At 40.0% G+C, this 72,089-nt stretch overlaps 1 protein-coding gene and 1 long non-coding RNA gene across 4 annotated transcripts; both read right to left on the reverse strand.

The window, feature by feature from the left end:
• Window positions 1–5,485: 5,485 nt before the first annotated feature.
• LOC140516105 (uncharacterized) lies at window positions 5,486–10,859 on the reverse strand. Its single transcript, XR_011971293.1, has 4 exons — window positions 10,777–10,859; window positions 7,174–7,294; window positions 5,957–6,125; window positions 5,486–5,580 (listed from the first exon to the last, which is right to left on the reverse strand). It is a non-coding gene; the product is annotated as an uncharacterized lncRNA (long non-coding RNA).
• A 7,269-nt stretch (window positions 10,860–18,128) lies between these two features.
• Window positions 18,129–52,907, reverse strand: LOC140516104 (U1 small nuclear ribonucleoprotein C). Of its 3 annotated transcripts, XR_011971291.1 has the most exons (5): window positions 52,634–52,907; window positions 50,298–50,366; window positions 40,058–48,558; window positions 22,905–23,383; window positions 18,129–18,634 (listed from the first exon to the last, which is right to left on the reverse strand). XR_011971291.1 is itself a non-coding variant. In XM_072627064.1 (3 exons), the coding sequence occupies exon 3, from the start codon at window positions 48,438–48,440 to the stop codon at window positions 48,024–48,026; it is 417 nt and encodes a 138-aa protein (XP_072483165.1). In that variant the 5' UTR covers window positions 48,441–48,558; window positions 50,298–50,366; window positions 52,634–52,862; the 3' UTR covers window positions 47,803–48,023. The 3 variants fall into 3 exon arrangements, 1 of the variants encoding a protein (XP_072483165.1); XR_011971292.1 differs by lacking the exon at window positions 22,905–23,383; XM_072627064.1 differs by lacking the exons at window positions 18,129–18,634; window positions 22,905–23,383 and having other exon boundaries at window positions 47,803–48,558; window positions 52,634–52,862.
• Between the last annotated feature and the right edge of the window lie 19,182 nt (window positions 52,908–72,089).

Raw genomic sequence — 72,089 nt, forward strand, 5'->3', positions numbered from 1 at the left:
TGGCTAGGTCAGCTTCACACTAGACCTTGAGTCAAAGTGAAAAGGCAGAGGGCCATGGCCTGAACCAATGGGTCCAGCTAGCCCTAGTCCCTCCCTGTGAGTCTAGCCAAACCAAGCCCAGGGAATGTGACCACTCTATGATCAGAGAGGGATCTATCCACCCTGGGCCCAGGAAGGGTTCTACCACTCCTTGGTGTAGGGAGGGTTCTACAAATCTTTGGTCCAGGGAGGGTACTGCTAATCCTTGGCCTAGGGGGAGGTCTGTCCACAAAGGGATCAGAGAGGGGTCTGGCCATGCCAAACCTGGGACACTGGGACAACTTAGCCAGGTTGGATCTCTGGGGCAGTCTGTCCAAGCTAGGTTTGGTAAGGAGTCTAGGCAGACCTGTTGTGGTAGACATTCTATCCAGGCTGCGCCCTGGGGGTAATTTAACCATGCTGGAGTTGGTAGATAGCCTGACTGGACTGAACTCAGTGTATCACCTGCCCGTGCTGAGTCTGGTGGGAAACCCGACCAGGCTTGGCCAGGTGGGCAGGTTGGCCCAGTCTGGTTCAATGAACAGTTTGGTCCAGCCTGATCTGGTAGACCATCTAGGCATGAAAGATATAGTGAAGAGTCTGGCCAACCCTCGTCCTGGATAGGATCTGTTTGAGTTTGTCTCTCAGAGGAAGTTGGCCGGGGCTGGCTCTGACTGGAGTTTGGCCAAACCTGGCTCTGGGTAGAATCTGGTTGAGTTTGGCTCTCAGAGGAGTCTGACCTGGGCTGGATCTGAATGGAGTCTAGCCAGGCTTGGACAGGAGAAGAGTCTGGCCAGGGCTGGCCCTGAATGGAGTCTGGCCAAATCTGACCCTGGCTAGAATCTGGCTGAGTCTGGCTCTCAGAGGAGTCTGGCCAGGGCTCACCCTGAATGGAGTCTGGCCAGGCTCGCTCAGGAGAAGAGACTGGGCTGGGCTGGATCTGAATGGAGTCTGGCCAAACCTGGTCCTGGAGAGAAACTGATTGAGTTTGGCTTTCAGAGGAACTTGGCCAGGGCTCACCCTGAATGGAGTCTGGCCAGGCTTGCTCAGGAGAAGAGTCTGGGCTGGGCTGGATCTGAATGGAGTCTGGCCAAACCTGGCCCTGGAGAGAAACTGATTGAGTTTGGCTTTCAGAGGAACTTGGCCAGGGCTCACCCTGAATGGAGTCTGGCCAGGCTTGCTCAGGAGAAGAGTCTGGGCTGGGCTGGATCTGAATGGAGTCCGGCCAAACCTGGCCCTGGAGAGAAACTGATTGAGTCTGGCTCTCAGAGGAGTCTGGCCTGGGCTGGCCCTGAATGGAGTCTGGCCAAATCTGACCCTGGCTAGAATCTGGTTGAGTCTGGCTCTCAGAGGAGTCTGGCCAGGGCTCACCCTGAATGGAGTCTGGCCAGGCTCGCTCAGGAGAAGAGTCTGGGCTGGGCTGGATCTGAATGGAGTATGGCCAAACCTGGCCCTGGAGAGAAACTGATTGAGTCTGGCTCTCAGAGGAGTCTGGCCTGGGCTGGCCCTGAATGGAGTCTGGCCAAATCTGACCCTGGCTAGAATCTGGTTGAGTCTGGCTCTCAGAGGAGTCTGGCCAGGGCTCACCCTGAATGGAGTCTGGCCAGGCTCGCTCAGGAGAAGAGTCTGGGCTGGGCTGGATCTGAATGGAGTATGGCCAAACCTGGCCCTGGAGAGAAACTGATTGAGTCTGGCTCTCAGAGGAGTCTGGCCTGGGCTGGCCCTGAATGGAGTCTGGCCAAATCTGACCCTGGCTAGAATCTGGTTGAGTCTGGCTCTCAGAGGAGTCTGGCCAGGGCTCACCCTGAATGGAGTCTGGCCAGGCTCGCTCAGGAGAAGAGTCTGGGCTGGGCTGGATCTGAATGGAGTATGGCCAAACCTGGCCCTGGAGAGAAACTGATTGAGTCTGGCTCTCAGAGGAGTCTGGCCTGGGCTGGCCCTGAATGGAGTCTGGCCAAATCTGACCCTGGCTAGAATCTGGTTGAGTCTGGCTCTCAGAGGAGTCTGGCCAGGGCTCACCCTGAATGGAGTCTGGCCAGGCTCGCTCAGGAGAAGAGTCTGGGCTGGGCTGGATCTGAATGGAGTATGGCCAAACCTGGCCCTGGAGAGAAACTGATTGAGTCTGGCTCTCAGAGGAGTCTGGCCTGGGCTGGCCCTGAATGGAGTCTGGCCAAATCTGACCCTGGCTAGAATCTGGTTGAGTCTGGCTCTCAGAGGAGTCTGGCCAGGGCTCACCCTGAATGGAGTCTGGCCAGGCTCGCTCAGGAGAAGAGTCTGGGCTGGGCTGGATCTGAATGGAGTATGGCCAAACCTGGCCCTGGAGAGAAACTGATTGAGTCTGGCTCTCAGAGGAGTCTGGCCTGGGCTGGCCCTGAATGGAGTCTGGCCAAATCTGACCCTGGCTAGAATCTGGTTGAGTCTGGCTCTCAGAGGAGTCTGGCCAGGGCTCACCCTGAATGGAGTCTGGCCAGGCTCGCTCAGGAGAAGAGTCTGGGCTGGGCTGGATCTGAATGGAGTATGGCCAGGCTCGGTTAGAAGAGTCTGACCAGAGTGAGTCTGTAGAAGAGACACGCCCAGCTTGTCTTGAAGAGGAATGGGCTGGGCCTGAAGAGGAATTACGCCAGGCCAGGCACAGAGAAGAGTTATGCCAGGCCTGACCTAGACTGGAGTCTGGCCAGACTGAGCCTGTAGAAGAGTCTGGACATGGTGGACCTGCAGAAGACGCATGCAAGACCTGTCTTGAAGAGGATTTTAACAAGGCTGGGCCCAGAGAGGAGTCATGCCGGGCCTGTCCAGGAGAGAAGTCAGGCCAGATGTGGTCTGATGAGGAATCTGGACAGTTCTGGTCTGATATGAAGTCCGGCCAGGCCTTATCCTTTGATGAATTTTGCCAGAGTTGGTGTGGGGAAAAGTCTGGCCAGGTAGGGTTTGAAGAGAACTGAGACCAGGTCAAACAAAGGGAGGAACTTGGTGATGAGTTTGGTCCAAGGGGACTTTTTAAAGAGTCTGGCCCCTCAGTGTCCTCAGAGATTGGCTTTGCCAGGCTGGAGGAGGAATCTGGGGACACCAGGCCAGAGGAGGAATCTGGGGTCACCAGGCTGGAGGAAAGATCTGGCAACGCCAGGTCGGAGGAGGAATCTGGCAAAGGCAGGCCAGAGGAGGAACCTGGGGGTTCCAGGTCGGAGGAGGAATCTGGCAACTCCAGGCCGGAGGAGGAACCTGGGGACACCAGGTCAGAGGAGGAATCTGGCAACTCCAGGCCTGAGGAGGAATCTGGCAACTCCAAGCCTGAGGAGGAATCTGGCAAAGGCCGGCTGGAGGAAGAATCTGGCAACTCCAGGCCAGAGGAGGAATCTGGCGACGCCATGTCGGAGGAGGAATCTGGCGACTCCAGGCCGGAGGTGGAATCTGGTGATGCTATGACTGAGGGGGAATCTGGGGACGCCAGGCCGGAGGTGGAATCTGGCAACGCCATGTCGGAGGTGGAATCTGGTGACACCATGTCGGAGGAGGAATCTGGCGACTCCAGGTCGGAGGAGGAATCTTGCGACTCCAGGTCGGAGGAGGAATCTGGCAACTCCAGGTCGGAGGAGGAATCTGGCAACTCCAGGTCGGAGGAGGAATCTTGCGACTCCAGGTCGGAGGAGGAATCTGGCGACGCCAGGTCGGAGGAGGAATCTGGCGACGCCAGGTCGGAGGAGGAATCTGGCGACGCCAGGTCGGAGGAGGAATCTGGCGATGCCATGTTGGAGGAGGAATCTGGCGATGCCAGGCTGACTGAGGATGCTAGGTGAGGAGTCTGGCCACACTGGCTCCAGGAGGACTGATGACACAATCCAGTGAATCTAAAATAATTTCTGATGAAAACAAACAAAAAATGATTCAAGGTAGCAATAGCTGAAAAAGGGAATATCTCCATTGCTCCCATCCTGAAGAAAGGGATAAGCCCTAATCAGGCCAGGCTGGAGTGGGAAAATGGGAGGGGGAGGCAGATATCTTTATCACCAGGGCCTGAGTAATAGCCTGTGGAAAGCAGGAGCAGGAGGTAAAAGGCCATTCTCCAAACAAATCTTCTCCCAAAAGGAACACAACCAGGAGAACATTGTACACAGTAACAACCACAGTGCACGAGGAATTTTTCTGAAAGACTTAGTCCTTCACAGAAATGCAAGGACCTAAAATATTCCCAAAGGACTCTTGAGGCAAAATGCAATCCACATTCAGAGAAAGAATTATGGAATTGGATCGCAGAATGAAGCAGACTATTTTCTCTTGTGTTATGTTTTGTTTGGGTTTTTCTCATGGTTTCCCCCATTCATTATAATTCTTCTATGCAACATGACTAATGTGAAAATGTGTTTAATAAGAATGTATGGGTAGAACCTATACAAGATTACATGCTGTCTCAGGGCGGGGGGGAAGGGAGAGGGAGGGGGAGAAAATCTAAGACTCATGGAGGTGATTAAATAAAATAATTTTTTTGTTTAAAAAAAGTATGTGTAGAAGCCATATAAGATGGCATGCTGATTCAGGGAAGGAGAGAGGAGAGAGGGGGGAGGGAGGGGGAGAAAATTTAAGACTTATGGAAGTGAGTGTAGAAAACTGAAAACAAATAAATTAATAAGAATTTTTAAAGATTTAATAATATTTACTGTTTTTGAGAAAAAATCTTCCCCCACAGGATCCACCCCTTGCAATCCTTCCTCAGAAACAGTTCACATTCCCCATCGTTCCAGAAGTGACTGCAGAAAACTGAAAACAAATAAATAAATAAAATAATTTTAAAAAAAATAATTTATGTGTGGAACCTATATATGACTGCACATTGACTCGGGGAGGGAGGCAGGAGGGAAGGGGAGAAAATCTAAGACTTACAGAAGTGATTGTAAAAAACTGAAAACAAGTAAATTAATAAATTAAGCAATTTTTTAAAAAAGAATCTGTGTGTAGAACCCATATAAGATTGCATGACGACCTGGGGAAGGAAGCAGGAGGGAGGTTGGAGGGAGGGGCTGAAAATCTGAGACTTACAGAAGTGATTGTAGAAAACTGAAAACAAATAAATTAATAAGAATTTTTAAAAACTTAATAATATTTACTATTTTTGAGAAAAAAATCTTCCCCACAGGATCCACCACTCGCAAGCCTTCCTCAGAAACGGTTCACATTCACCATCCGTCCAGATGTGATTGTAGAAAACTGAAAACAAATCAATTAATATATATAATAAAATAATTTTTTACAAAAGAATTTATGTGTAGAACCCATGTAAGATTGCACACTGACTCGGGCAGGCAGGTAGGAGGGAGGATGGGAGGGAGGGAGGATGGGAGGGAGGAAGGATGGGGGGGAGGGAGGACGGGGGCGAGGGACGGGGAGAAAATCTAGGAGTTACAGAAGTGATTGTAGAAAACTGAAAACAAATAAATTAATAATTCTTAAAAACTTAATACATATTTACTGTTGTTTAGAGAAAAATCTTCTCCCACAGGATTCACCCCTTGCGAGCCTTCCTCAGAAACGGTTCACATTTACCATCCTTCCAGACGTGACTGTAGAAAACTGAAAACAAATTAATAAATAAAATAAAACAATTTTTAAAAAAAGAATTTATGTGTAGAACCCATATAAGACTGCATGTTGATTCAGGGAGGGAGGCAGGAGGGAAGGTGGAGGGAGGAGGAGAAAATCTAAGACTTGTGGAAGTGATTGGAGAAAACTGAAAACAAATAAATTAATAAATTAAATAATTTTTAAAAAAGAATATGTGTGTAGAACCCATATAAGATTACATGACCACTCGGGGAGGGAGGGGGGAGGGAGAGTCTGTCTGTGCTCATCCTTAGTTTTTGAAGAAGACTATTACATCAGAGAAATGATGACATGATTTGCACTTCATTTTGTTTTGAGTGAGGGAAGGCTGTGCAAGGTCACTAACCTCACTTTCTCCTCCTGAACCATCTGGGTCCAGTGACCAAATACTCATCAGGATGACTGGAGATGGCCCAGGATGCAGTGGGAGACCTGGCCTTTTCAGGTACTCACTTAGAGGGAGGTAATGTCCATTGAGTGAATAGGCCTCTTTAAGAAGTAGTCAGGGAATGGTCCTTTCAGTGAACAAAAGAAAAAACAAATAAATCAACAGAAACTGTTACTAGTGATAATCACCCTAAGCCAGTCATTAAGTGGAGCTTGGACAGGGACCTATTGTTGTCCAGCCCACGGGCTTCAGTTTCACTTACAACACATATGATCAAGGGCAAGTCACTTAAACCTCTCTTGGGCTTCAGTTTCCTCTGCTGTAAAATGAGAGGGAGGCTTGGATTAATTTCTCTGGCTGTCCTCTTGCCTGGAACATTCTCCCTCCTCATCTCTGCCTATGGGTTTATTTTAAATACTGACTAAAACTCCATCTTTTATAGGAAATCTTCCTCTCTTGTTCATGCCTTCCCTCTGTTAATTATTTCCCATCCATTTTATATATAGCTTGTTTGTAAATATTTGTTTGCCTGTCATTTTTCCCATTAGATTGAGAGGTCAGATTCTCATTTGCCTCTTTTTACAAAAAAAGAATGTCACAGTGAATGCACAGAAAATACAGTATCTGCACATAGTAGGTGCTTAAATGTTTATTGACTGAATGACCTCCAAGGTCTGTTTCAGGTCTTAATCTATCACCCTGTGACATGGACCTTTGAAAGGTTTTGTTTTGTTTCTTTTGGTTTTCTATGAGTTTTAACTTTCTAATAGGGTTACATATAGTAGACATTTTATGCAAAGAGAACAGATGCAGAACCTATGATCACATATCCTTTTTTAAATGAATTCCTGTTATACTTGGTGAAGATTTCTTGAAATATGTTTAATCAAGCTGGAAGATGTCAATGGTCCTCATCCTCCTAAGAATAGGGCCTGTCACTGGAGATTATGCTATCTAATCCCAATGTTTAGTTATTGAGGAAGATCAAATATATCCAAGTCATGTGAATATGAAGCAGAGATTGATCCATATTTTGGAATCTTTACATCAAATTAACACATTGTTCCTCTATCACCCCTGGACTTGGTATTTTAAAATGTTCAACCAGGAGTGATCTAGTCATCTGGTCTCCTTTAGGAAATAGCCTGGTCAAAGTGAGTGAATTCAGGACTTACTAGATATGGTTCTTCTCCAGGCTCACACTGGGGACAGTGATGGCATATCCCTGTGGTCTGGTGGTAATACTCATTCTCTCCAGTTTGAATATTCAGCGCTGGCTGGGTACATCAGAGACACCTGTCACCAAGAATAGGAATCCACATTAGCTTTCCTTGACTCTTTTCAAACATTGGACATTTGCCCAATGATAAGTACCTAAAAAGCTGATTTCCTTTTGGAAGGGGAACAGTCTTTAAGTCTTCCATAGCTTCTATTGTGATGGTAGAGGAGGAAGCAAGGGTGGGGTGGCATGTATAAGTATTTTTGTTTTTAGAAGGGACCCATTCAGTGGAGTGTTTGTTCAGTTTATGAGCTCACCTTCATAATTTTTCTTCCAACATGGTTACCAATAAGGGATCTGAGTCACTTTTTGTTGTGGAACAGTTTATTTTCCTAATGACTTTGGACCAGTTCATATAGGTACATCATCATCATAAATAATAACCATGATAATGATAGTAATTATGATGATGATGATGGCTGGTATTCATTTAGGGCATTAAGGTTTACAAAACCATTCATATGTATTATCTCATTTGATTCAATTAATATTTATTGAATTGAATTATCTACAAAATCCACTCGATGGAAAGAACTTTGGATTTTAGTCTAAGGATCTGGATTCAAGTTCTAGCTTTTCTATACATTCCCTGTATGACTTTAGGCAAATCATTTAAGTTCTTGGGGGCCTCAGTTTCCTCATCTGTAAACTGAGTGGATGGAACTAGATTGGGGGAGGAGGGGGAACTAAAGTCCTTTCCAGCTCCAAAGCCACAATTAGATGAAATAACAGGGCTTTTTACAAAGGGAGTTCTCAATAATACACTTAATTGTGATTTTTTTCTCCTTTATCTGAAATTAAGAACATTCTTTCTCTACTACTTTTTTACTTTTCCCTTTCTCTTGCAGAATTGATTTTTGTGGTTGGCCCTTTTTGGTAAGCTTAGGTAATATGTAAGGACAAATTCACATAGATACACAAGATATAATACACAGTTTTAGGCACATATCTGCACGTTAGCTAGTCTAACACTTCTAAACTTTGTAGTTATAAGGATCTTTCTCCCATTTGCGTATAGGAGGATATAAGTGGTAGGGTCCAATGCCTAGCTCTGTAGCCCTACCCAGCCTGTGAGGTACTTTGATAAACATCTATTTGATGGGAAATTTCCACCTTGGCTTCTTTTTGGAAGGAGGGTGGAGAGAGGAGGAGAAAATCTAAGACTTATGGAAGTAACTGTAGAAAACTGAAAACAAATAAATTAATAAAAAATAAAACTAATAAATAAAATAATTTTTTTTAGAAAAAGAATGTATGTGTAGAAAGCAGATAAGATTGCATGCAGTCAAGGGGAAGGAGGAGGGAGGAAAGTGGGAGGGATGAGGGATGGAGGCAGGAGTGGGGGGGATGGGGAGGAAATCTAAGACTTGTGGAAGTGATTGTAGAAAACTGAAAACAAATCAATTAAGAAATAAAATAATTTTTAAAAAGAATGCATGTGTGGAACTCATATGAGATTGTATGCCCTCTAGGGTAGGGACGGGGGAGGGAGGGGGAGAAAATCTAAAACTTATGGAAGCAATTGTAGAAAACTGAAACCAAATAAATTAATAAAAAAAATAAAACTAATAAATAAAATACTTTTTAAAAAAAAAGAATGTATGTGTAAAACCCATATAAGATTGCACTGTAACTCAGGGAGGGAGGGGGGAGGGAGGAGGAAGGGAGAAGAGAGCGGAGGGAGTAGGGGGTAGGTAGGGAGGAGGGAGGGGGAGTGCTGGGGAGAAAATCTAACACTTATGGAAGTGATTGTAGAAACCTGAGAACAAACAGACAAACAAATAAATAAAATGATTTTAAAGAAACAAATGCATGTGTAGAACCCATATAAGACTGCACACCAACACTGGGAGGGAGGAGGGAGGGAAGGAGAAGGGATGAGGAGAATATCTAAGACTTATGAAAGTGATTGTAAAAAAACTGAAAACCAATAAATTAATAAATAAAATAATTTTTTAAATAAGAATTTATGTGTAGAACCCATATAAGATTGCATAGCAACTCAGGGAGGGAGGGCAAGGGAGCGGGAGGGAGGGATAACGAGAAAATCAAAGACTTTTGGAAGTGATTGTAAAAAACTGAAGACAAATAAATTAATAAATAAAATAATTTTTTAAAAAAGAATTTATGTGTAGAACCCATATAACACTGCATTCCCTACAGGGTGGGGTGGGGGAATCTAAGACTTGTGGAAGTGATTGTAGAAAACTGAAAACAACTAAATTGATGAAAATAAATAAAATAGATAAAATAATTTTTAAAAAATCAATGTATGTGTAGAACCCATATAAGACACAGGGAGGGAAGGACCAGGGAGGGGGAGAAAATCTAAGTCTTATGGAAATGACTAGAAAACTGAAAACACACAAATTAATTTAAAAATTTTTTTAAATAATTTAAAAGAAAAAAGAACATATATGTAGAACCCATATACTATTGCATGCCAACTTGGGGAGGGAAGAGGGATGGAGGCAGGAAAGAGAAGGAGAAAATCTAAGACTTATGGAAGTGAGTGTAGAAAACTGAAACAAGATAAATGAACAAAATAAATTTTAAACATATTTTAAAAAAGAATGTATGTGTAGAACCCATATAAGATTGCATGAGGAGGGAGGAGGGAGGGAGGAGGGAGGGAGGGGGGAGAGAGGAGGGAGGGAGGAGAAGGGATGGGGATAAAATGTAAAACATATGGAAGTGATTGTAAAAAACTGAAAACAAATAATAAAAAATAAAATAAATAAATAAAATTATTTGTTTAAAAAACAGAAGAAATATATAGAAGAAACCATATAAGATTGCATGCAGTCAAGGGGAAGGAGAGGGGAGGGAGGTGGGATGAAGGAGGGATGGAGGGGGTTGATGGAGAGAAAATCTAAGACTTATGGAAGTGATTGTAGAAAACTGAAAACAAATCAATTAATAAATAAAATAAGTTTTTAAGAAAGAATGTACATGTAGAACCCATATAAGATTGTACAACCACTAAGGGAATGTGGTGAGAGCTACAGAGGAGGAGGGTAGGCGGAGGGAGGGAGGAGGGAGGGCAGGGCAGAAAATCTAGGACTTACAGAAGTGACTGTAGAAAACTGAAAACAAATTGATAAATAAAATGAATTAAATAACTTTTTTTAAAAAAGAATTTATGTGTAGAACTCATATAAGATTGCATGCTAACTCTGGGAGGGAGGTGGAAGGGAGGGGGGAGAATGCAGAGAAAATCTAAGAATTACAGAAGTGATTGTAGAAAATTGAAAACAAATAAATTAATAAATAAAATAAATTTTTTAAAAAGAATTTTTTGTGTAGAACTAATGTAAGATTACATGACCACTGGGGAGGGAGGTGGGAAGGACCACTCAGGAAGGGAAGTGGGAGGGAAGGAGGGAGAGAGAAGGAAGGGGGGATGGCGAGAAGGAAAATCTAAGAGTTACAAAAGTGATTGTAGAAAACTGAAAACAAATGAATTAATAATAACTCTTAAAAATCTAATAATATTTACTGTTTTTGAGAAAAAAATCTTCCCCCATAGGATCCACCCCTTGCGAGCCTTCCTCAGAAATGGTTCACATTCACCATCCTTCCAGATGTGATTGTAGCAAACTGAAAACAAATAAATTAATAAATAAAATAATTTTTTACAAAAGAATTTATGTGTATAACCCACATAAGATTGCACACTGACTCAGGGATGGAGGTGGGAGGGAAAGTAGAGGGAGGGGGAGAAAATCTGAGACTTATACAAGTGATTGTAGAAAACTGAAAACAAATAAATTAATAAATAAAACAATAAAATATATGTTTTTAAAGAATTTATGTGTAGAACCCATATGAGATTACAGGACCACTCGGGGAGGGAGGTGGGAAAGACCATCAGGACAGGTGGAGGAGGGAGCGGGAAGAGGGGAGAGGGGAGGGTGGGGGAGAAAATCTAAGAGTTACAGAAGTGATTGTAGAAAACTGAAAAGGAACAAATTAATAATGATTCTGAAAAACTTAATATTTACCATTTTCGAGAAAAAATTCTTTCCTCACAGGATCCACCCCTCGCCAGCCTTCCTCAGAAATGGTTCACATTCACCATCCTTCCAGATGTGATTAGAGAAAACTGAAAACAAATAAACTGATAAATAAAATAAATAAAATAATTTTTTTAAAAAAAAGAATTTATGTGTAGAACTCATGTAAGTAAGACTGCATGCAGACTCTGGGACAGAGGCGGGAAGTAGGGGGGAGGGAGGCTGATGGAGGGGGGAGAGGGGAGAAAATCTAAGACTTACAGAAGTAATTGTAGAAAACTGAAAACAAACAAATTAATAAATAAAACAATAAAATATAGTTTTTAAAGAATTTAGGTGTAGAACCCATATGAGATTACACGACCACTCCGGGAGGGAGGTGGGAAAGACTATCAGGGCAGGTGGAGGAGGGAGCGGGAAGAGGGGAGAGGGGAGGGTGGGGGAGAAAATCTAAGAGTTACAGAAGTGATTGTAGAAAACTGAAAAGGAACAAATTAATAATAATCCTTAAAAACTTAACAATATTTACTGTTTTTGAGAAAAAAATCTTTCCCCACAGGATCCACCCCTCACAAGCCTTTCTCAGAAACGGATCACCTTTATCATCCTTCCAGACGTGATTAGAGAAAACTAAAAACAAAGAAATTAATAAATAAAGTAATTTTTTAAAAAAGAATTTATGTGTAGAACTCATATAAGTAAGATTGCACGCAGACTCTGGGACAAAGGCGGGAAGCAGGGGGGAGGGAGGACGAGGGAGGGGAGAAAATCTAAGAGTTACAGAAGTAATTGTAGAAAACTGAAAACAAAAAAAATTAAAAAATAAAATAATTTTTTAAAAAACAATTTATGTGTAGAAGCCATATAAGATTACATGACCACTGGGGGAGGGAGGTGGGAAAGACCACCTGGGCAAGAGGGAGAAGGGAGGGAGAAGGGAAGGAGGGGGGAGGGGGGAAAAAAAATCTAAGACTTACAGAAGCAACTGAAGAAAACTGAAAACAAACACATTAATATAAAACAATAAAATATATTTCTTTAAAGAATTTACATGGAGAAGCTATATAAGATTACACGACCACTGGGGGAGGGAGGGGGGAAAGACCATTGGGGCAGCGGCGGGAGGGAGGGAGAAGGGAGGAGGAATGGCAGGAGAGAAAATCTAAGACTTACAGAAGTAACTATAGAAAAATGAAAACAAACAAATTAATAAATAATCTAATTTTTGTTAAAAGAATTTACGTGGAGAAGCCATATAAGATTACACAACCACTGGGGGAGGGGGTGGAACGACCATGGGGCGGGAGGGAGAAGGGAGGGAGGGGGAGGTCGGGAGAGAAAATCTAAGACTTACAGAAGCAACTGTAGAAAACTGAAAACAAACAAATTAATATAAAACAATAAAATATAATACTTTAAAGAATTTATGTGTAGAAGCCATATGAGATTACACGACCACTGGGGGAGGGAGGCGGGAAAGACCATTGGGGCAGCGGCGCGAGGGAGGGAGAAGGGAGGGAGGGGGGAGGTCGGCAGAGAAAATCTAAGACTTGCAGAAGCAACTGTAGAAAACTGAAAACAAACAGATTAATAAATAAAATAATTATTTTTAAAAGAATTTACGTGGAGAAGCCATATAGGATTACACGACCACTGGGGGAGGGAGGCGGGAAAGACCATTGGGGCAGCGGCGCGAGGGAGGGAGAAGGGAGGGAGGGGGGAGGTCGGCAGAGAAAATCTAAGACTTACAGAAGCAACTGTAGAAAACTGAAAATAAACAGATTAATATAAAACAATAAAATATATTTCTTTAAAGAATTTACGTGGAGAAGCCATATAAGATTACACAACCACTGGGGGAGGGGGTGGAACGACCATGGGGCGGGAGGGAGAAGGGAGGGAGGGGGAGGTCGGCAGAGAAAATCTAAGACTTGCAGAAGCAACTGTAGAAAACTGAAAACAAACAGATTAATATAAAACAATAAAATATAATACTTTAAAGAATTTATGTGTAGAAGCCATATGAGATTACACGACCACTGGGGGAGGGAGGCGGGAAAGACCATTGGGGCAGCGGCGCGAGGGAGGGAGAAGGGAGGGAGGGGGGAGGTCGGCAGAGAAAATCTAAGACTTGCAGAAGCAACTGTAGAAAACTGAAAACAAACAAATTAATAAAATAATTATTTTTAAAAGAATTTACGTGGAGAAGCCATATAGGATTACACGACCACTGGGGGAGGGAGGCGGGAAAGACCATTGGGGCAGCGGCGCGAGGGAGGGAGAAGGGAGGGAGGGGGGAGGTCGGCAGAGAAAATCTAAGACTTACAGAAGCAACTGTAGAAAACTGAAAATAAACAGATTAATATAAAACAATAAAATATATTTCTTTAAAGAATTTACGTGGAGAAGCCATATAAGATTACACGACCACTGGGGGAGGGGGTGGAACGACCATGGGGCAGCGGCGCGAGGGAGGGAGAAGGGAGGGAGGGGGAGGTCGGCAGAGAAAATCTAAGACTTGCAGAAGCAACTGTAGAAAACTGAAAACAAACAGATTAATATAAAACAATAAAATATAATACTTTAAAGAATTTATGTGTAGAAGCCATATGAGATTACACGACCACTGGGGGAGGGGGTGGAACGACCATGGGGCAGCGGCGCGAGGGAGGGAGAAGGGAGGGAGGGGGGAGGTCGGCAGAGAAAATCTAAGACTTACAGAAGCAACTGTAGAAAACTGAAAATAAACAGATTAATATAAAACAATAAAATATATTTCTTTAAAGAATTTACGTGGAGAAGCCATATAAGATTACACGACCACTGGGGGAGGGGGTGGAACGACCATGGGGCAGCGGCGCGAGGGAGGGAGAAGGGAGGGAGGGGGAGGTCGGGAGAGAAAATCTAAGACTTACAGAAGCAACTGTAGAAAATTGAAAACAAATAAATAATAATTTTTAAAAAACTTAATAAATATTTACTGTTTTCAAGAAAAAATTCTTTCCTCACAGGATCAACCCCTCCTGAACCTTTATCGTAAACCCTTCAAACTCACCAGAGACCCCTTCCCGAGGTGCCAAGTTGGGAGCAGTTGAGGAAATCAACCACCACCTCCATCGCCTCTCGGTGCAGGAAGAGAGTGGGGGAAAGCAAGAAGCACTTTTTCCCGCTCTTTTTACTGTCCCGCCCCTTCCTTGCCCCTCTAGGATTTCTGGGAGGAGTCTGATCTTGATGGTCTGTCCTCTAAGACCTAAGGCTTCTTCGTTACACTCTGCTTTCCGTTCTCCTTTTCCCCACTCTCTCCACACACACCCCACCCTCCAACACCCACTTAAACAGACCAAAACAGACCAGTCAAGAAAGAAAAGATGCTGAAGTTAGAGAGGGAAATAGTTCTGAATACCTGGAGGCGAAAAAGAGGGGGAGGAAGATAAACATGGAAGTTATCACCCAACATCCCCCAACCAGTCTCACAGTCTTTTCTTAATCCCACCAACTTCAGACTAAGCTTCTTGTGTGATGCTCCCAGTCAGTACATTCTCCTGCCCAAGCACCTTCCATAGGTCCTTACTGGCCACCAAGTTACTTCACAAGTCATCATCCTGGCTTTCCAGACTCCACAGCAACTTTTACCTTTCTCTTCATATTTATTTACCACTCGTCCCTGACATGCTTCCCCCCACCCCACCTCCACCCCAACTAGATTACTCACTGTTCTGTATGCATTTGCCAGGATCTACCACTATGTTGAATGTTGGATTAGGTTTCCACTGGGAACAATCTTTGATTTTATAGCACTAAAACCTTTCAAAGCTCATTTCCAACAAAATCCTTCAAGGCTCATGTCAAGGAACTTACACTCTATTGGGGGTTAAGGGAAGACACTCCAAAAACGAATAAAATGGTACAGATAACTGTCATACATGTTGAAAGTAGCTTTGATGTAGAGGAATGACCAGAGTGATAGAGGAGAAACTCGCAGAGGGATTTATGGATTCCAGAAATAGGGATTAGGGAAGGCTTCCCAAAGAAGGTAACCCTCAATAGAAGAAAGACATTGAAAGAGGAATTTGATTAATCAGAAATGTAGAAAGGCTTTTCCAACAATGGTGCACACTCTGTGCAAATGCAGGGAAGGAAAAGCAAGAAGTTCAGTTTGAGGAGAATACAGAGTTTGTGAACAATAGTTTCAGACTGGAAAGGATGGAAAAGTAATGGCTTCAAGATGCCAAGTGCAATCAAACTTTTTTTTAACGTTTTGGGAAGGTGATAGTGGACCTGAATAATTGGTCTTTAATTAAATTTTATTTTCAAATGGAGATTTTCATTCTCTCTCCCATCTCTGCCTACCTCCACCCTCAGTTGAGAAAGCAAGAAAAACAAAACCCCTATCACAAACACGTAAGGTCAAGGAAAACAAATTCCTGTATTAGCTATGATTACAAATGATTTTTTGCAATCTATACTCTTAATTCATTGCCTCTCCATCAGGAGGTAAGCAACATATTTCATGAATCCTCTGCACATGCAGTTGGTCACTGTGTTGATCAGAGATCCCAAGTCTTTTCACGTTGTTTGTCTTTTTAATTGCATTGCTCTCATTGCATAATTTTTCTCTTGGATCTATGCCTCCCACACTGCATAAATTAATTCATACAAAGTCCATGTTTCTCCAAAAGTAAGAATTAATCTAATTGTGTTCCTATAACCCACTAAGCTCTGTTAGGCCAAGTAGGCCATGATCATCAACTGGTTTGAGTCCATACTGAATGCCCACAACCTCTTATTCCCAGCTAGTGAGAGACAGTGTGGAGAAGTGGAAAGAACTGCTAGATTTAGAGGTACTGTGTTCACATTAGAATTCTACCATATACCTATTACCTGTGTAACCTTGAGTAAATGACTGAACTTCTCAGGGCTGGTTTCCTCATCTGCAAAATAAAGGGAATGAACTGGATGACCTCTAAGGAGGTTTTTCCAGCTCTCATTTGATGAACCAGACCAAATCTGAAAGGAAGGTATAGATCCACAAAGATAACAGAGAAAAGCCAAGCAATATAAGGGGTAGCTCTTGGACCAACTCACCCCCATTCTGGAGTGGTGACACCTGACCCTCAATCTTGGCCTCTTGGCCCCTCTTTACAAGGCTGTGGGGGTCAATGTGGAGTACTAATTTAAAAGCATCTCTTACTCCTTCAATATTACATGTTGGAAGAGCTGAGTTTTTGCCTACCTTACCCTCATTTGCTTCCAAGCTTCTCCAATGTACTTTTACCTTAATCACTTGAGGCATCCTAGTATTGCCTCAGTCATGGTTGTCATAATTCACCAGTAGGATCAAGGGTTTTCTATCTTTGTCAGTCCAGCCACAGGTATCCCTCTAACCCAGGCACTCAATAGGCCCATAACAGATATATATGACCAGAACTACCACCCTATCTTAACCAAAGCAAACAAAGTATAAAATGGTGCTATCACTTCAAGTTCTTTGGCTGAGTTCCAAAGACTCCAATACTGATTCAGATACCTGTCCCACGAACTCAGTCTCAGAGTATGATAAAGTCTATACTTGCTTTACACTGGGGACTATTGCCAGGAAGGGGTTGCAATGTCTATGCATTATTAGCCCTGGACCCTCTCTCCTTCCCTTTGCTCTTTGGCAGTTCTGCCCTTTGTTGGGGGAAGGATAAAGGTGGAGGTCATTTGGCTTTTACTGGTTAAGTATGATACCCCCACTCTGGGAAGGTGGTAGGAAAGGGTTCAGTGTTTCATCAGTACTCCAGGCCTTATGGTAACACTTTTGTGATTTAGATTAGTTGATTGTTGTGGTGATGGCAGGAGGCAGTAGTGTTTTTACATTCTTTTAACAGTGGAAGCTTTGCCCTTTAAAATTTTCTATTAGGAAAGTTCATTTTAATTGTATTTTATGATCCATAGTGCCTTATTGCATTTTAAGCCTTGCACATGAATTACTGGACTAAAGAGTTTCATTTATTTTACAAGCTGACAAAGAAAAGGGGAAATAGATTGACTGAAGCTTTCTAGGGTTGACTTAGCCCCCTGGAATAGGTCACATGAGACCATCCTCCTCAATCAACAGACCCCCAAACACTGCTGGGCAGCATGAAGTTATTCAGATTTAAGCAGAGATGTGTTGATGTGTTGAGAGCCAGCAAGGTATCAGTCTCACTGGTCCAAAAAGGACTTCAACTCAAAATCTGGATTTGAACCAGTCCACATTCATAACCTAGTTGATCAAGGTTGCTTGTGGCAAAGATCCTCAAAATATTTTGATTTTATATAATCCCAGTACCTAGCATAATACATAGTCATCTGGTCACTAGACCCAGATGACTTAGGAGGAGAAAGTGAGGCTATGACCTTGCACAGCCCTGCCTCACTCAAAACATAGTCAAGTGCAAGTCATGTCATCATTTCTCTGATGTCATGGCCCTCTTCAAAAACGAAGGACAAACACAACCTTATACACAGTAAGTACATAATGAATAGATGTTGATGAAGAGAAAAAAAGTTTGAGATGACAAAATTGAGGTGTTGTTATGGGCTCCAGGAGAACAAATAAAATCTCATCTCCATTGATTCAAAGCTTAAGAGACAGACAAACACAAATATGAGATAGATATGAAGGGGACTAAGGGGAGGAGGAAAAAGAGGAGGAAAGAGAGGGAGAAACAATGAGACAGAGACCATTTGCCCAAACACAAGAATACCTGCCTCACAATGATACATGGAAGCAAGCACCAGACCTAGGAGACTGATGAAGGAGTTAGAGGAAACCCGCAAATGTGGAATAAAAAACTTGTATAACATCTAGTTTGATGAAGTTGTTTTATTGACTTGGCAAGTGTTTATTGTGCCCAACTACCAAGTACCTTTATAACTCAGTTAGAAATAACTCTGAGTACCTTTATAACAGATACCTGCTACCCTGACATTGATCCAAAAGAGCAATAAACAATCCTGGGGGGCAGCAAACAGAACTGACCAAGTAATCTAGTCCTTGATAGCTTGCAAACAGCCCCCAGGGCAAGCTTCCATCCCTTCAGGTTGATCTACCTTAAGGGTACATTTAGCGATTGTAAAAAATTCTGTAAGAGCAATGAAGAGTTTTGTCAAGAAATATGAAGATAGTCCAACCCCAGAGTCCATTTATCTTCCACATTTCAATTCAATAAAATGTGTCCACTGACATGGAGAAGTGACCTTCGAGCCTCTTGAGAAGGACAACTGGAAAACTGAGAAGTGTCCATGCTTGCTATAACTTGGAGGCAAGTTACTCACTGTCTAAAGTTTTCTTATTCAAGGATGGTGCAGGTAAACCTATAAAGAAAGAATTAAAATGTTAAGATACTATACATAGTTTTATTTATTTATATTTTTATATTATATATAATTTATATTTAAATATATATTTATATACATACACATATATATTGTTTTGTTTTCCTTTAATCAGTGGGTCTTATTTTATGCCCCAGTTATCTCAAATTTCACCTTCTCTTTCACCTATAAGGTATGGAAGCAGAAGGTGAGATGATGCCTCCTTCCCTCTAGACCCCAACCCCTTTGGGGGTCTTATGTGACTGCATTCATTTAACGCTTATTTTATTTAGAACGCCTGGGAACTCCTAACTCCACCTGATCCCCAAAACCTGAAAAGAGCTTAACATTCAACAATTTTGCTGTATTCTCTAACTATGGTGCTGTGCTTTGAGACATGAATTGAAGCTTGTAACATCCTTTTTAAACAATGAAACCAAAACACTTAAGAGGGAGTATGTGATGAAGGAAGAGCCCAGCTGTGGTGTAAATCTGACTGATGTTACCACAATGTTAATTAGACAGGCAAACCTAGGTGTCTCGCTCCAGATATACCTGAAGACACCCACGGCACTTCCTAGAAAAGTTAGAGGCTGTCAACACCACAAGGATGTACCTGTGTTTAGAAATCTCCTTAACTAGCCAAGTAAACAGATGGGCCAACAGTACTGTGGCAAGGTTAGAAGCAGCTTTAGCAAAGGGAAACTGAGCAGGATCAGAAATAATCTGTTCTTCATGTTAAAATGCACAGAATCAAATTGCTTGCCTTCTCAGTGAGGGGGGAGGGACAGGAGGAAGGGAGAGAATTTGGAACTCAAAAAATTTTTTTCAATGAATGTTAAGAGGCTGCTAGGTGGTGCAGTGGATAGAGCACCAGCCCTGGAGTCAGAAGAACCTGAGTTCACATCCAGACTCAGACACTAGCTGTGTGACCCTGGGCAACTCACTTCATCCTCAGTTTCCTCCTATTGTTGAGGTAGGGGTGTGCTGGGGAACCCCAAAATACCGACACACTGGGTCTTGCTCGAATGAATTCGACACAAGCCTTCTTAAAGCCAAAGAAAAATAAAGTTTATTAAAGATTCACCACACTGAGTTGACTTTTAAGGAGTCTAACCTTTTGTAACACTTGCTCATATTGACAAGTGGGCCAGAAAGAATCTCAGCTAGACAGAGTCTGAGCTGGACTAAACCTGAGTGTCTTCAAGGAGGCAAGATGGAATTTAAATACATAAAAAAACTGAGGAAAGAATCCAGGTGTCACCAAGAAGTCTGGGATCCCAGAGATGGTCTTGATAGATCAAACCCAGGGAGGATCCCGATAGGAGTGGCCAGTAGTCCAGAAAATCCACAATCCAGGCTGGGCAACTTGGACTTCAAGAGAATGCTAAGTAGTTGGGAATATCAAAAGGATGCTAGGATCAAAGGAAGAGAATGCTAAATGGTGATCAGATAGGGAGCATCTGGGCCGGGAGAAATGGAAGGGGAATCCAAGGGCCCTCCCCCACCCAAGGCCAGACTTTCCAGGGCTCTTCAGACAAATATGACAAAAGCCCTTCCGATCCAAGGGACAAAGGTCTTGGCTTGGGCTTGTACCTCATCATTATGAGCTGAAGAAGGAAATGGCAAACCACTCCTGTATCTTTGCCCAAAAAATCCCAATTGGGATCACAAAGATGGAGATGACAGAACCAAAAAAACTATCCTAAATCTTTACTTTCACCTGGTCAATTTGGGGACTAAGCTATGGGGAAAGATGATTCAAAAAACCTCTGATTTTTCTGCTTAATGTCCCTCCAATTTACATTTTTTCCTTGGACATGGACACATGTAGGAGAGACTGACTTTCTCTGTGCAAAAGAAGGACAGATCCATAAAATTAAAAAGTGTGTGCATTTTTCAGTTTATGATAGACCACATCTCTAGAAAAGAATGTGGTCTGCAACTCTGTTTCTGGAAATACTCATGTTTTCCAAGGGCAGAGAAGAGCATGATTGATATACTTAACTCTTTTCTCTGCTGAAAAGAAGGGGGAGACTTTCCTCTCTCCCTTAGATTTGAAATATGATGCCAAATTCTGTCCTAACAAGCAAACAATGTTGCAAAAACAGTATCTTTCTAATGCAATAGGGATGAAATTTCTTATACTTTGCTATAAACCCATGATTGCAGGGCTAATGGCTGGTAAAAACAAGGGTGCCATATTCCTTTTGGAGTCCTTCATAAAGGCTTTGCAGATATGAAGGGGGATTTCAGCATCAGAAGTCTGAGTAAGAGGTAACATCTTAAGACTAACCACTTTGTCAATGGCAAAGTAAGGGGCCCCTAGGCATCTACCACCTCTGCCCCTTAGGCACAATACCCTCTCTTTCAGGGTACCTTCATCAATCAGGTTCCTCAGGGTCCCCTGCCATTAGTCTGCTCAACAAAAAGCCTTTCTTATATATACATATCTATATCTATAGCTATCTATATAGATATAGATATATATGTATGTACGTATGTATATTTACATTCATACTCAAAAAAGGGAGAATGTCCAGTTGGGCATAGCCCACAATATAATGGTATAAAATGTGAGGGCAAAGAGGAAGATGGCTTCCAAGTCATCAAAAATCACATTTTCTGTACCTCGATTCATAAACCCACAGGGCCCAAGCCCCAAAATCTCCCAAGCTTTCACTTTATACTGATTGGCCGACCCCGGCTACTTATTTGGAACATCCTTTCTTGTTTCCAGGTTGCTGCCTGACTCTCCAAATTTTGCTGGAAGCTCCTGGTCCAAACTACAGGACAAGTGAAATGGGGAGCATGGGAGACCATGACGACTTCAAAGAAGGGATCTGGGGCAGGGGGTCAAGTCAAGGGGATTGGTTTCCTTGTCCCACACATCCAGACCTCACTCCACAGGAATCACAGCCTGGACTTTTACCACTGAAATCTCATGGGCCTAAGAGCCGGCCAATGTGTTAATATCTGTCCCCCTAATGATTAGTCCAAGAGCACTGGATGTGCCCAGTATCTCCTATAGATGCCTGACCTGAATAGTCTTAGGTACATTTCTACTGCTTACCCTGTCAGCATGAAATTCCATCTGCTCCATCTGCTAATTGAGCAGATGCAGTGTTCAACAGAGCTCTGGACTACAGACTGGGAACACCTGAGTTCAAATCTTGCTTGAGTTATTTACCAGCTGTGGGACATTGGGCAAGTCACTTCACCCCTTCTCAGCCTCAATTTCCTCATCTTTAAAGTGGGAGTAACCAACAGCCATAACAGCTAATATACCATAATGGTGGTGTGAGGATCAGATGAGATTATATATGGAAAGCACTTTGTAAACATTAAGACACCACATAAATGTTAGCTATTATTGTTATAATTCATCCCTCTGTCCTCTGCTTCTCAGACTCCGATCCTAGTTGTATCAGTATTCCCTTTTTGGCTTTCCCTATCTGTAAAAAGCACAAATCTTCATCCCCTTGGATGTCCCAGGAGAAGCAGGTCAGCTGCCAACCTATAACATACCAAGGGACTGGGACCTACCAGGCACCAAATGGGGACCAAATTCTCTAATCCTCTACCCCCCAACTTTAGCCTCGCTTCCACATTTCAGGGTCCCACTGGCTGTTCCTCTGCTCAAACCTCACTTTTAGCACCAAACATATAAACCTGAAAGTGCCAGAAAGGTACTGATTATGTCAGCTACACCCAGTAGGTCTTTTGCTTGAAGTTTGGATTTGAACCAAGGAAGGAGTCCAACCTCACCACTTGGTTGATCAGGGCTATTTACTGGCAAGGATGCTCACCAAGATAAAACAAATTTCAGCCGGTAGTAACTTTTGGTCTTCAGAATTCCCAAACATCTGAGGTACAAAGCAGCACCAAATCTGATCCACATGGTAGATAAGGATAACCCACAAAATGGTAAAACACTCAAGGGCTGGCAGATACTGCATGGCCAATCCCTGGTCGGGGATGTAGCAATCCCTGGAGATAATAGTTCACTATTTCTAAAGATGACCAAAGGGTCCTAAAAAGCATATACTATAATATTTCATTAAGAGCATGAAAAGTTACTTTTGAACAGTTCAATAGGTTTCCAATAGGTCCCTTTCACAATCCTCAATTTTTAGTTTTACACTGACTGGTACTTTGGGCATCCAGTCACCAAAATTTCCCTACTCTGGAAAGTATGTGAAAATGTATAAGTGGGGAGGATATGTTCTCTCCAAACAATTACCAAAGCAGGGACTACTGTTAACTGTACCTCAATGTTGTAGAAAGCCCCTTGGAACTTAGGGTTTAACTCCAAGGGATAACTGAGCATGTCCCACAGTCCTCATTCAAGGAAGACAGTGCTGGCTTCATACCAGGATAAAGAAGGAGGTAGGATTACAGTCTCATCCCTGAAAGTAACAGGGCAGAGAAGTAGAGAAGATATTCACATGAATTTTTCTTTGCTGAGACGCAACCAGTGTTCTGTTAGCATCTGCAGTGTGTCTCACAGATGAAGTCACAGGCAGGATTCATATTGCAGAAGTCATAATAAAACAAGCATGGTATTCCATGGTCTGTGGGTTATTGTGATTTCTCTGAACAGAGTCATTCTCCAAGGACTGACTGAGAAACCAGAACCTTATTTCCATCAGCTTGAAGCCTAGATGTATACAGTAACAAAATGGAATGAATGTCTTCTTCACTTGTACCCCTTGACAGAACGATGTTGATCAGGCTTCCATTAAAAATCTGATGAAATATGATGGGAAAAATGAAAATCAAGGACATAAAGAAAGGTCTGATATGTATCAAAATATTAATAGTAAATATTAATAGTAAATATTAAAAAATATTAATTTTTTGTGACAGTGAAGAATCACAAACCACATAAGCACCCATCAATGACTAAACAAATTGTGGTGCATGAATGTATTGGAGTATCACTGTGCTGTAAGAAATATAAAGAATACCAAGTAGCATGGAAAGGCTACCTGAATAGAATCAGGAAAACCAATATACACAATGACTACATGAACCCAAAGAACGTAAAAGAAATAAACTATGGATAATGGTCAAGTATGGCCATGCCGAGGATCTGAATGTGGTATTGCATACACTGTTGGTTGACTAGGAAATGACAGACAGTAGTAAGTGGGACACTGGGTAAGTCACTTAACCTCTGTTTGCCTCAGTTTCTTTGGCTATAAAATGGGAATGATAAAAGTATCTACCTCCCAAACCTATTGTGAATATTAAAAGAGATAATATTTGTAAAGGGCTCAGCACAGTACCTGGCATAGTAAGCATTATACACATTAGCCTTTTTCCCCCCTACTGAGCTGCTTTCATTCCTTGTTCTATTAAAATCTTTATACAACAATAACAAAGAAAAACGAGTTTGAAAGACTCTAGGACTCTAAACAATGCGAAGACAAATCATGATTCCAGAAGATCATTTAGCACTGTGCCTGGCACATAAGAAGCGCTATATAAATAAACACTAGCTCTTAGGATCAAAGATGAAGCATGACATCCAACCTGTTTCTACCAGACCAGTGATTTTTGGACCTAGCCAATGTGGAAAGAATTTGTTTGGCTTGGCAAAGCATATTCTTTACAAGGCTTTTTCAAATTGTGGAATGGGGGCAGTGGAGAGAGTGAGGGAGAAAGAAAAATACTTGCTAAAAATAAATAGAGATAATGCAAAAACTAGAAAAATGAGAAAATGGCATAGAGTATGAATACAAAAGAAGTTCCAAACATTGTGAAGGAACCAAAGAAGCACATCTACAGGTGAAATTACTTAAGTGAAACAAATAGTCACAGAAACATAAGTGACTAAAATTGACGGAAATAGGAAAGAAATAGGAAATTGTTTAAATAAATTGATTTCAGATAAAGAAATATGGCAAATAATTTATGAGCTGTTTAATAAAAAAGTGTCTTGCCTTATGGGGTTAATAGGTGAATCATTCTAAATTTTTTTAAAACTAACAATTCTTCTATTACATAAATTGTTTTAAAATTCAGAAAATAAAATATAGAAGTATGAAAATAATAAATTAATAATAGAATATATTGATATTATATAATGTTACATATTAGTGTAATATATGATAATATATTAATATATAATATAAATAAATAAAATAATAAACGTATATAGAAAGTCAAGTAAATACAGTCCAGATTTTAAAACCAAAGATAACACTGAAAAACCAAATGATAGGCTCAAGCTCACTGATAAATGGCTATAAAAATATTAAATGGAATATTAGCAAATAAAATACAAAAATCCATAAAAAATTATTCACTATAATCAGTAAGATTTATTCCACAAAGAGGGATATGGTTCAGTATTAGGAAAGGGATCAATATATATCGGAGTGTTTCAATAAGAAAACATTTAAATTATGAAACCCTAGCAGGAAATATCTGATAAAATGCAGCATGCATTCAAGATTTCTAAAAAATCTTTCAAAAGAAAAGCAACACAGAACTTTTTTCTTAACATATTAAATAGCATCTACTTGAAATCCCATCAACATCATTAAGCAAAGGAGAGACATTAAAAACATTCTCATTAAAAACGGAAACAAAGAAAGGGTGGAGTGATGAAAATATAAACATGATAAACACACACTGCTGGAAGCACTTCACTCTGGTGCAATATTTTTGAAGAAAACAAGTGCTGTGACCACATACCCTCACAACTATGAAAGTATCCCCAAAGAAGTAATGAAAAAGAAAAAAATTATTTATAAAGAGATGTTTATAGCATCTTTGTAAAAACTGCATACAATAAAAAGAAACACAAACAAATACACTCCTGTAGAGAAGGGTCTAGTTATCTCCATTCAACTCTACCACACAGGGCAGGCAAGTTAGCCTGAAAGAGAGACATGCCAGAAAAGTCAAAGTACTGACTACCATCTCCCTTCAGAGTAAGATGAAGACAGTTCAGGACCCTGAACCCACAAAGTACAACACTCATTCCTATAAAAAAACACTTGAAAGTATAGGTACAAATGGATTTTCCTTTAAATTGATAAGAAACATTTACCTAAAACCATCGTCAAGCATTATTTGTAATGGGGATAAGCTAGAAGCCTTTCCAATGAAATCAAGTGTGTAACAAGGTGCCCACTGTTCACCAATATTATTCTTATTGTACTGGAAATCCTAGCAATAACAATAAGAGAAGAAAAAGAAACAGAAGGAATCAGATTGGGCAATGAGGTAATGAAAAGATCTCTTTTTGCAGACAATATGATGATATACTTGGAAAATACTAAAAATTCAACCAAAGTAAGTTGAAACAATAATTTTAGCAAAGTAGCAGGATATAAAGTAAATACACAAAAATCATCAGCATTTCTGTGTGTTACCACCAAAATGCTGCAAGAAGAGCTAGTAAGAGATACCCTATTTAAAATTCCTCTACAGAGTATAAAATATCTGGAAATACATTTTCCAAAAAAAAACCCAGGAATTATATGAACAAAATTATAAATAACTTTTTATACAAATAAAATCAGATTTAAATAATTAGAGAAATGGTAGCTGTTTCTGGGTAGCCAGGGCCAATATAATCAAAATGAAAATTTTACCTAAATTAATCTATTTATTTGATGCCACCCCGATTAAATTGCCAAAAAATGTTTACTGAGTTAGAAAAGATAATAACAAAATCCATTTGAAAGAACAAAGCAAGATATTTAAGAATATCAAGGGAACTAATGAAAAAAAAGTAAAGGAAAGAGGTTTAGCAAGTACCAAATCCTAAACTGTATTATCAGGCAGTAATGATCCAAACTATCTGGTACCGGCTAAGAAATAGAAAAGTAGAAGAACAGAACAGACATGCAATTTACAACAGTAAATGACTATAGTAACCTTGTGTTTGACAAGTGTAAAGACTAAGGCTTTGGGGATAAGAATTTATTATTGATAAAATTGTTGGGAAAGCTGAAAAGCAGTCTCGAATAAACTGGACATTTTACATCATTTACCAAGGCAAGGTCAAAATGGATACATGATCGAGATATAAAGGGAGATGTTACAAGAAAATTAGAAGAACAAGGAACATATTACCTATCAGACTTATGGATAGGCAAATAATTTAAGAATAAACAAGAGCTAGAGAGTATCATGTGGTATAAAATGGATAATTTCAATGACATTAGATTAAAAAGGTTTTGTACAAATAAAATCAATGTAGCCAAGATCAGAGGGAAAGTAGAAAACTGGAAAAAAAAATTTTACAGACAGTTTCTCAGATGAAGGTTTCATATCTCAGATATATAAAGAACTTGTAAAATCTATAAGAATATGAGTATTTCCCAAAAGACAGTTTTCTAATGTCAAAATCAAAACACTTTATAGTCATATAAAAATAGTCTAAATCATTATTGATTAGAGAAATGCAAATTAGAACAACCTTGAGATATCAACTGTCTAAAATGATAGAAGGGAAAAGCGACACGTGTTGGAGGGGATGTGGAAAAATCGGGACATTAATTCACTTCTGGTGGAAGTATGAACTAATCTAACTCATTTTGGAGAGCAATCTGGAATTATGTTCAAAGAGTTATTAAACTGCCTATACCCTTTGACCCAGCAATACCACTATTAGATTTGTTTTCCAAAATGATCAGGGAAAAAGGAAAGGAATCTATATTTTCTTTTTTTTCTTTTTTTTTTAAGTATTTATTTATTTAACTTTTAACATTCATTTTAACAAAATTTTGGGTTCCAAATTTTCTCCCCTTTTGTCCCCTCCCCCCACCCCAAAACACCGAGCATTCTAATTGCCTCTATCACCAATCTGCTCTCTCTTCTATCATCCTTCTCTGCCCTTGTCTCCATCTTCTCTTTTGTCCTGTAGGGCCAGATAACTTTCTATACTCCTTTACCTGTATTTCTTATTTCCTAGTGGCAAGAACAGTACTCAACAGTTGTTCCTAACACTTTGAGTTCCAACTTCTTTACCTCCCTCCCTCCCCACCCCTTCCCTTTGGAAGGCAAGCAATTCAATATAGGCCAAATCTGTGTAGTTTTGCAAATGACTTCCATAATAGTCGTGTTGTATAAGACTAACTATATTTCCCTCCATCCTATCCTGCCCCCCATTACTTCTATTCTCTCTTTTGATCCTGTCCCTCCCCATGAGTGTCGACCTCAAATTGCTCCCTCCTCCCCATGCCCTCCCTTCCATCATCCCCCCCACCCTGCTTATCCCCTTATCCCCCACTTTCCTGTATTGTAAGATAGGTTTTCATACCAAAATGAGTGTGCATTTTATTCCTTCCTTTAGTGGAATGTGATGAGAGTAAACTTCATGTTTTTCTCTCACCTCCCTTCTTTATCCCTCCACTAATAAGTCTTTTGCTTGCCTCTTTTATGAGAGATAATTTGCCCCATTCCATTTCTCCCTTTCTCCTCCCAATATATTTCTCTCTCACTGCTTGATTTCATTTTTTTTAAGATATGATCCCATCCTCTTCAATTCATTCTGTGCACTCTGTCTCTATGTGTGTGTATGTGTGCGTGTGCATGTGTGTGTGTGTAATCCCATCCAGTACCCAGATACTGAAAAGTTTCAAGAGTTACAAATATTGTCTTTCCATGTAGGAATGTAAACAGTTCAACTTTAGTAAGTCCCTTATGACTTCTCTTTGCTGTTCACCTTTTCATGCTTCTCTTCATTCTTGTGTTTGAAAGTCAAATTTTCTTTTCAGCTCTGGTCTTTTCATCAAGAATGCTTGAAAGTCCTCTATTTCATTGAAAGACCAATTTTTCCCCTGAAGTATTATACTCAGTTTTGCTGGGTAGGTGATTCTTGGTTTTAGACCTAGTTCCTTTGACTTCTGGAATATTTTATTCCATGCCCTTGGATCCCTTAATGTAGAAGCTGCTAGGTCTTGTGTGATCCTGATTGTATTTCCACAGTACTTGAATTGTTTCTTTCTAGCTGCTTGAAATATTTTCTCCTTGACCTGGGAACTCTGGAATTTGGCCACAATGTTCCTAGGAGTTTCTCTTTTTGGATCTCTTTCAGGCGGTGTTCTGTGGATTCCTTGAATATTTATTTTGCCTTCTGGTTCTAGAATCTCAGGGTAGTTTTCCTTGATAATTTCATGAAAGATGATGTCTAGGCTCTTTTTTTGATCATGGCTTTCAGGTAGTCCCATAAATTTTAAATTGTCTCTCCTGGATCTATTTTCCAGGTCAGTTGTTTTTCCAATGAGATATTTCACATTCTTTTCCATTTTTTCATTCTTTTGGTTTTGTTTTGTGATTTCTTGGTTTCTCATAAAGTCATTAGCCTCCATCTGTTCCATTCTAATTTTGAAAGAACTATTTTCTTCAGTGAGCTTTAGAACCTCCTTTTCCATTTGGCTAATTCTGCTTTTGAAAGCATTCTTCTCTTCATTGGCTTTTTGAACCTCTTTTGCCAATCGAGTTAGCCTATTTTTCAAGGTGTTATTTTCTTCAGCATTTTTTTGGGTCTCCTTTAGCAGGGTACTGACCTGCTGTTCATGCTTTGACTGCATGTCTCTCATTTCTCTTCCCAGCTTTTCCTCCACCTCTCTAACTTGATTTTCAAAATCCTTTTTGAGCTCTTCCATGGCCTAAGCCCATTGAGTGGGCTGGGATACAGAAGCCTTGACTTCTGTGTCTTTCCCTGATGGTAAGCATTGTTCTTCTTCATCAGAAAGGAAGGAAGGAAAAACCTGTTCACGAAGAAAGTAACCTTCTATAGTCTTATTTCTTTTCCCTTTTCTGGGCATTTTCCCAGCCAGTGACTTGACCTCTGAATATTCTCCTCACACCCACCTCCCTCCTGATTCTCCCAGCCAGCGTTTGGGGTCTGAGATTCAAATGCTGCTTCCCAGCCTTAGGGCTTTGGGCGGGGACAGGGCTGCTATTCAGTGTGAGATTAAGTTTAGCTGCTCAGGTGGGGGCAGGGCCGCCTCACGGGCTCAGTTCCCTCAGGGGGTTTATACAGAGACCTTCAACAATGGATCTGGGCTCCTGCCTGCTTGGGGAGCCCTGGTCTGCTCCCACCTCCACTGCTGCGTCCCGAGGGGGCCTGAGTTATGGGGGCACCCCACTCCCCTCTTGACCTGCCAAAGAGACTCTCTCACCAACCCCCGTCACCTGTGGGTGGAGGGACCTGCGTGGCCGCTGGAGAATCCGTCCCTGAAGCCTGCTTGGATCCGCTCCTCTCAGCACCATGCCATGGCTGGGCTGGGCTGGGCTCCGCGTCCACAGCGCAATGGACCTTTTGCGAGAGGTTTGCAGGGCTCTCTGGAACAGAAATCTCGTCCGCTCCGCTGTTCTGTGGCTTCTGCTGCTCTAGAATTCGCCGGGGGTTCTTTTTTTACAGATATTCTATGGGTTGCGGGTTCAGAGCTAGCGTATGTGTGTCTGTCTACTCTGCCATCTTGGCTCCGCCCCCAGGAACCTATGTTTTCTAAAATATTTATAGCAGCTCTCTTTGTGGTAGCAAGAAACTGGAAATTGAGAGGATGCCTGTCAATTGGGAAATGACTAAACAAATTGTCGTATGTGATTGTGATAGAGTACTACCGTGCTGGAGGAAATGATGAACTCGTTGATTTTAGAAAAACATGGCAAGACTTGCACAAAATAATGCAGAGTGAAATGAGCAAACATTGTGTACAGTAATAGGAATTTTGTTTTAAGAACAACTTTGAGCAACTAAGTCATTTTATACCAAAATTAATTACCAAGGACCTATGAAGAAATATGCTACTGGTCTCCAGAGAAAGAATTGATAAATAGAAGTATGCATAATATGGTTTTACATATACATACATACACAAACAAACACACATATGCAATGGTAGCCTTCTCTAGGATGAGGTGGGGAGGGAAGGAAAAAATATAAAAAAGTCCACAACAGAAAAGTGAGAAGGAAGTGTAGACAGCAGAGTAGCTTTGAAAACAATGAGCAGTACTCACCATAGAGTGTTTTTTTAAGTAAAGGGTGAGATACAAATTCATGGTTTATAATGAATCCCCTTTTGGTTGTGCTGTTGCATGGAAATGTTCTTTTCTTTTTATCTTTATGTATTCAAGTTCAAAATGAATAAAAAAATTTTTTTAAATGATCAGAGACTAACTTGGTTAGTGTTGTCATTTTTACCATATTGGCAGGACCCAGTCATGAAACACTTTTTTTTTTCTGTTTTGTTTCTGTGAATACTCTTTCATAATGCTATTTCTCTAAGACCTGGTAACAAGCAGAGACTTCAGAGGGTTAATGTATTTTGTTTTTTTCCAAGTGGAATTTCTCTTTCTATCCTTACCCTGAGTTTTGTCACTAATAGACAGACTTACAATGATTTCTGGGGATTACTTTTATATCCAACTTTGCTGAATGTATTATCTTATTTACATTTTTTTGATTTTACTAAGTAAGTCATCATATAGATCACAAAAAGATAATTTTGCCTATATTTATTAATTCCATTTATTTTTCTTGCTGCATCACTATAGTTAGCATTTCTAATTTCTAATGTGGAACAGGAATAAAGGTCTAGACTTGGATTTCTCTCACAAAATGAAAAACTCTTTGATAAAGAAACTTCCTCTAGCAAAGTAGGTCACCACCTCCAGGGTCACACAGATGCTGGTTATCAGAAGCAGGACTTGAACTTGGCTCTTCCTGGTTCTAAGGCCAGCTCTCTATATTTTACATGATGCTGTTTCTTTAATGTCTAATAATATATATATTATTTATAATAGATAATAGTATAATAACTTCCAATATCAAAAATACTGGTGCAGACAGTGAACATCCTTGCTTGACCTCAAATATTATTTGGGACATTTCCAGTGGTTTGTTCCATTAAAAATAATCCATTAAGGGATCGAAGGGCTTGGAATAGGACATTCCAGAAGTCAAAGGAACTGAGATTAAAACCAAGAATCACCTACTCAGCAAAACTGAATATAATGCTTCAAGGGAAAAAATGGTCACTCAATGACATAGAGGACTTTCAAGTATTCTTGATGAAAAGACCAGGATTCATGAGAAAATTTGACTTTCAAACACAAGAATCAAGAGAAGCATAAGAAGGTAAACAAAAAAGAGAAATCATAAAGGACTTTCTAAAGCTGAATTGTTTACATTCCTACATGGAAAGATAATATTTGTAACTCTTGAGACTTTTCTCAGTATTTGGGTAGATGGAGGGATTATACACACAATATCTATGTATCTATATATACATATATATATATATAGACAGAGAGCACAGGTTGAGTTGAATCAGAAGGGATGATATCTATAAAAAAAATAAAATTGAGGGGTGAGAGAGGAATATATTGGGAGGAGAAAAGGAGAAATGGAATGGGGCAAATTATCACTCATAAAAGAGGCAAGAAAAATCTTTTTCAATGGAGGAGAAAAGGGAGGAGGTGAGAGGGGAAAAGTGAAGCTTACCTTCTTCACATTTGGCTTAAGCAGGGAATAACATGCACACTCAATTTGATATGAAAATCTATCTTACACTACAGGAAAGTAGACGAGGAGGGGACAAGTGGGGCGGGATAATAGAAGGGAGGGCAAATGGGAGGAGGGAGTAATTAGAAGTAAACATTTTTGGGGAGGGACAAGGTCAAAAGAGAGAACAGAAGAAAAGGGGGGACAGGGTAGAATGGAGGGAAATATAGTTAGTCTTATACAACATGGCCATTATGGAAGTCTTTTGCAAAATGACACATATATAACCTGTATTGAATTGCTTGCCTTCTCAATGGGGATGAGTGGGGAGGGAGGAAGGGAGAGAAGTTGGAACTCAAAGTATTAGAAACAAATGTTGAGTACTGTTTTTGCATATAACTGGGAAATAAGAAACACAGGTAATGGGGTATAGAAATCTATCTTGCCCTACAAGAAAAGAGAGAAGATGGGGAAGGGAAGGGAGGGGTGTGATAGAAGGGAGGGCCATGGAGGGAAGGGGTAATCAGAATGCAAGGTGTTATGGGGTAGAGGAAAGGGAGAGATGGGGAGAAAAATTGGAACTCAAAATTTTGTGGAAATGAATGTCGTAATCTAAAAATAAATAAATAAATATATGTAAATAGTCCTTGTTCTTATATTTAGATAAATGGTCATATTTAACAAAGTTCTTCTCATTTCTAGGGTTTTTTAACATAAGCAGATACTGTATTTTGTCAAAAGTTTTTTTTCTGCAGTTCCTGATAGACTCATGTAATTTTTACTATTTGTTTTAATAACATGAAGTTATTATTTTTCCTAACTATACTTGCATACTTAGTATAAATATAACTTAATTATAATGAACTTTTTTTGTTACTGTGGTCTCTATGCTAATTTTTTAGAAATGTTATAACCACATTCATTAAAGATAGCAGATTTCTTTCTGAGCTTTACTCCTCCCTTGATTGGCTCTCCGGACCATATTTCTCTTATGGAGGGAATGTAGTAGTTTCTTTCTCTATTTTTGAAAAGTTTGTTTATACAGTTTAAGAATAATTTGTTCTTGAAATGTTTATTACAATTCACTTTTAAATTCTGGTCCAGGAGATTTTTTTCTTTGTGATTTCATGAATAGCTTTATCAAATTATGTTTACAAGATTAGCCTTTATTTTTCTAATAGTTTCGTCATTAAATTAGCCATTTTACATTTTCATAGTTATTCTTCAATTTTTTTGGGTAATCATTTCAGGTTATTTTCTTTTTTTCTTCTTCAATGAAGTTTCTCTGTCCCTCTTTTTGATCCAATTAACTATTAGTCCATCTGTCTTTTTACTCCTTTCTTTGAGGACAAAATTGATCATTTTTACTAACCTAAAGACATTTTGGGGGCTTTATATTTTATCTACTCCTAGATTCAGTGCCGATCATGACCTCTGTGAAAAATTAAACGCATATATCACTAAAAAATGACACATTTCATAGAAGAATATTCATATGGAATATCTAGAGTTGGCCTATGGAACACATGGTAACTTTCCCTTTCCTATTGCTCTTTTCAAATAAGTTTCTATAGATCCTATTTCAGTAAGAGGTAGCTAGACACCACACGAATAAATCCAGAAGATACATCCAGAAGTCATGGAGTCTTTCCTATAGGCAGAATAGCATTTAAATCATCCTTGAAAGTTATCTTGACATGGCACCTTCATAAAAATTGACCATGCATTAATACGAGAATAAAAACCTCACAACTAAATGCAGAAAAATTAAATGAATCCCTTTCAGATCACAGTATAATAAAATTATACTTAATAGATTAAAAATTAACTGGAAACTAAATAATCTAACTTTGGAGAATGAGTAGGTGAAAGAACAAATCACAGAAATAATCATTTCATTAAAGAGGATGAAAACAATGAGACAACAAACCAAAATTTATGAGATGCAGCCAAAGTAGTACTTAGGGGAAAATTTATATCTCTGAATACTTACACCAATAAAATAGAGAAAGAGCAGATTGATGAACACTAGATTACTATGATCATTTACTACTGTGTCTTATGTGCCTAACTGATTCCACTGATCTACCACTCTATTTTTTCCTATTTTTCTATTTTTTATTTTTATTTCTTTTTTAATTTATTTGTTTTCAGTTTTCTACAATCACTTCCATAAGTCTTAGATTTTTCTCCCTCTCAGTCCCCAAGATGGCATGCAATCTTGTATGGGTTCTATTATACATTCTTATTAAATACATTTTTACATTCATCATGTTGCATGGAAGAATTAAAATGAATGGGAGAAACCATGAGAAAAACCCAAACAAAGCAAAACATAACGCAAGAGAAAATATTCTGCTTCATTTTGCTTTCCAGTTCCATAGTTCTTTCTCTGGATGTTTCCCTGGATGTACCTCAAGAGTCCTTTGGGAATGTTTTAGATTCTTGCATTGCTGTGAAGGGCTAAGTCTACCAGAAATATTCCTCACACACTGTGGTTGTTGCTGTGTACAAAGTTCTCCTGGTTCTGCTCCTGTCACTCAGCATCAGGTCAAATAAGTCTTTCCAGGCCTCTCTGAAGTCTTCCTGTTCATCATTTCTTATAGCACAATAGTATTCCATTACATTCATATACCACAATTTGTTCAGCCATTCCTCAACTGATGGACATTCCTTTGATTTCCAGTTTTTGGCCACCACAAAGAGAGCTGCTACAAATATTTTTGTCCATGTGGGCCCTTTCCCATTTTTATGATCTCTTTGGGATACAGTCCCAGAAGTGGTATTACTGGGTCAAAGGGTATGCACATTTTTGTAGGCCTTTGGGCATCGTTCCAAATTGCTCTCCAGAATGTTTGCATCAGCTCACAGCTCCACCAACAATGAACTAGTGTTCCAACTCTCCCACATCCTCTCCAACATTTATGGTCTTCCTGTTTTGTTATGTTAGCCAATCTGATAGGTGTGATGTGGTACCTCAGAGCTGTTTTGACTTGCATCTCTCTAATCAATAGTGATTTAGAGCATTTTTTTATATGACTATAGATAGCTTTAATTTCTTCTTCTGAAAACTGCCTGTTCATATCCTTTGACCATTTATCAATTGAGGAATGACTTGTATTCTTGTACATTTGACTCAGTTCTCTATATATTTTAGAAATGAGGCCTTTATCACAGATACTAGTTGCAAAAATTCTTTCCCAGTTTTCTGCTTCCCTCCTAATCTTGCTTGCATTGGGTTTGGTGGTGCAAAAACTTTTCAGTTTATTGTAATCAAAATTATTCATTTTGCACTTCATAATGTTTTCTATCTCTTGTTTAGTCAAAAATTCTTCCCTTCTCCATAAATCTGATAAATACACTATTCCTTGCTCCCCTAATTTTTTTTATAGTATCAATCTTTATACCTAGATCATGTACCCATTTGGATTTTATTCTTGTGTATGGTGTCAGGCATTGGTCTATGCCTAGTTTCCGTCCCATTGTTATCCAGTTTTCCCAGCAATTTTTGTCAAACAATGAGTTCTTATCCCAGAAGCTGGGGCTATTGAGCACTGTGTCTTGAGTACCTAACATATTCCACTGATCTATCTGTTTCTTAGCCTGTATAAATTAGTTTTGATGACTACTGTTTTATAATATTGTTTGAGATCTAGTATTGCTAGGTTACCTTCTTTCATATTTTTTTCATTAACTCCTGTGACCTTCTTGATCTTCTGATCTTCCATGTAAATTTTGTTATTTTTTCTAGCTCTATAAGATAATCCTTTTGGTAGTTTGATTGGTATGGCACTGAATAAGTAAATTAATTTAGGTAGAATTGTCATTTTCATTATACTGGCTGGGCCAAACCATGAGCAACTGATATTTCTTCAATTGCCCTGATTTTATATATGTGAGAAGTGTTTTGTAATTTTGTTCACAGAGTTCCTGGGTTTGTCTTGGCCAGTAAACTCCCAAATATTTTATACTGTCTACCATTATTTTAAATAGAATTTCCCTTTCTATCTCTTGCTTCTGGGCTCTGTGGGTGATATATAGAAATGCTGATGATTTATGTGAGTTTATTTTATATCCTGCAACTTTGCTAAAGTTATTAATTACTTCAAGTAGTTTTTTAGTTAATTTTTAGAATTCTCTAAGTGTGCCATGATATCATCTACAAAAAATGATAGTTTTGTTTCCTCATTGCCTATCCTAATTCCTTCAATTTCTTTTTCTTCTCTTACTGCTACAGATAATATTTCTAGTTGATGATTGAATAATAGTAGTGATAATGGGCATCCTTCCTTCAGCTCTGATCTTACTTGGAAGATGATGGTATACTTAGAAAATCCTAGAGACTCAAGTAAAAAACTAGTTGAAGTAATTAATAACTTTAGCAAAGTTTCAGGATATAAAATAAACCCACATGTATTATACATATTACCAACAAAGTCCAGCAAGAAAGATAAAAAAGAGAAATTCCATTTAAAATAACTGAAGATAATATAAAATAGCTGGGAGTCTATCTGCCAAAACAAACCCAGAAATTATATGAACAGGATTATAAAACACTTTTCACCCAAATAAAGTCAAATCTAAACAAGTGGAGAAATAGCAATTACTCATAGGTAGGCTGAGTCAATACGATAAAACTGCCACTTCTACCTAAATTAATTTACTTATTCAGTGCCATAACTAATCAAAATGCCAGAAATTACTTTATGGAGCTAGAAAAAATAATAACAAAATTCATCTGGAAGAACAAAAAGTCAAGATTATCAAGGGAAACAATGAAAAAAAAAGTGAAGGAAGGTGGCTTAACCATGTCAGAACTCAAAATAATCTGGTACTAGCTAAGAAATGGCCACTTCAGGCACTCTGTGTGTTCGTCCTTTGCTGCCTAAGAAGACCATGCCATCAGAGAAATGATGACATGACTTGCACTTCACTTTGTTTTAAGTGTTTTTGAGTGAATCCAGTGACCAGATATTCATCAGGATGACTGGAGATGACCCAGGATAAGGCAATTGGGGTTAAGTGACTTGCCCAAGGTCACACAGCTACTGAGTGTCAAGTGTCTAAGGTGAGATTTGAACTCAGGTCCTCCTGACTCCTGCACTGGTGCTCTATCCTCTGCACCACCCAGCTGCCCTCAGGTACTCTATGGTGCAGCTAAACAGGCCTTCTTGCTAGTGCTGCTATACACACAGATGCAGGCACAGACACACAGCTCCTTCCTCTGAGCCTTGACACAGGTTTGTCCCCCATATCTGGAAAGCACTCTTTCATCTCCACCTCTCAGAATCCTGAGTTTCCTTCCAAATCCAGGTCAAATACCAGCTAGTACATGAGGCGTTTCCTGATCCACCCCACTCTCCATCTGCTACTGCCTAAACCTCATGGCCCTGTTTTAATTTTGTATTTATTTTGTATAGAAATATATGTGTGCATGTTGTCTTCCCTTCATGCCACCCCCCTCCTGTAACCCCAGAATGTAAAAACCTAAAGGGCAGGTACTGCTTCATTTTGTCTTTGTACCGCCAGTGCCTAGCACAGTGCTGGACATAGGGTAGATATTTAAAGTTTGGTGAATGATAACTTGATATTCAGTATAATCAAATCCTTCAGTCTATGTCACAGATGCAAATGGCACTTTTTATATGGGGCCTGCTACATATGTCTAAGTCGCAAACACTAAACATTTAGAAGAGGAAACAGAGACTTATAGAACCAATATGCCTTTATCCAGAGCAGGTCATGTCCCACCTCATGTCCCACTAAAGCACTGTTGGAGGAGCTATGAATTAGCTCAAGCATTCTGGAAAACAATTTGTAATTGGAGAGGACGGGGGTGGAAACTGGCTCAAGTGTTCAGGAAGAAATTACCTTTCAGTTTTATGGATAGGGAAAGCATTCACAATCAAACAAAATCAGAGAAGAGAAAGTGGAAAATTTTGATTATATGAAATTAAAAAATTTTCACACAAACAAAAGCAATGCAGTTGAAATTAGAAAGAAAACAGGTAACTGGGGGAAAACATAATTGCAACAAGTTTCTCAGATAAAGATCTCATTTCTAAGATATGTAAGAATTGATTTAAATATATGTGACTAAGAGTCATTTCCCAATAGACAGTCAAAAGATATGAACAGAAAGTTTTCATCAAAGCTATGAACTATAAGAAAAAATCTTCCAAATCACTAATAATTGGAGAAATGCAAATTAAAGAATCTTCAAGGTTCAACCTTCTGCCCATCAGATGGGCAGAGTTGACAAAAGAGGAAAATAACAACTGGTGAAGGGGCAATGGGAAAATGGGCACACTAATGTACTGGTGGTAAAGCTGTGAATTAGTCCCGACATTCTGGAAAGCAATTTGGAACTATGCCCAAAAGTTACTGTGCATATCCTTTGACCCAATTAGACTACTCCTTGTCTTATATGCCAAGAAATCAAAGAAAGAGGAAAAATATATATTTGTACAAAAATATTTATGGTAGCTCTTTTTGTGGCAGCCAAAAACTGGAAACTAAGAGCGTGCCCACTTATTGGGGAATGGCTGAACAAATTGTGGTATATGAATATAACATGCCATAAGAAACAGACAGTTTCAGAAGAAATTGAATGAATGAGGAGTGAAACAAGCAAAACAATTGGTATAATGACCACATTATAAAGAAAAACAATTTTGGAAAACTCTGATCAGAGGTCTAGAGGACTGAGGATGAAACATGCTATTCATTTCCTCACAGAGAGATGATGGTCTGAAAATGCAGAATGAGACAAACATTTTTGGACATGGCCAATCTGGGAATTTGTTTACGTGGACTATGCATGTTTGTTGTGAGGGCTTTCTTCTTTTTTAATGTTCAATTGGTGAGGGAGGGGGGATAGAAGGGAAAGAACTAGGAGAGAAAGGTAACATGCAATTTTTAAAAAATAAGTTTTTTAAATTAAAGAAAACCAGAGAAGAAATAGATAAAATAATAACAAAGAGTAAAAAAGAGAAACAAAATGAAAAGTCAGCCTTTTGAAAATGTCAGGAAAATTGATAAATCATTAGCAAATGATCAAATAAAAAGGGAAAATCTAATTATCGAAATAAAAAATCAAGAAGATGAATTGAAAGTAGAAAAAAAAAGCAATGATAGGTAACCATGATACACAACTATATGCTATCAAAACTTGGAATATCACAGGATCACAAAATTATACCCCCACATATAACAGAGTAGTGATCATACTGCCTGGGGCTGAGGATCTCCAAGGACTGGAAAAAAATACATCTCCTCCCCAGCTGGCCCATTGTACTTTGATAGCTCTAAGAGGAAGTTTTCCTGGACATCAAACCTCAATTTACTGCTTTGTGAGTAATTCATTGTTCCTGGTCCTGCTCTCCAGGATCAAAGAAAACAAATCCATCACTCTTTCACATGACAGTTTTTGAAATACTGGAAAATAATTATTTAATTCCCTCAGTTCTCTTCTCCAGGCTAAACATCTCTAGCACCTTCAACCAATCCCCATGTGACATGGACTTCAGCTTCTTTACCCAACTGGCTGCCCTCCTCTGGGAAGTCTCCCATTTATCAATGTCCTTCCTAAACTGTGGCACCCTGGATGGCACATAATACTACAGAGGTAATCTCATCAGGGCAGATTATACTAATGTTAACACACACCGATTACAAAATCCCTGTTAATCATTTCTGTTCCATCACTTCCAGGGTAAAGATCATGGGCAGAAGACAAACAAACAAACAAGAAAAAGAAGAACTGAACAGCTCAGTAGTCATGGAACGCAGGCAGTAAGCCAGTTCCAGCTTCCTCTTACCCCCCAAAGAGTTTAAAATACTATTTTAATCTTAGAGTCCTTTCTTTCCCTCACGAGCCTCAGTTCATTCTGATTCTATTTTTAGTGGACCATACCACAATCTTAAGTTCATTCTCAGTTACTTACCCTTCTTTCCATCTTCTGTAAATATCTTTTATGAATATAAAGAGTTCCTTGGGCTTGATCTCTTGATCTCTTCAGATGACTCTTAGTTCTGGTCATGGGAATTTAATTCTTTCGGTCTTCAGAATTTCTTCCTTGTGGGTTCTCATCCCTTCTGGGCTGACTTCAAAAGAAAAACTTAGAGGAAAGAGCTGATTTCCTGAAAAATTATAAAAGGTCCCAAATTCTTTGTTAAATGGGATACCTGGGGGGTGGGGGAATGGGAGATACAGAGAGATATTTCAGTCATGGAAAAACAAAAGATAGCAATAAACATTTATTTTAAAAACACATATAAAATATCCAAATTAGCAAAACAAGAAACAGTCATCTAAAATAACCCAATTTCAGAAAGAGAACTCAAACAAGACATAAATGAACTACCAAAGAAGGGAAAATCCTGGTCCAGACAGATTTACAAGTAAATTCCAAACATCTAATGAACAAATATGACCTATGTTACAAAAATTATTCTTATAGTTGAAAAAGTACCCTTCACAACTATGGTTAAAGGTCCTAATTAAGAGAGGTATATATGAAACATAATAGGTATTTTCAATAAATAAATAAAATTCAAGTTTTTTTAAGAAATAAAATCAAGGCAACTAGCATAACAGAAAGGTTCAAGAATAAAGATATTTGGATCAAATATCTTTAGCAAAAGTCTGGTTTCCAGGATAGGTAGGAAATCAACATAAATAAATCAGTCCAAAAGCCATTTTCCAAGACAGAAATGATCAAAGATATAAACAAACAACTTTCAAAAGAAGAACTGCAAATTGTCAACAAAAATAACCCTCCAAATCACTAGGTGATGAGAAATATTAGTTAAAACATCTCTTATGTTTCTCCCCCACCTCATACACAGGCAAAGAATAAAAGACAGTGAATGTTGAAGAGTCTGTGGGAAGACAGATATATTATATGCTGAACCATTTTGGAAAACTACTTGGAATTATGTGAGAAAAGTCAATAAACTGTTATATTCTTTTGACTCAGTGATCCTGAAAAGGGGGTATGAGCCTCAAAGATGTCAAAGACCAAAATACAGCAGCATTTCTTTTGATAGAAAAAAAACCTAGAAAATGGAGAAATGGCTAAAAAACCCTTTAGTAATTATAGAGACCTGTAGTTTCATATATAATCTTCTCCTACTCCACAAAGGATATGGAAGTGTTCATTTCATTTGGTTTTGAAGTTCACAATAGAAAGAAAATGGAAAAAAATTGTATATGTATGTTATGTTTTGATAATAGATTTTCAGACTTTTTCAATTTACTGATTGATTTTGCTGATTTTTCTTCTGCTTTTTTTTCTTTAAAAATATTCTTTACTACATGGGATGACTCTGAAAGGAGTGAAAGGGAGAAATACTGGAAGAAATTTAGAGGATGTAAAAATAGCATCAAAATTTATTTTTAAGAAAAGAAACAGCAGATATGAAGAATTTAGAGAAAAATGGAGGGAGGAGCTATTTGAAGATATGTAGAGGAAAATAAGCAGAATCAGAACTAAGCAGAACAAACACAGTTACTAAAATAACCTAAGCAAAATCCACAGCTGAATAATTAATAATTAAATATAACAAAATTAAATATTTAATGGAATAGTAATAAGTAATAGAAAAGGGTAGCTGAATTCTCCTTCAATGTAATTACCAAAATCAGTCCAGGTAGAACATGGATCCTAAATGGACCTTGGATACATTTCATCTGACCCCTCGATTTCCAGACAACAAAGTTGAGGATCATAAAGGTTAAGTAATTTGCCCAAAGTCTACCAGGCCATTAGACTTCAAATTCTGTTTTTTTTTACTCTATTCGAGATCGCATGCTGTATGACACAACAAACTGCTCTCCTCTCAGTACAGAGGTGGGAAAGTAGAGATACGGAATATTTTTTCCCTATTCTTTTCATCTCCTTTTCTACTTTTAAACTGCCTTCTTTTTAATCTGCCTATTAATCCATGTGTTTTATCCCCTTCCTTAAGTAGCTAACTTTATTCCCAACCAGAGGCCACATTAGTACATTAGCCCTTACATAATTAACCCAGAGGCATAAAAAAAAGGACTCACCAAAACTTGAATGGATAACATGCATAGAGGGCCCTTTGCAATCTCATTCATTCTTTCCCTGGGTCTACACTATAAGTCAGTGGTGCTAATCTTTTTATTACTACTTTATGGAAGCGGAAACTAACACCCTGTCCCATAACCTGGGACAGAAAGAGTGGCAGTAATGAGGGCTGGAAGGGGGAGGGAGTGAGACCCCCCCACAAAGACCAGAGTACCAGGGGCAGGTCACCTGGAATAAATTCGTGGACTCAAGCATTGTTGAGGTCAAGGTAAAGATTTATTACACTTTCGAGTGGGCAAGAGTTCTTAGGGAACAGTTAAAGGGGTAAAGGTAAAATTTATATAGGATATTCTGTGTACCAAATATGCTAACTAGATGTTTCGGGGTGGGATTAGGGAGTGGTTAAGAAGTGGTCAGTTCTCAAAGGAATATGCATTTTTGGTATTTACTGCACAGGTATTTTACCCAGAGTTCATCAGGAAATAGCCCAAGGTGGGGGCTACCTGGAGATGTGGTTGTAGGCCTGAACCAACACTAAGTCAACTAACAGTAAGGGCTGGTTCACAAGTACCAGGTTGCTCTCAGCAATATCTTGTTAGACAAAATAAATATAAGGGAATATATATTATGTCTAAGTCTAGGAGACATATGATTGGTCAATGAGTAGTAAATGTCATTATGACCCAGTCCACAGCCAGTTCAGCCAGTACACAGCTGATTCAGATTAATAAGTTCTATAGGTGCAGCTGGCTGCTGCATCAGGAAAAGAGATAAAAGTTTTGCTGGGAAGGCTGGGTCCTTGGACTGGGGAGAAACTGCCTGGGATAGTATTTTGAGGCTAGGGAGAAATGTGATTTTTAAAGAGAAATGTGATTTTAGAATTGGGGCCCAAGCACCCCATCAGCAGGCCAGTGTTCACTCAGGCTCATTCTCAGGCTCAAATTCAAATAAGGATGACAAGAAAAGTCGAGGGTATAATGAAGCCATTCCCCACACAGTGGAGAATCAAGGGAAAGGGTGATCCCCTCTCCAACCCCAATAAGGTGCAGAGGTGTAAAGGGAACCTCCCACTCCCACCCCAAAATGCCCAGGGATTGCAGGAGAAGGCAGAAAAAGATTTTTCTCATTAAAACCCCACCCTAAGGCCTACCTCGGCTCCACACTCACCTCCACTTGGAAGATATGGTGGCCGCTAGAAGTGCCTTGGAAGGTGGGAAGAGGCACCACCTCAAACTCGAGGTGCTCATCCCCCTCCAGGAACTTGCCCCCCACCCTGCCTATTGCCCTTCCAGGAGTTTTCAGAGTTTCCCAAATGAGATCTCTGATGTTCCTTCCCCAGCCTTATGGTAGGCAGATAAAACAGAGAAAGGAGAAAGGAGACGCTGGGTGTGGAGGAGGGGAACAGCAGCAGGGGTGGGGTGGGAGACAGGGGAAGCTTTAGATTGGGCTCATCTTGGCTAGCCACTGGCACTAACTGGGTGACCCTGTCAAGGGCCTGTACCCTCTGGGATGCCTCACTCTCCCCCATCTGTAAAATTTAATTCTTCTATGCAACATGACTAATGTGAAAAAGTGTTTAACAAGAATGTATTTTGTGTGGAACCCATATGAGAGTGCATGTAGGGGAAGGAGGAGGCGAAAATTTAAAACTTAGGGAAGTGCTTGTTGAAAACTGAAAACAAATAATCAAAAAAATTAAAACAATAAAATGAGGGGGACGTTTGACTTGATCTCCAGGGTCTCTTCTAACACTGACATCCCATGATAGCTTTATGGCCTTTGGAACATTCCTGAGGATGGGACTGTTCTCCCACCAGGATACTGTTGATGTCCAGTTGCTACTTTGGCCTCATTGTGTGTCCCTCTCCTCCCTACCCCATCCCATCATGGTCCAAGCCCAATCCTAACTTCGTACTGTAGATGTAAGAATGAGGCTGAACTGCCCCATTTTAGCTCTAATACCTTACCTGATTAAGAACACTTTGAATGAACCAAACAAATGTTCTTATCCAGTTACGCTATTAGAGCTAAAATGGGGCAGTTCAGCCTCACTCTTTATGTTGTTGTTGTGTTCGTCCTTCGCTGCCAAAGAAGACCATGCCATCAGACAAATGATGACATGACTTGCACTTGACTTTGTTTTGAGTGAGGGAGGGCTGTGCAGGTCACCAATCTCACTTCTCCTCCAGAGCCATCTGAATCCAGTGACCAGATACTCATCAGGATGACTGGACATGGCCCAGGATGCAATGGGAGACCTTGGCCAAGGTCTATTCATGTACTCAGTGAGGTAACACCCATTCAGTGAATAGGCCTGTTCAAGAAGTAGTCAGGGGATGGCCCCTTTAATGAGGCAAAGAAAAAGAAAGACATCAGGCTGGGAGAGAAACAACAGTTACTACTGATAATCACTCTTAAGCCAGGAGGGTCCAGGAAACAGCAGTTAGGCAGGGGCCTAGTGTTGTCCAATCTATGGGCTTCAGAGTGCAGTGGGTTTAAGGTTTTGGGAAGGGGAAGGGAAAGGGAAAGGGAAAGGCAAAGAGAAAGGAAGGAATCTAGCCAGTAAACCCCAAGTTAACTGAGCATCCTTTGGCCATTCAAATTTACCTTCCTTGGAAGAGGAGAAGGAAGAGGAGGGGGAGACATACAGGAGAGGAGGAGCTGCCACCCATCTAGCTGGGTCCCCATTCAGGCACCTGCATCTACTCAGATTGTTGTGTTCATCATTGCCAAAGAACAACAATCTGGTTACAATGGAAAGTAACAGAGGAAGAACAATGGCCTGAAATCTGTGAAAAGGCAAAGAGGAGAATTTTCTGAAAAATGACACCGAGGGAAATGCCATCACCACAGGGGGCCCTTCAGTGCATTCTGGGCAAATTACCCTCACCTCCATCCACCAAAAATTTCCATTAGTTAGAAACAACAATGGTATTAAGGGGAAGCAGAATTAGGGCAAAACACTCCAAAAGTATGCTCGAGAACACAAAAGGCTAATGTATAGCCCTAATCTACCCAGAATTCAATCATTCACAGTAGAGGGGCCTAGGATGGGCTCTAGCAGAGAGAGCAGAACTCTCTCCACACACTGCATGTCTGCTCAGGACAATGCCACTGCATACCTAGAAAGCATCAGATTCAGGAAATGACCCTAAATCTAGGCCCAGACAAAGAAGAGAATCTTGAAACAAAATCCCACCCTTGGGTCAGGCCTTCCTGGTAGGGGAGCCCACAATACAATCTGGGCCACAATACCTCACATCCATCCAACACTCAACTGATTTTAGTAAGTACATAAAGACTGGATAAACCCTGAAGATGCCTCGTAGTAAGAGCAGTGGAAGGATATGGCTAGGGGAAGCAAAGAGTAGGTTTAGCCTTGCCCTACAATATATCCAGAGCCTGGACTTCCCTGTGCCTGTGATGAAAGTAGGGAAGGGTGAAGAACACTGAAGTAGGTGCTGATATTATTCCCATTTTACAGTTGAGGAAACTGAGGCAGGCAGCAGTTAAGTAACTTGCCCAAGGTCCTACTGGTAGTATCTCCCACAGGATTTGAACCAAGGTCTTCTGACTCCAGACTCTATCCACAAGACCTAGCTGCCCCCATTTGATACCCCACCGCTTTCAAATCAAACAGGAAACAGTGATGTTCCCTGTAGATGTACAGGTTGTTAAATGAATAGGTAGATAGGTATCACAGTGGATAGTGCTAGATTGAGAAGTCAGTAAAAGCTAAGTTCAAATCCTACTTATTGTGTGACCCTGGCCACATCACTTAACTCTCAGCCTCAATTTTCTTATTCGCAAAATGGGGGTAATAGTACTTACTTCACTGGGATTGTTGTGAGGACAAAACCCGTTAATTTACATAATGTCCATCACAAGTTTTAAAACATTGTTAAATTTTATTAAATGCCTGGTGAGGATCACTCCAATTTGGACACATTGACCCTTCTTGATAGCCAAAGGGATATAACTGAGTGCAAAGTAAAACATCTCAACCTGAACACAAAAACTTGTTTGGGGAAGTCTGACAGATTGCTTATAAGCCTGTTTCAGTCAGATTTCCATTCTACAACGTTGACTATCAGATTGGGCAGCCACAAAACCACTAAAGCCTCTCCCTATGCGTGTGTGTATGTATATAGACCAGTTTATTCTCCAACATCAAAGCAGGCACTCATATCAAGTGTTATCTTCATATAACCCCAAGCCTTCTGTCACTCAGGCTTTAACTCCAAGAAGCGCTTTTGTTATGATTCCAGAAGCATCTGAGGGGCCACTTCCTCTCATCTCGGGATAACAAACAAGGCCCTCTCCACAAGACATTGGAAAGCACACATCAAGGAGTGACCACTGCCCTTTCTTAAATAGTACAATTTTTCAGGTTGAATTTCTTCATCCGGCATCATCTTTCTCATAGATGGGCAGTGATGTGAGGTCACAACTATCACAATGAAATTTAGGTATGGATGCCTAAGTTTTAGAGAGCTCAATAGCCTGCCAACAAAGCAACCACTTTGATTCTCTGGCACTCTTATCAGTTATTAAGAAGCCAGAGATGCCAAAAATCTTCACATTTTTTGTAGTAGAACAACCATTCCCACCCTCCTAGTTTCAAGGCAGGGACTCCCATTAAGTGTGCCTTAATGTCATCTCAAGCCCCCTGGAGCTCAAAATTTGACTGAGTGGTGATTTGCAAGGTATGCCTGAATAGGTACGTCAAGAGAGCTCTATCAAAGACAGAGTCAATTTTTGAAAATGCTAAAACAGTCATTACTTTTTATTTTTATATGCCACAATACAAATATAAGCTGCATTTCTGCCCCACTCTTCCTTTTTAAAATTGTTTCTTCTTTGACAGGAAGTAGGAAGTCTCCTTACACGGTTAGAAACTACCCCTGGGGCAGTTTGCAAAAAGAAAAACTTCAAGCTAGCAATAATCCTGACAAAATGCTTTAACTCCCTAAACACAATGTAAATTAAAAACAATTCTGAAGCTTCACTTTATATTCATAAGATTGAGAAAGGTGACATGATGAAAATGGCCAAATTTGGAAGGACTGTGAAAGGATAGGCACACTAATGCACTTTCGGTGGAGTGTGAATTTGTCGAACAGTTCTGAAAAATGATTTGGAATTACTCTAAAAAGTCACTAAAACACACATATCTCTGACTCCATGTTACCACTATTGGCATATAACCCAAGAACGGTAAAGATAGAGGGGAAAGGTCCCATATATACAAAAATATTTATAGCAGCACTTTTTGTAGTAGCAAAGAACTGCAAGCAAACTACTCATCAACTGAGAAACATCAAATGAACATACGGGATATGAACGCAATGGACTATCACTGTGCTACAAGAAATGAACATGAAGAAGTCAGAGAAATTGGGAAAGGCTTGTATGTAACTAACGGGAGAGGGAAAGTAAGCAGATAAAAGAAAACAATTTACACAACAGCCACAATGTAAAGGAACACAACACTGATAGACTTTAAAACCCTGATCAATGCATTATGCAACTGTGACTTCAGAAGACTGGTAAAGTATGTTTCCTTTCCTTTGGCAGAGATGTTAAATTTTAGATGCAGAACGAGGAATAAATTTTAGACACATCCAAAAATGTTGACTTTTTTTCACTGTGCTTATTTATCACAGGGGAAGGGGGGATACAATAGGGAAGGGGGAGATCATGGGAAAGTGACAATGATGTAAAAGAGTGCCCACATTTTAAAAGGGAAGGGGGGGGGGAGAACCCACATCTGAGACCCAGCACCATGATGTTCTGGTGAAATAGAACAAAGAATAGAAAACTGAGAAATGGGTTTCTTTCAATTTTCTCCATTTTATCTGTCTGGTCTAGGCATTGCTGGGCGAGTGGGCACCATCATGGGATGAGGAAGGGGTCTCATCATTGGAGGGCCAGGCATCATAGGCATATGGCCTCCCATGGGCATCCTCATGCCAGGAGGAGGCCCCACAGGCATCATTCCAGGAGGAGGGGGGCCCATCATGCTAGGGTGAGGAGGTGGGATCATAGGCCCCCCTAGTGGAGGAGCAGAGAACAGGTTGGGAGGAATTCTTCCTTGCTGGAATGCAGTGGTTGTTTTATCAATCAGGCTCTGAGCTTGTTCTTCCATCCATTTCTGATAGTAGTCTCTCACATTCTCCTTGTGTTTCCTCCCGCTGCAGTGTGTCTTCCTCACAGATGGAGAATCATGAGTGAGGTATGTATCGCAGTAATCACAGTAAAACTTGGGCATGATGATGGACAGTTGTGCCTTATTCTAGCCAACGTATCTTCAAAACAGACTGGCTGGCTTCCTCACTGTATCTCTTAACAAGTTGATCACATATAAAGCCAACTTCAGGATGCTCTTTCTAATAAAACGAGAGAAATAAGGAGGTCAAAAACAGAAAAAAAAGTTCCACATATACCTAAATATTAAAAGCAACATTTTTTGAGGGTTATCAAAAAAACTAGTGACATTATAAACGCCCATCAACTGGAGAACACCAAAAAGAAGGAATTCAGAAAAACATAAAATGACAACTAACTGCGCTGCAGAGGAAAGAAAACAATGTACACCAGAATTAAAGACCCACAGACTGAGAGATGTAGTGGTCACTACTGCTCATAAGGAAACCTGAGTAACATTCTATGTATGTTTTCCAGAAAACAAAAAATTTATACACAGGCATAGCATACATGCTCTAAGAACAGGTCCAGCAATAGGAAAGGACTCCCTGGCCATTATATTAGTGGAACAAATGAACTGATCAAGGCCTGCAGCTGACCTGACAGTATGTCAAGACTAATCTCATTTCTTTTATACCAATTTTTTTTTATAAATTTAGTATTTATACCTCAATACAAATACAAAAAATACAGTCTGAATTGCATTATAATTTTTTTTTAAATACAGGGCTGCTTGCAGAGTTCTTTACAACATGTTACCAGGCCACAATGCAGCCATTTACCTACTCTTGGACATTTAATTGTTTTTTCCTCCAGTTTGGGTTTTGTTACTACTACATATAATGCTATGAAAATCTCTGAACAGATCTGATTTTGATAACATTTTCAGAATCTTTCCCCAATAACAAGATTATTTGATCAAAAGGTATAATTCATTTTTGAATTTTTAATGTTACACATGTATTTCCTTATTAGATTTGGTCCAATGTGCTAGTCGAGGGGTGGGAAACCTGTGGCCTCAAGATCATATGTGGCCCTCTAGGTCCTCAAGTGTAGTCATTTGACTAAATCCAAACTTCACAGAACAAATCCCCTTAATAAAAGGATTTGTTCTGTAAAACTTGGACAAAAGGCCAAATCCAAGTGACCTTGAGACTGCAGGTTCCCCACCCCTGCTCTAGCCTGTCAAGATCTGTTAGCATGACTCAAACCTCTTATCAACTAAAAACTGATACTCTTCATAAAGGCAAAAATTGTAAAATGGGAAACAAAGATGACCATAGAATAGCTAAATTAATTGTGGTATCTGAATGTAATAGAATACTATTGCTTTATCAAAATCAGAGAAACAGGGTAACTTCAATGTCAATATAGCAAAGTAAGGAGAAACAGGAGTAATAAACCCAAAAACTCTAATAACCCACAATAATAAAAAGACAAAGGTTCCTAGATAACAGATGCTGAAAAGCAACTCTCTCCTTTCTGTAAAAGTGGTGAGGATGCCTCTTATCTCTTCTAGTTTCCCTGCCCTCATCCCTCTCCCTTTTCCTTTCTATATCCCCTCCCTAAACTCTTTTGTATGTCGCTTCTCCCTCCCTCAAATTCAACTCCAGTTAGGACACTGGACATCTAGGAGAGTTACAAAGAAAAAAAAATGCAGAAATATTCACATAAAAGACTGAAGTAAAAGCTTCAGCTCAGGGAGCCTGTCTCCCACCTTTTGGGGCCTCTTTAGTGTGCCCAAACAGAGTCTAAGGTCCCTGAAAACAGGGATTGTTTCACTTGTCTTTTTATTTATTCATAACGGAAAGTATCTAACACATAACGGTCACTTAATAAACCTTTTTTTAAAGATGGAATTGTCACATACCTGTGTGTCCTGCTGTAAACAAAACAAAACACCCATGACATCCAAACTTACCTGACAGATAAAATGGGGCCCAGCTCTTCAGAGAGATACTTGGCAGGGATCCTAAAAAATGGACTGCACCTAACAGACAAAAACAGACTCAACATTATAGTAACAGTTGACATCTATACTGAGTTTTGAGATCCCTTCTTTTCACCAGAATAAATTCTAGGAATTAGTAACAACAAAAAGAGTAAAAAGTCAAGGAAAGAAGCTTGGTGGCACAAAATCTGGGACTTTCTGTCCACAGAAATGAGCTGTCTAAATACTTCAGATAGGTACATGGTTCAAAGTCCATTCCTGAATCTTTCCTCTCATTCTCTCCTCCTCTCTACCAAGCCTATTCATTCACATAACAAGCTTTCATTAAACAGTATTATGTTGCAGGTACAGGTTAGTACTGTGGATACGGAAAAATAAACAAAACAGTCTTTGCTCTAAGGAAGTCTAAATGTGGAACACAGATAAGGAAATACAAAGTATTAAAAGTAATTTTTTTTTTTGAGGGAAGAGAGAAGGAAATCAGGCTGAGCCTCCAATAGGAGATGGTGCTTCAGCAAAGCCTGGAAGAAAGCTAGAGACTTAACAAAGCAGAAGTGAGGAGGCAGTGTATTACAGACCTGGACCATCATTTCCCAGTTTTAGAGCTAGAAGGACTATTGGGTCACTAAGCTATCTCTCCTCTATAAAGGTCAGAGTAAGAAGGTACTTGTTCAGGATCACTACAGGTGGCAGAGTCCAGGTTCTGACTCCAAATCCAGTGTCCTCTAAAGTACCTGCTTTCACAAGGGTCCTGGGATATAGAATTTAGCAACTCCTCAAACCATTACCTGTTTAGCTCTATCCCTATACAATCCCACAGCTTTCTCGGCCAGGTTCTAGAAAAAGTTGTCTACTTCCCTTGCCTCCACTTTCTGTCCTTTCCCGCTCATCTCAACTATTCTTATCTCGCTTCCGACTCATTACTCAACTGAGAGCAGATATGCCAAAACCCAAACTTACTAAACAGATAAGGTAAAGATGTAAGTCTTTGTATTTTGTATTCATTCTCCCCTCCCATATACATTGAGTTGACATTTGAATGCAGAATACCATCTGCAAAAGTCCAGGTCCTTAAGAAACAACAGGTATCATTCTGACCTGCTCCCTTCACCATGGCCAACTAAATACAATCTGGAAATGAAAAGGAAGGAGTATCCCTAGAACACCTAGAGACAAGAATGATTTTTAATGTACAAAGAGAGGGCTAGGAAGCCATCTTGTAAACTGCCACTCAGAACTTGGAGGCCTGCAGTGCCCCTCCCCCTACTAGCCATCCTGAAGACCTACATTGACTATGCCAGAAATACTTGTCATTTGGACTTGCAAGTTTAGCACTTGGCTTTTCTCCTTTTCCTTTCTTTACTGTAGACACCCATTCAGCATAATCATTCACTTGGAAGGACCTTTATCACCAAATGTGGAAAATGAAACGAAACTTATCAATGTAACTAACCACATTTCCTTAATTTAAAACTGACTCAAAGACCCCCTTAAAATGGTGTCTTTAAGTGGCCTGAACTGAATTACTAACGTCAGCAAATCGTACAGCTCTTTTCTACTGAAAAGATAACATTATTGACAAGTGACCTGAGGCTCATATGTTGAGCGGTCCAAGAACTGTTGGAAAAACCAGACTGTTCTGTGGTTCTGCCTTAAAATACTGCTGTGGGAGAAAATAAAAATAGATCGGCCAATATTTCCTAAGCACCCACTATGTGTTTAGAGAGAAAATGGTAAAGTGTCACAGTATCAAACAAAGGGGTGGGGGGGGGGGGAGATGTACCATCAATGAAGATCATAGTATCACCCAAGGCTGAAGCTTAGGGACCATCCTTCCCAAGCCCTTCGTTTTTATGGACAAAGAAGTTAAGGCCCAAAGAGATCAAGGGACTCTTTCAAGGTCACGTAAACAGGGTAGTAAGTGGCAAGGGTCAAATATGAAGCCAAACCCCACGGATTCCAAAGCCCTTTTACCGTTACGTGAAAAGGTTTTGGACGGGTGGGAGGGTGGGGATAAACGGGGACTTGTACCCATGTAGAAGGACCGACAAAGAGCATGCTTGGAGAGGAAGAGGAGGAAGAGAAGCTCGGCGCATGGAAAGGAGGGACAAAGGTAGGGGGTGGCAAGGGTGAGCGCCATGCGGGACGCAATGAATGCCGCAATGGACGCCACAAGGCACCTCCCCGTCCGCTGTCCTCCCCCCACTCACTCCCCCCCTCCTTCCTCTTCGAACAAGGAAGAGAAGAGAGATCTCCGCGGCCGGGGAGCGAGGATCTCTGGAGGATCGTCGCCATGTCCGACTTACCTGAGCACCGAGAAGAGGAGGGCACAACGCCGCCGGCTGCCTGAAGCGCCTGACCAACCGTGGAAGGGAAAGGGAAAGAGAGGAGGAGAGAGGGAAGGAGAGAGAGAGGGAGGGAGAGGCGGCAGAGACGGCAGAGAGGGAGAGAGAACGAGCGAGCGAACGCGCCTAGCTGGCTCTTGGGAGAGAAGGCCGCGGCTAAACGACTTCCGTTAGCTTACGCTTTACTGCGCAAGTCCCGAATTCGGCGGCCTCCAAGATAGGGGGTGGGGCCAGAAGAGGTAATACACAGGGTTGGGCCAATGGAAGGGCGGTGTTTGGGTGGAGGGGGCGGGTGGGAGAGGAGCGGGAGAGGGGAAGGGGAGGGGGCAAGAGAAGGACGTGGGGAGCTGCCTTAAACCCTTCAAACTGGGGAAGTAATCTCTTTTATGGGTTCAGTCCCATATTTTTTGTGAATTAGGAAATTGGCCACCAGGAAAGAATAAGGACTTAGAAAAGTATAAGATTATGTAGCCTGGGAAGACTTAAGAGAGATCATGTGGTCCAGGTACTCACTTTATAGGGGACAAAATGACTTCTGAAAGGAAGTGATACATAAAAGTCCGAGTTAGGAGCTGAAATGGCTTTTCAAGGTAATCACATCCCACTCCTTCATTGGCTAGAGGAGGAAACAGGCCCGGGGAGCAGCAGTGACTCCAACCCATAGTAGGTGCTTAATAAATGTTAAACTGAGTTAACCCGTAGGATCCCAGGGTTATGAATCGAAAGAATCTTTAGAAATCACCTGTCCCAATCCCTTCTTGTAGAAAACTAAAGCCAAAATCAGTTATCTTATTTTTTATTATATTAGCATGACCCACCCACGAGTACAGAATCTCCAAATATTTGTCACCTATTACTATATATTGTTTTTTGCATTTGTAAGTGATAGAAATATTGTGTCTTGGTAATTTAACCCCCAAATGATGCATGAATTTTGTAATTATTTCCAACGTCTTCATTTTCCATTTAGAGAAATTGTGAAATGAAAATTAGTGAAACTGTAACTTAGAAAGTAGATACCTCCAACACCTTCATTTTAGAGGTTAGGAAACAAACGGAGAAATACGACTATTTACAGTATTGTAGAACTTTGAGTTGACACTATCTTCTTCTGCCTCATCTTTTCAAGTGGGAAAACTGAGGCTTAAAGAGGGCAAGTGCCTTCCTAAGAAAGGTAAAGACAGTCCCTACCCACAAGGAGTTCAGTCTAATTTAGAAACATTCAAGCAAGTGTCCACAAACAAGCTGTTTATTGGATAAATCAGAGATAATCAACACAGAGAAAACACTAGAATTCAAAGGAATCAGGAGAAAGTTTCTGTAGAAGAGAAGCCATGGAAGACAGGAGGCAGATCTAATGGCCTTTTCTCAAACCTCATCCTTTTTTTTTCTATTTTTTAAAATTTATTTCTGGTGTTCTACAATAACTACCATATAACATAGATTATTATTTTCCCCTCCCTCCCTCCTCCCTCCCCAAAATGGCATACAATTTTGTATAGGTTCTACACATACATTCCTATTAAATACATTTTCACTATAGTCATGCTGTGTTGCAGGATTAAAATGAGTGGGAGAAATCATCTAACAAACCAAAATGTAATACACACACACAAAAAATGATCTGCTCCATTCTGTGATTGAATTCTATAGATCTTTCTGTGGATGTGAAAGGTATTTTGCCTTAGAAGACCATTGGGAATTTTTTTTAAGTCCTTGCATTGCAATGAAGTTCCAAGTCTACCAGAAAAACTCTCACACACTGTGGTCGTTGCTGTGCACGAAGTTCTCCTGGTTCTGCTCCTTTCACTCAGCATCAGTTCATATATATCTTTCCACCTTCTCTGAAGTCTTCCCATTCATCATTTCTTATACCATAATAGTATTCCATTACATTCATATACCATAATTTATTCAGTCATTCCCCAATTGATGGGCATCCCCTTGATTTCCAGTTCTTGGCCACCACAAAGAGAGCTGCGATAAATATTTTTGCACATGTGGGACCCTTTCCCATTTTTATGATCTCTTGGGGATACAGTCCTAGAAGAGGTATTGCTGGGTCAAAGGGTATGCACATTTTTGTAGCCAAACCTCATCCTTCTTAACCTCTCTTTATAGCCTTTGACACTGTATTTAAATCACCTCTTTCTTGATACTTTCTTCTCTCTAGGTTTTCACTCTCTCCAGGTTCTCCTTCTAACTATCTGACCAATCCTTCTCAGTAGTCTTTGCTGGATCTTCTAAGTCATGCCTATATTGAGAACAAATGAGCAATAACAGCTCAAGTAGGTATCCCACAAGGCTCTGTACTGGACCCTTTCCTCAGCTCCCTCTGTACTATTTCACTTCGTGATCTCATCAGCTCCCTGAATTCAACGATATCTCTATACTGATGATTCTCAAATCTACTTATCATTATCATCATCACCTCTAACTACCTACAGATATCTAGAACTGGATTCCAGTAGACATCTTAAACTTAACACATCCAAAACTGAACTCATCGTCTTTCCCTCAAAACCCTCCTTCCCTCCTACCACCCCTATTACTATAGAGGGCAACACCATCTTCCCAGTCCCCCATGTTTACAACTTAGGGGGTCATCCTCTCCTTCTTATTCCCTCTCACATGGGTATGCTGATAAATGTTTAACAACAGGCTCTCTGGGAGGGGAGTATTCTTAAAACATTTTAAAGTTTAAACTGCAATATTAACATTTTATCCGTCACAAAATCTAGAAAATCAAAAAGACAAATCGATCCCTGATTTATAGTGTTCATCAATTTCTGAGATATAACTCCTCATGCTGAAAATTTAACATTCTGCCTCAGCACATACCTGAATCTCCACCCCAATCCAATATCCACTTTCTTGCCAAGGTCTGTTGATTTTTCCTTCCTAATATCTCTGGTCTACATTGCTTTCTTTCCTCTGACACTACTACTCCCTAGGTGCAGGCCATTATCACCTTGGGCCTGGATTATTGCAATAGCCTGCTGGTTGGTCTCATGCCTCAAGTCTCTCCCCACTCAAGTCAGCCCTCTTATTCAACTGTCAAAGTAATCTCCCAAATCACCAATCTGACCATGTTACACCCCTTTTCAATAAATTTCAATGGTTCAATGGTTTCCCAGAATCAAATACAAAAACCTCTGGAATTCAAAGCTCTTCACAACCTGGCCTCCTCCTACCTTTCCTGTCTTCACAGACCTTACTCCCACATACCAGTGACACTGATTTCCCTGCTGTTCTTCAGACGATACTCCAGATTCAGAGCATTTTCACTGTTTTTCTCCATGTTTGGAATTTTCTCTCTCCTCATCTCTACCTTCTGGTTTTCCTGAAATCCCAAAACTTCAAACCCCACCCCCATTTCATAGAAGGAGCCCTAGAGAGGCCTCATGGTGTGTTTATGGCAGATTTTCCAACTTCCAATACCTCCAAGCCAAAGTGAGATCAATGACATCATTTCTTTAGCCTTGTGAAACACCTTCAAGATCCAGGATCACTGGTCTAGAGCTGGAAGGGACTTCAGAGGCCCACTAAACTGAAGCCCTCATTTTTTCCAGAGTTCAAAACTAAGACCCAGAGAAGTGACTTGCTCAATATCACAAAGATGGTAAGTGTCAGAAATAGGACTTGGTCCTCTGTTTCCAGATTCCTCACTAACCCCTATTACCAAATTGTGTAACTTTGGCATCAGGTAAAACATTTTCTTACTGATTGGGAACTGGCTTCCAAACACAAAGGGAGAGTAGGGATAAATTTAAGGCTTCTCTAAATGAAAAAAAAATGTGGAGATGGGCTCAGGTATTAGCTTTATTTGATATTTTCTGTAAAATGATGTTGTTACCTAGACAAAAAGGATGTTCCTTGCCCTCCACTGGGGAAAACACTATATAAACAGTTGGAGGAGGGAGGTAGGGTTGAAAGGGGCAGGAAAGGCTGCTTTAGGAGGTACACTTAAACTAAATCTTGAAGGAAGCTAAGATTTCAAAGAGGATGAGGTGAAGGGGTTTATTAGATGATGTTGTCAGGTTCTTCACAGAATTTCTCTACTTCCTGCACAGTTCAATTCAGTAAGCATAAGCTCCTACAGCGTGCTAGCCACTTCTATAGGCTGCTATTATCTTAATGATAAGCTGCCTTTTCATACTTAAGCATAGTAAGGTGAGATGACCAAGTATCCCAGGAAATTGTTTTGGTTTTGTTTTTGTTAGTAAGTATTGTTTCATTCTTTGTGTTCTATTTCCCCGGCAATTGACAAATACTTGAGTGAATAATTGATTGATTGTTCATTCATTTTTGTCTTGAACAGATGATGAAGTCATTGGCCACCAAATCTTTTATCTCTCAGAGGAAAACCTGTGAACCATCTTTCCATTTAGCTGCATTTAAAAAACAACAACAATGATTTCTGGCTTCATTCATAGTAAGAATTATTAAATGAGATAATATTTGTAAAGTGCTTAGCACACTTAATAAATATTTGCTGTCCTCCTCCCAAAAAATGGCAAGATAGATCAGCTTCAGTAATGTGTTATTAGATAAAAATCATGCATTAAGAGTGTCAATTGTTAACTTAATGTTTGTTATATTGTCCAAGAACCGTATGGTTCTTGGCACCCTCTGCCCCCTTTTCTGCCAATCTGTGACTTTGTCAGGGAGCCCACCAGAACTAAGCAATTTTATCTTTTCATGTCTAAAAACACTCAATATCCAGTGGCCAACCTGCTGGCGATGAGCCTTTCTACACTTAGCTAAATTAGTCCTTGAGCAAGAGATACACTCTGGAGCCAGAACCACACTCAAATTCTTTCCAGTTTCATAGTTTTCCGGATATAATCCACTGGCATAGCTTTGGAGAACCCAGATCACTTCCATGCTACCATATGGGTGGATCCAAAGTATATAGGAAAATAAATCTAGGAGTCATTCCCAGAATATAACTAGTACAATAAGTATTATGAAAGTATGTAGCTATAGTCATAGGGTTGAATGTCATCAGAAAAGTTACTTAAAATAGATAGGGAAAATGTTATCCTATCTTCATTTATGAAACTACAATGTGGCTACATATGGAATACATTTTAAAAAATAAGTGTTCATTGATTCTTTTAAAAACCTCCCTAGCTTCCAAGGCCCCCCTCTCCCCTCCCAACAGAACCCTCTCTTGTAACAAAGAAATGTGTACTTGAGCAAAACAAATCAACATACTGGATGTTTTGCACAGTGTGTGCTTTATGAAATGCAATTTTCACTGGACCTTGAGGATGACAGAAGTGAATTGTAGAAGGAACAAATAAGGACAAAAATGAATGAAGGCGCTATCATTAGATTTCACTTATGTAGCTCTTGATTTGTAGAGGCTGGAGAGCTATTTATTTCGTGAAAGCTAAAAGGAATCTTTTCTGAAATTTTTGCTTGAGAACTCAGAATTTAACAGCATCATTGAGTTTTTTCTGCAAGGTATGCTAAAATCTGAAGATACTCTGAATTGATCTTAAATCACTCCGTTGTTCTAGATGCACCAAAAATATAGTAAAGTTTCAGAATAAACAGGTGGAGAAAGGTTTGGTGTCCAAATCCTTGTTCCAAAGGTGATTTTGGTCTAAAGGTTTCTGCTCCAAATTTGAAATTTGAACTTTAAATTCTTTCAGTCACTTGGCAAATCACCTTTCTCTTATTCTCTCTTAGTCTTTTTATCAGTCAGTCAATTAACATTTATTAAGCACCTACTATTAAGTGGTGAAATATATACAGTGCTGGTCCTGAAGTTGGAAAGACCCATCTTCCCGAGTTCAAATCTGGCCTCAAGACATTAGCTGTGTGACCCTAGGCAAGTCACTTCACCCTGATCCAGTGACACCTTCCCCCTAACCTAGTGACACCTTCCTGATCCATTGACACTGGCCTCCTGGCTAGTCTTAATAATCCTTCTCCTAACTCGGAGCATTTTCACTGATAGTGCCCCATCTCATCCTCCGGTTTTCCTGGCTTCCTTCAAGCCTCAGCTAATGTTGTGCCTTCTGCAAGAAGTGGTTCCCAGTCCTCCTTCATCTTAGGGCCTTCCCTCTGAGACTACCCCAGCTGATGTTGTATATGCTAGTTTGCATGTTGCCCCCCCCCCCCCCTCCCCATTGTGAGCTCCTTGAGAGCAGGGACTATTTGTTTGTTTGTTTGTCTTTCTTTGAGTAACCATCACTTAGCACAGTCCCTGGCACATAGTAGTTGCTTAATAAATTGTAGTTGATTGACTATTTTTGTCTCTTTTGTATCCCCAGTGCTTAGCATAGTGCCTAGCACATGGTTGGCAGCTAATAAGTGCTTATTGACTGACTGATTACTCCACAGAGGGATTTATTTCAGTGCCTAGTATCAGACTAAGATTCAAGGGAAGACAACTAGAGGATGGGTAGGTAGGAGGGGTAGCACTAATTCTGAACAGCCACAGAGACCCAAGGACCTACTGGCCAGCTGAGTAGCACCATGTTCAAGCTCCAATTGTTTTCAAATACAAATGGGAGTAGTTGAGGAGCTGGAGTGGAATTGGAGAAATTCAGACAAATCCCTCTTGTGACCACCCAGGTGGATCTTGAGATGTGCCTTCCTTTTCAGGTGATTGACTCCTCCCCTTTTCTAGTACTAGCAGCAGTTTGATTTGATCAGTATTTGAATAGCAATCTTCTCCCAGGGGATGAGGTAGGGAATGAGGGAAAGGAGAGGAAGGAACTCTGTCCAGACCGTTTTGAGCCCAGAGTACATTTCTGATACAATTACTGTTTAAAATATCTGGATTTAAGGCGGAGGCATTTTTTAGGATTAGATCCTTGATATTCCTGGGATCTCTTTTACAGGACCAAGTAAGATTTTTGTTTGCAATTTCTTTTAGATCACACTACTAGGAAGGAGCGTAACCTAAATCTGTATCTATTCCAAAGATTTCAGTTCCTGTATAGGTTATCTAGGCCAGCCCTTTGGTTTTATAAAGGAAGAAAGGGAAAAAGGCTTGCCTAAGGTCGTTTTGGAGCAAAGTCAGGGTTCAAACCTGTTGCCTTTGACTGCAAATTCATGGCTGTCTGTATTATGAAATGTATCTAATTAATGTTTATACTCTGAACACTGGGATGTTAGGGGGCTCTTGGGGCATGTCCTCTCTTTCAGAGTAAATCTGGGTCCACAAGTTTGACCCTTGTGCCTTCTTTTCCTTTCTCTGCCCTGGGGCAGCATGGCACTGAAGCAGTGGCAACATCTAGGGTTTAAGGCAAAGAGCCCTGGCCTAGGAATCACTGAATTAACTTGTACCTTTTACCACAGTGGGACCTGAGACACATTTCTCCTCTCTGTCCTTAGTCACCTCATCTGTGAAATTGCAGGGACAAGGGGGAACAGAAAAATCCTTGATGTTCTTTCAGGCTCAAAATGAGAACTATGCTAATCTTTTAAAAATTAATTTATTGCAATGCCAGGCAGTTCTGTTTCCCACCGTTCTGGGTGATCAGGGTTGTGACCTAGCACAGTCATGTTAGAAGGTCAAACTACTCCTCATGCTCAATGAACTGTTTGAGGGAAAGCCTATCAGAAGAGAACATGAAGTTACATGTCCAGGAGACAGTGGCCCACAAGGTTCAAAGTTCGGAATTCTATAAGAAACCTGCCTCATCCTGACCTACCTCTGAAAACATTTTGCCTCATAAGCATTCTTGTGACTTCCCAAAGATGTACTTGAACTATCAGCAGCTAAGTGGTAAACTGAAGAGATCACTGGGCTTAGAGGCAGCAGGATCTGAATTCAGATCCAGACTTAGACCATTACTAGTTGTAAGACACAAAGCACATCACTTAAATTCTCTTTGCCTCAGTCTCCTTTTTGTAAAATGGATATAATAATAGCACCTATCTCTTGATGTTGTGAGGACAAAATGAAATATTTGTAAAGCTCTTTGCAGACTTTAAGATGCTATATCATAATTTCAGCTCCAATTGTGAACATTTCTCTAAGATAAAATCAGTCCTGTTCTTCCTCTTTGGAGGCTAGACTGACCTAGTTGGGAGTCCATATATTAACTGAATTGTTAAAGAACTTCCTGTTATATGCTCACTCAACCCTATAGACAACATAGGAAGGGTATAAAGTATTATCAGTACCCCCCATTACAACAATAATAAAATGGGAAACATAATGGTCAAAAGTCATGACCTAAAGAAAGCCTTGGCTGATGGAACCAAGAGTGGAAAATAGAACCTTTTCTTTTAGATGTTTTGTCATCAGGCTTCTCAGAGGTGACCCCCCTCTATTGGGAACTGCTCTGATGTTTCTTACAATATTAAAAATCTAGCCACCAGCTGTTTTGGGACAGTGTTAGGGGAAAGTCTAACGGAAGAGATGGGAGTCTAACTAGACTGTCAGTTGATGTTGAGGACAGCTAGGGAAGGTGCACGGCTAGACTGCTTTGAGTTGTCTCAAAAGAACTGCAAGTCCAGTGGGATCTCCTACTGTGCCCAGCTATGCAGAAAGGCCCTCTCAGTGGTTATTGTAAAAAAAAATATCTCTCTTCCTCAAGCTTCCCTTCCCCCACAGCAGTAGACAACTACTTGACTGGCTTAGCTTGAAGTGAGGTGCTAAAAGCACATTACACACTGGCTCACTGACTTCCTGCCCACAGGCACATTCCAAGCCTGTTAGGCCAGTCACATGCTGAGGCAGCATAGAGCAGTGGCTAGAGCTGGCCTTTAAGGCAGGAAGTCCTGGTTTTTAAGGCCTACATCTGGTCCAGTCTGGCTGTGTGACTCCAGGTAAATCACTTGACATCTGGGCATGCCAGGCTATTCTTTAAGGCTAGAAGTTCCAAAACAGTGCCATCTATGTCACCAAAGTCACAGATCCAATTTTTTAAAAAGAACCACCAGACAAAATTAGATGCTAGGAAAACAGAATTTCAAGGAAATGGATGATTACCTACAAAAACCTAAAACCCCTAAATTAAGGGAACAGATCTAGTCCCAAACCAAAGAGCACAGTGTCTTGGTCTTTGGAGTCTCTTTAAATGTTTGTTGACGATTTTCATAGGAGAAGTTGTTCCTGAGTCTCCCAGTGACTTTGGGAAGGGCTGCTCCCACAGCTTTTTTCTCTTTCCGTAGCTCTTCTGCTCTCCATATTCCTTAAGAGGAGAAGCCCAGGAGCCCCAGTAATGGTAGCTCTTCCCCTGCCAGCCAGCTCCCAGCTCCCAGGTGAGTCAGAATTCCATCTGGTGTACTCTTTGTTCCTGGATGTGATCTCAGCTGCCTCTCTCCATACCAGTTCCTAATGACATCCCAAGCAGAGACTTCAGTGCCAAGAATCCGGCCTTATTCTGCCTGGTGATGGACCTCATGTGGACTCCCTCACATATCTGCCAACTATTATTAGTACCACTTATAATACTAATACAGTTGGGCATGTTGGTTCAGGCCTTTAATCCCTGCTACTGGGGGTGGCCGAGAATAGTAGATTGCTTGGGCTTCAGAATACACTAAGCTGCTTAGGAGTCTGGAACCAATATGGCGAATCTCTGAGGGCAGAGAAGGAGGAAATGGTGGAGGGTGGGAGAAGACTGCCTAAGGAGGATCAAATCATCCCAGGCCAGAAACAGAAGCTCCCATATGGATCATCAGTAGAAGGGAACCCAGTACACTTCCTGGGTGACATGGGAAAAACCAGTCTTCAAAAATTTGGAATATACCTTCTGCCTTTCTGGTGACTGGGCTTCAAGAAGAAGTTCTAAGGCTCCTGTCCACCTAAGTGTTCAGTGGCCACATTGTGCTGGAAACTAGGGAGATGGGAGAAAACTTGGCTCATCAGCAAACACTTATTAAGCACCTACTGTATTCAAGGCACTGTGGTAGGCAGTGAGTATACACAAAGATAAAAAACAAAATCATTGCTGCCTTCTAGGACTTTCCATTTGTTAAAAGGCAATGAACATGGCCAATGGGTGGAGAGTCTCTTTGTGAGGCTAGGCTATAACTAAAGCTTAAGACCCTTCTGGGACAAGCCTCTCTCACTCAAGTCCCATCCAGCTCTAGCATTGTATGACCTGCCTAGAAAATTAAAAAAAACAAAACAAAACTGAAAAGGGAGTAGTATAAAAAAGTCAAAAATCATCAAGAGCACATGTCTGTCTGTCTGAATATATGTGTGTATCTAGACAACAAATTGTTTCCCAAATCTTGTTAGAGCTAAGGATCATGTCTAGAAAGATAGAACAACATATTAAGTCTCATTACAAAGCAGGGCTCCCTATAATACTTTCTTCTGAGTTTGGCACATGGCCCATAGGAAACATGCTTTTCTGAATTAGTTACAATAAGTTGTATACAGTGAATAACCCATTAGAGAAGTACTTTCCCTGGAGTGAGTTCAGTAGTCTTTTTGTTTTCCTTTGTTAATTCACTCCAGAGAGCTGGCTGTAGCTTTCTTTCATCCATAATTCCTGAAGCATGGGAGAGTTCTAACAATATATTAATTTAAATAAAAATCACTTGGTGATTAAAAATTTAAATTTTCCCCAGGAATTTTGCATGGAGGTCTTCCTGGTACTGACATTACAAGCTTAGAGAGACTGTTACTTCAAGACCCAAAGACCAAAAGTTTGAATATATTTCAAGAAGACCTTTTCTGTTATTTCATAATTTTTTGGTTTGCAAATTAAGTTTTCAATAGGGTTATTAATATTAATATCGAGCTCCTGAAATTGACCTTTCCAGACCGTAATCTGGTTTCTTCTTACTTCTCTAATCCTTATGTCAACCTCCTCCACTCTAGTTATCCTTCTTTCCCTCCTTAACAGCTCTTTGGGACTTTTTCCTATGGCTTTTATGATTGAGGAAGTACTAAGAAGCCTTGAAAGGTCTGTTGGGAACTTCTCCCTTCTTGTGTTTGGCCATATCCAGTACTGAATTGGTGTAGCTCAAAGGTGGGGAACCTGTGGCCTTGAGGCCACATGTGACCCTCTAGGTCCTCAAGTGTGGCCCTTTGACAGAATCCAAATTTCCCAGAACAAGTCCCCTTAATAAAAGAATTTGTTCTGTAAAACTTGGACTAAGTTCAAAGGCCACACCCAAGACTGAAAGATTCCCCACCCCTGGTGTAGCTCTTTAAGTTACTGCAACAAGCTAGGAGATTGAGCTGGATATCATACTGACATCCTAGTTCTGAAACAAGCACAAAATGAGAGGTGACCCGTGTGTTCATTTCCAAAAATATGGCAAGTTAGCTCATTTGATGAGGTTTAGGGGTGCTGGGGACCCCAAAATACCAACACGCTGAGTCCTGCTTGAATGAATTCAACTCAAGCCTTCTTAAAGCCAAAGAAAGACAAAATTTATTAAAGATTCGCCAAGTTGGGTTGACTCTTAAGGAGCCTAACCATTTGTAATGCTTGTGTTGCAAAGTGGGCCAGATAGAATCTCAGCTAGACAGTCTGTGCCGGATTCCTCCTGAGCTCCTTCATAGAGGCAAGATGGAACTTAAATACAGAAAAGACTGTAGGAGGAATCTAGGGGTGGTCTGGTAGTCTAGGGTGATGGGAGGAGGGGTTTAGGGAGGGTCTTGAGGAGAAGTCCAAGGAGGGGGTGACTGGTCAAGTGTTGGAAACAGCTGGAGGCAATTAGGAGATATCAGACCATGGAAGGCCTGGGCCAGAAGCAGGTGTGGCCAGGTAGTCTGGGGTCCCAGGGATGGTCTCCATAGATCAAACCCAGGGGGGATCTTGATAGGAGTGGCTGGTAATAGGATCAAAGGGAGGAATATCAAAAGAATGCTAAATAGAAGATGGGGAGTATCTGGCCTAGGAGAAATGGAAGGGGAATCCAAGGAACCCTCTCCACGGTCAGACTTTCTGGGGCCTTGCAGACAAATGGGACAAAAGCCCTCCCGATCCAAGGGGAAAGGTCTTGACTTGGGCTTGTACCCCATCACGTTCAGGTTTTCAAATAAATGGTACCAGCTTGGAGACCGAAAGACAAAAATAGCTCAAGTGTGATAACCAACAATCCTTTGATGTACTTATCCCCAGCTGGGTTTTAACCAAAGTCCATTTATAACTCCAGGTAAGCAGTGGCCTTATCCTTCCTCCCCTGCTTGAGAGCAGCCACATCAGGAAGACCTATGGTCAACTTCTTTGTGTCTTCAAAATAGTCAGCTTACTTTTGGAGGAACAGTCTAAATACTTCTTACATCAAGCAAAACTTCCCACCCATGGTCATTTTCTCTGCAGCAGCCTCCGAAGAAGATTCAGCTCTTTACCCAAGTGGTTAGTTACAGTGCCATCGATACAGATCAGGGTTTAGGTAGCATGTTTATCTAATTTGTTGATGGTGCAAAGTTGGGAGGGACAGCCAACATGTTGGGTGCCAGAATCAAGATTCAAAATCCTTTAAATTGGGAGCCCAAATCAACTAGTTGAAGTGGATAGGGATAAATGTAATGATTTATGTCAAGGTTAGAAAGATCTAATCATACTGGTATAGGGGAAGGGAATGAACATTTATTAAGTGTCAGCCACTGGATACGCACTTTACAAATATTATCTCATTTGATCCTCACAACAATCCTCTGAGGAGGTTGGTTATTATCACCATTGTACAGTTAAGGAAGTTGGGCCAGATGAGGTTAAGTGACTTGCTCAGAGTCTCATGGTTAGGTAAATGTGGAGGTCACATTTAAATGTAGGTCTTCCTGACTCAAGGCCCAGTTCTATCTACTGCATCACCTAGATAGGAGAGAAATTTGGTTTATTGCCTGTTAATATGAAAAAAAAAAACCCTCAAGGTTTCAATTGACTGAAAGCTTAATTTGAGCTTCTTAACAGTGCAATGTAACTGCCCCCAAAACTAATTAATCTTAGGCTATTTTAATAGACATAGCATACCTGTTATATAATATAATGGTCTAACTACAGTGGGAATGTTACTTTGTGCTGTTTAGACCCTATCTGGAATGATGTGTTCAATTTTTTTCTTGAGATTCCAAACATTTTTATTGATACCTTTAGTTTTTACATTCATTTAATTTCTGACATATCCATCTCCCCTCCCTTAACTTAGAGAGTCATCCCTTATAACAAAGATCAAAAAAGAGAGAGAAAAGCAGTTCAGCAAAACTACCAACATATGGACCAACTCTCACAGTACGTGCAGTACTCCACCTCCATAGTCCCCCATCTTTGCAAAGAAAAGAGAAAAATACATTTTCTCAGCTCTTCTCTGAGACGAAGTTTCTTAGCTATTAGAATTACGTAGCGTTCTCTTCTTTTTTGTTCTTTCCATTTACATTGTTATAATGAGTGTATACATTGTTCTGGGTCTGCTTGCTTCACTTTGCTTCAGCTTTTCTGAATTCTTCATATTCATGATTTTCTTGTAGTGCAGTGATGCTCCATCACATTCATGTACTTTGATTTTCCCGTTTGGAAAATGATCTGATAGCCTTCAAGCTTCCTTCCATCTCTAGATCTGGGAATCTAGGACCCTGTATGTCACCACTTGTTGAGCCATTCCCCCAGTGGATGGGCATTGACTTTGTTTCCAGTTCTTTGCTACTACCAAAAATGTGACTGTGACTATTTGGGAGTATATGGTACTAAGTCATTCTCCAACTGAAAAATGGTCAAAGGATATGAACAGGCAGTTTTCAGAGGAAGAAATTAAAGCTATCTATAGTCATATGAAAAAATGCTCTAAATCACTATTGATTAGAGAGATGCAAGTCAAAACAATTCTGAGGTACCACATCACACCTATCAGATTGGCTAACATAACAAAACAGAAAGACCATAAATGTTGGAGAGGATGTGGGAGAGTTGGAACACTAATTCATTGTTGGTGGAGCTGTGAGCTGATCCAACCATTCTGGACAGCCATTTGGAACTATGCCCAAAGGGCTACAAAAATGTGCATACCCTTTGACCCAGCAAAACCTCTTCTAGGACTGTATCCCCAAGAGATCATAAAAATGGGAAAAGGTCCCACATGTACAAAAATATTTATAGCAGCCCTCTTTGTGGTATGGCCAAAAACTGGAAATCAAGGGGATGCCCATCCATTGGGGAATGGCTGAACAAGTTGCAGTATATGAATGTAATGGAATACTGTTGTGCTGTAAGAAATGATGAACAGGAAGACTTCAGAGAGGCCTGGAGAGACTTATATGAACTGATGCTGAGGGAAAGGAACAGAACCAGGAGAACTTTGTACACAGCAACAACCATAGTGTACAAGGAATTTTTCTGGAGACTTAGTACTTCATAGAAATACAAGGACCTAAAAAATTCCCAATGGAATTTTAAGGCAAAACATCTTCCACATCCAGAATTGGATGGAATTGGATAGCAGAATGAAGCAGATCATTTTCTCTTGTGTTATGTTTTGTTTTGTTTTATTTTGTTTTCATGGTTTCTCCCATTCATTTTAATTCTTCTATTCACATGACTATGGTGAAATAATAAGAATGTATATGTAGAACCTATATAAGATGGCACATCTCGGGGAGGGAGTAGGGAAGGAGTGGGGAGGGAGGGGGAAGGGAGGGGAGAGAAGAGAAAAAATCTAAGATATATGGAAGTGATTGTACAACACTGAAAACAAATAAAATAATTATTAAAAAAAAGACAACCTCAAATGTAATTACAAAGATTCAGACATGACTGAAATGACTAAACAACAGTGACAACAAAAATGTGTTGACTATTTAAATACCTTTATTTTGATAACTCAAATAATGAATGCAACAAAACTTTACTAGATCTGTGATCTCATCAATGTGGATACAGAATCAGGCATACATTTTTGGACGTGGCCAATGTGGGGAGTTGTGTTGTTTGACACTGCATATTTGTTTCAAAGGTTTACTTTTTCTTTTTTTTTCCCAGTGAAGTGGAATAAGAGGGAGAAAAAATAAATGCTTGTTAATTAAAAAAGTAAAATGAAATTTGAAAAAATTTCTCTTTGACTTTTGAGTGCTTGGAAAATCTTAGCCTAATTACTACCCAGCTGGTGCAGCAAGACATCAGTTCTGTTGGCAATGTGGCCCTCCAAAATTGCTGAGCCCTAGATGTCCTCACATTATAACAGACATTTTGTGCTTTATTCAAGACCCAATGCTGCACCTGTGTTAACAAGAGATTGAAATGAATTTTGGAAGAAATACACTGACAAAAACAACCAGCGGATCCCTTTGGGTTGACTCATTTCCCTCATTTCTATGTCTGTCTGGATCTAAAACTTTCTCCAGTGGGGAAGCATCATAATGTTATGTAACATTCTTTATATTTCCCACTATTGTTTAATCTCTTCCCTCTGTAAACCTATATACAGCTGTGTCATGTACAATTGGCACAGTTCTCAGAGCAATACTACTTATTTAAACAAGTAAAATCTTTTGGCTTGTGTGATTGGGTCTGGTTTTTGCCAACAGTTAAAGCTCATTTCCATTACATTTTGGAACTCTACTTCAAAAACAGTTGTCTCTAGTTATGGTATATGAATGTGATAGAATACAATTGCAAAATGACAAAGTTTTTAGAGAAATTCAGGAAGACTTGTATGAACTGATATAAAGTGGAGTGGAACCAGGAGACCAATTTATACAGTTCCAACAATATTGTAAAGATAATCAACTTTGAAAGACTTAGGAACATGACCATCCACAAAGGATTCATGATGAAACTGGCTATCTACCACCAGAGAGAGAATTGATAGACTTAGAGTGAAAATTAAAGCATATTTTCTTCTCTCTTTTTTTTTTTGACATCACTAATACAGGAATTTGTTTTGTATGGCTATCCATATTTATAATGGATTTTGTTTTTCTTGACTTCTTAACGTCTGGGAAGGGAAAATATAGAAGAGAAAATTACATTGAATTTTTAAAAAGATAACAAAAGTTGTTTCTTAGTTTTTGATTTACAGAGTTAGTCTCTTTTTTATCTTCAGAGTAACAAATTTCAGGAACAAGAAAAAGACTTTTTCTGTTAGTATTTTTACATTGTATTTTTTTTCTGCTTATCTTTCCTTCTTGGTAATTGGCCAGATTAGGAAGGAGAAAAGAGAACTGTAATCAGTGATCACTTGGATCACAAGGAAGTTTCATTGCTCAAATCTAATTAGGGGCTTGCCTCTTGAACTTGAACTACAAATAAACATGCACACGCAAATGACAAAAATATTAACTCTTCTGGGGTCCATCCTTCAGAAGGAGTGGAAGAAAAGGTTATCTCTTGTGTTGTTTCAGTATTCCAATTTTGACTTCACCAGTTTCTAAGTTGTTCAGTCCTTTCACTTGTGTCTGACTCTTTGTAACCCCATTTGGAGTTTTCTTGACAGAGATACTCAAGTGGTTTGCCACTGTCTTTTCTAGTTCATTTTATAGATGAGAAACTGAGGCAAACAGGGTGAAGTGATTTACCCAGGGTCACATACCTAGTAAGTGTATGAGACCAGATTTGAATTCAGGAAGATGGGTCTTCCTAACTCTAGGTCCAACACTCTATCTATTGTGCTACCTAGCTGCCCACTAATTTAAAAAAAAAATATATATATATATGCATATATATACACACACACACATACACACATATGTGTATGTATGCCTATATACACGTACACACATACATACATATAGTCTTGTGACAGTCCACTTGTGACTGCTCTCTTGGAAAGACAGAGGTTCTCCTTTGGTTTCAAGAACTGGGCTCACAATGCCCAAGTCCTTCCTGGAGGTACAGCTTTCAAAAAGGAAAGTCCCCGTCCAGGGACCATTTTATGTCTGAGAAAACCCATGGAACAGCTGGAGACATCAGAGGAAGCAAGCCCCTTAATGAGTTTGATTGCTGTGAAAAATATGTCATAACTATGGAGGCTAGTTCAACATTCAAGTTTTATTGACAAATAATAGGGAAGAGTGAGAGAGGAGAGGGAGGGGAGAAGGGAGGAAGGGGATACAGGTTAAATATCTACATATTAACAGAGAATAAACTCACATAAGGGTAGCACTGCACTGGGGAGCATGGGAGATGGGTTCATTTAAGTGGTCTAGCCAGGTGGGCAGGTTTGGTCGCATAGGAACATCATGTTCCCAGGGAGGGAAGATGAGCTCCCAAGTTTCCTTCTGAGTGTGGGATACTTAAACTCTGATTCTGGTGACTGCTTGGAACTGACTGATTTGCATGTCAAGGTTCAGGGTACATTGAGTATCTTTGAGGTACACAGCTCCAGGGGGGAAAGATAAATTGGTAGTTGGCAAGACATTATTTTTGGACACATGCCTGTGCTGAAGTATTACTGTCAGTATTGGCTAGTGTTATAGCGTTGGTTTCCCTGAATAGATTTTTATGAAGCCTCCCTTAATGGGAAACTGTCATGGTGGTTTCAAGATCACTACATCCCCCCCGAACACATACACATATGCACACATGCATACATATGTATGTACATATTTATCTATTGTTATAGGAATTTTAAATTTCCCTTTATTATTTGGGTCTCAGCCTCTGGGCCATTCTTCCTGCAATTTTTGGTTAACTAAAAGTCTTCTTTAAAAAATAAAATAATTTTATTTATTTTTAGTTTTTGACATTCACTTTCGTAAGTTTTATATTTTCTCTCCCTCCCTCCCCAAGATGGCATGCAATCTGATATGGGCTCTATGTATATATTCCTATTAAACACATTTTCACATTAGTCATGTTGCATAGAAGAGTTATAACAAATGGGAGAAACCATGACAAAGAAAAACAAAATAAAACAAAAAAGAAAATAGTCTACTTCTTTCTTCATTCCCACTCCATAGTTCTTTCTCTGCATTTTCTATCATGAATCCTTTGGAATTGTTTTAGGTTCTTGCATTGCTGATGATAACATTTAATGTCATTTTGGACTTGATTAAGGGCCAGAACTTGAATTAATTAATCAGAAGAAGAACCTGGACCTAATAGTCTCTTTGTTCTCTGAAGTAAACTCAGAGAATACCTCTGCCTATGTCAACAAGGCCAGATGGGGCTGACTTAGCATACTTTATGAGACCCTTAACCAGAGACACTATCTTGAATAATGGGACTTTTTCTGTATCTTAATATTTTGTAATCAAAATTATTTATTTTATATTTCATAATGGTCTCTATCTCTTGTTTGGTCATATGGCCTATTGGTGGTAAAGAAAACACAGATATCCTGGGTTGTAATTTCAATTGACACTTTGTCAACTCTTTTATTTTATTGTATTTACAGTCTATTCAATTAAGAAGATTCCTTTCTCATGGTATAGTTAAACACATAGAGAGCATAAATGTGAGGGACACAGACATCCTTGGATTGTCCTAAAACAGACTGAAGCCTGGTCATTCCTATAACAGTCAGTCAGAGATTTCCTTCTCCAGCTCCATGGCCATGTAACTGCTAGCTTTAAGGGAATAAATAAAATGCATTTTGCATGTTTGCCTTTTTTAACCAAACTTTCAGGTTGACACTGAGAAGGGCCAAGTCTATCAAAATCAGTCATCATATACTCTGGCTGTTAGTGTATACAATGTTCTCCTGGTTCTGCTCATTTCACTCAGGATCAGTTCATATACCTTTTGAAGCTTTTTTGAAGTCTGCCTGTTCATCATTTCTTATATAGCACAATAATATTTCATTACATTCATATACCACAACTTCTTCAGCTATTCCCCAACTGATGGACATCCCCTCAATTTCCAGTTCTTGGCCACCACAAAAAAAGCTGCTATATTTTTATATATGGAGGTCCTTTACCCATTTTTATGATCTCTTTGGGATACAGCTCTAGAAACGGTATTGCTGGGTCAAATGCCCTTTGTGCATAGTTCCAAATTGCTCTCCAGAATGGTTGGATCAGCTCACAGTTTTACCAAGAATGAATTAGTGTTCCAACTTGCCCACATCTTCTCCAACATTTATCGTTTTTCTTTTCTGTCATGTTAGCCAATCTGATACGTGTGATGTGGTACCTCAGAGTTATTTTGATTTGTATATCTCTAATCAATATTGGTTTAGAGCATTTTTTTCATATGACTATAGATAGCTTTAATTTCTTCCTCTGAAAACTGCCTGTTCATATCCTCTGGCCATTTGTCAATTGGGGTATGATTTCCATTCTTATAAATTTGACTTCTCTCTATATTTTTGAAATGAAGCCTTTATCAGAGACATCGGTTGTAAAAATTCTTTCCCAGTTTTCTGTTTCCCTCCTAATTTTGGTTGCATTGACTTTGTTTGAGCCTTTTTAATTTGATGTAATCAAAATTATTCATTTTATATTTTATAATGTTCTCTCTCTCTTGTTTGGTCATAAATTTCTCTATTCTCCTTAAGTCAGACAGATAGACTATTCCTTGCTCTCCCAATTTGCTTATAATAT

The sequence above is a fragment of the Notamacropus eugenii genome, chromosome X (assembly GCF_028372415.1).
Source record: "Notamacropus eugenii isolate mMacEug1 chromosome X, mMacEug1.pri_v2, whole genome shotgun sequence".
In the NCBI taxonomy this organism is placed as follows: Eukaryota; Metazoa; Chordata; class Mammalia; order Diprotodontia; family Macropodidae; genus Notamacropus; species Notamacropus eugenii.

What these genes read in the sequence shown, in the direction of transcription:
- LOC140516104 (XM_072627064.1), bottom strand. Translation starts at nt 48,440, where the DNA reads ATGCCCAAGTTTTACTGTGATTACTGCGATACATACCTCACTCATGAT.